Source organism: Dicentrarchus labrax, unplaced genomic scaffold (assembly GCF_905237075.1).
Source record: "Dicentrarchus labrax unplaced genomic scaffold, dlabrax2021, whole genome shotgun sequence".
NCBI lineage: Eukaryota > Metazoa > Chordata > Actinopteri > Moronidae > Dicentrarchus > Dicentrarchus labrax.
In genome coordinates, this window is record NW_026136703.1 from 23,034,881 (window position 1) to 23,096,677 (window position 61,797).

At 39.6% G+C, this 61,797-nt stretch overlaps 5 protein-coding genes across 7 annotated transcripts in view; 2 read left to right on the forward strand and 3 right to left on the reverse strand.

Moving 5' to 3' along the window:
• The window catches only part of slc4a11 (solute carrier family 4 member 11), a 104,014-nt gene extending 103,747 nt beyond the window's left edge, over window positions 1-267 (reverse strand). The window contains exon 1 of one of the 2 annotated variants that reach the window (XM_051381640.1): window positions 165-267. In XM_051381640.1, coding sequence (XP_051237600.1) covers window positions 165-225 — 61 coding nt within the window. In that variant the 5' untranslated portion in view covers window positions 226-267. The remainder of the gene's footprint in view (window positions 1-164) is intronic. The other variant, XM_051381660.1, reaches the window with a different exon arrangement.
• A 5,565-nt stretch (window positions 268-5,832) lies between these two features.
• ky (kyphoscoliosis peptidase) lies at window positions 5,833-12,263 on the forward strand. Its single transcript, XM_051381683.1, has 7 exons — window positions 5,833-5,893; window positions 6,808-7,406; window positions 8,092-8,206; window positions 8,317-8,434; window positions 9,388-9,579; window positions 9,842-10,032; window positions 10,474-12,263. The coding sequence occupies exons 2-7, from the start codon at window positions 6,828-6,830 to the stop codon at window positions 11,799-11,801; spliced, it is 2,523 nt and encodes an 840-aa protein (XP_051237643.1). The 5' UTR covers window positions 5,833-5,893; window positions 6,808-6,827; the 3' UTR covers window positions 11,802-12,263.
• A 1,948-nt stretch (window positions 12,264-14,211) lies between these two features.
• dnaaf9 (dynein axonemal assembly factor 9) lies at window positions 14,212-38,828 on the reverse strand. The gene is made up of 37 exons (XM_051386660.1): window positions 38,648-38,828; window positions 37,435-37,514; window positions 37,132-37,257; window positions 36,913-37,037; window positions 36,382-36,478; window positions 36,068-36,174; window positions 35,859-35,936; window positions 35,500-35,601; window positions 35,133-35,188; window positions 34,893-35,028; window positions 34,413-34,494; window positions 34,089-34,125; window positions 33,899-33,983; window positions 33,737-33,813; window positions 33,585-33,629; window positions 33,367-33,412; window positions 33,170-33,281; window positions 32,846-32,916; window positions 32,484-32,531; window positions 32,303-32,393; window positions 31,972-32,075; window positions 31,665-31,808; window positions 31,433-31,518; window positions 30,730-30,831; window positions 30,118-30,235; window positions 29,915-30,003; window positions 29,609-29,743; window positions 29,151-29,276; window positions 26,671-26,708; window positions 24,158-24,293; window positions 23,724-23,810; window positions 22,893-22,999; window positions 22,522-22,596; window positions 21,510-21,697; window positions 21,303-21,368; window positions 20,562-20,655; window positions 14,212-19,523 (listed from the first exon to the last, which is right to left on the reverse strand). Exons 1-37 carry the CDS (start codon window positions 38,701-38,703, stop codon window positions 19,417-19,419), a joined length of 3,459 nt encoding a protein of 1,152 aa, XP_051242620.1. The 5' UTR covers window positions 38,704-38,828; the 3' UTR covers window positions 14,212-19,416.
• Window positions 38,829-39,278: 450 nt separating this feature from the next.
• Window positions 39,279-43,788, forward strand: LOC127355612 (uncharacterized). 2 transcript variants are annotated; one of them, XM_051386672.1, is made up of 4 exons: window positions 39,279-39,486; window positions 40,349-40,433; window positions 40,701-41,540; window positions 42,125-43,788. In XM_051386672.1, exons 2-4 carry the CDS (start codon window positions 40,424-40,426, stop codon window positions 42,829-42,831), a joined length of 1,557 nt encoding a protein of 518 aa, XP_051242632.1. In that variant the 5' UTR covers window positions 39,279-39,486; window positions 40,349-40,423; the 3' UTR covers window positions 42,832-43,788. The 2 variants fall into 2 exon arrangements, with proteins under 2 accessions (XP_051242632.1, XP_051242637.1); XM_051386677.1 differs by lacking the exon at window positions 39,279-39,486 and having other exon boundaries at window positions 40,206-40,433.
• cfd (complement factor D (adipsin)) lies at window positions 43,701-46,284 on the reverse strand. The gene is made up of 5 exons (XM_051386689.1): window positions 46,171-46,284; window positions 45,632-45,788; window positions 45,140-45,281; window positions 44,721-45,011; window positions 43,701-44,174 (listed from the first exon to the last, which is right to left on the reverse strand). Exons 1-5 carry the CDS (start codon window positions 46,226-46,228, stop codon window positions 43,998-44,000), a joined length of 825 nt encoding a protein of 274 aa, XP_051242649.1. The 5' UTR covers window positions 46,229-46,284; the 3' UTR covers window positions 43,701-43,997.
• Window positions 46,285-61,797: the final 15,513 nt, after the last annotated feature.

Consider the following 61,797-nt stretch of genomic DNA (forward strand, 5'->3'; position numbering starts at 1 on the left):
CTTGGTTGCCATTAGCAATGGATGAAGTAGCCTTTACAGCACAAGTTAAAAAAAAAAAAACCGCAAAAATAAAAGTTCTCAACACTAAAAACATACATTTCACGACAGTTTACACGTATAAAAACCTGTTAGCAGCAAGTAAACAAACTAAAAATGCATCTTACCTGCAGTGAATCGATTGACCGACACCACCATCACCTCTCCATCGTCCTTATCAGTTTCCATAATGTCTCCCCTCCCCTTAAAAGTCTCCAGATAACGTCGAAATGTCTCACCGGCTTCTCTTTCTCTGGTCCGAGCAAAACAACAACAAACAAACAAAACAAACACAGGTGTTGACTTTTTGTTTTTATCCGGTCGCTACATTTAAAACAACAACAACAACAACAACAACCGAAAGTGCCGTTAGTGAGTGTAAGTTGGCTAATCAACGGTCATCACCAGGTGTTCATGACAGCACGCGCCCCGCACAGTGCCTGGATCTGCGACCACGCCTACCGCGCGCTGCAGGCACGAGACCGCTGGTTTGTGTATTATGCCATAAAGCGGACACACTGCTGGTGGATCAGTGATCATATTACTTTTACCAGTAACATTACTGATTAAAATATACAATAATCCAATCACGTGAATCACATTCATTTTTGTAATCGTGGAGGAAATAAGTTTTTGGGAACATTCAGCAGCTGGAGATGTTCCATTACTTTGATTTTACCAAACTAAACTGGATTTTTATTTGTTGTAAGTCTGAATTTTGGGGAGAAAAAGACACAATTACCATTTTTGTGGGGAATTTTTGAGCAGAAATTTTATATAACTAGTACTGTAACTGATTATTGTTGGCAGGGAGTAATAAGTAAAGGAATTATATCACTTCTTAAAAGAGTAATGGGTAATTTATTACATTTTTGGAGAAACTAGCACAACACTGCATATAGGTAAAGGTACAATCCGGGATTAAAACAACAATAATATAAAATAACTAAATCTAGTTTGAATGTAAGTATGTAAATTAATGAATGAATTAATGAAAATGATGAATGAAAATAAATGTCTTGTGACATGGGACAAAGAAATACATGCCAATCCTGTCTTTCTTTTTACATTTTTTATTCCAAATTCTTTCTATTTGAACTGTTTATTTGGATCTCCAGTAACAGAAAATGGTAATCACAACATAAGAAATACATAAGGAAAATATAGCGGCATGACCTCATATCCAAAACATATTCCAAGATTATTCCAAGGATTATTTACATCCAATTAATGTTCAGAATCTCACAAGAAAAAAACAAAAACAGTTAATTTGGTGTAATATAATGTGCTTTCCTTTTCTGTTTATCATCTCCTCACCCATTTGATTTGTCATGTGACCCCTTGTGAGGATCCTGACCCCAAACTGCCTTTAACCACTCCGAAAAACAACTTGTAATGCAGATTTTCATCTACAATGTTTAATTATGGCTATACTACTTGTAATTTATACGGTCAAACCTTTACAGATTCATCTTTTGTGTTCATTTTAAAGCAACAATTCCTAAAAGCCAGCCATAAATTCAGCTAAAATCCTCTAGTAAAAGTAATTAGGTAAATAAATGAACTGCACTTATCATGCCTTTCCAGTCTTACAACCTCTCGAAGCATTTTACACTACATGTCACATTCACCCATTCACAACCAACTGCTCATCAGAGACTAATCTAATCCCATTACCACATCGATGGCACCAGGAGCAATGTGGGACACTTTATACACAGTACATGGTCCCACGTTTAACCCCCTTTTCCACAGTTATCCACTGTGTGAGCAACTAGCCCCCGTCTGCAGCTATAATGCTGGAAATCTTTGGCAAAGTCAACTAAGTTGTTGGGAAAGTCCTTTTATGATCTTCTATTTGACATATACCACAGTCATTTACAAAATTACAATATTTAATGTGTTTGTATGAGGTGCATACTGTAAGTAGCCTACTGAAGCGTCTCCTTTTTGTAAGCTGCATTCGCCAGCTGTTAAAAGGGGGGAGAACTGCTATCATTGCGTTCTGGGAGTTCTTGGCAGGTAAGTTTGGATACTCACAAGGGTTTTTTTAAAATTATTTCATGCCAAGAACCCTCAGGTAGATATGCTTTTACAGCACACCTTCAAAACACTTGTACGAACATTGTATCCCAGAGATCTTATAAAGCTTTTATTTCTTTCTGCAGTGGGAATCAAACCTTTGATCACAGTCGCACTGCAGTCTGCAACATTCTCGTTTTTTTCCTTCCCTTTGCTTTAAAGACTCAAGTCCAAGTTCGGCATCTTTTTTGTTTAAATGGACTGTACGGATTGTAGCTCCGGTGGCCGCATCAACACACAGCACTGCCACAGTAAAGACTAAATCAGCTTTTTATCATTTAAAAATAGCAAGAATCAGAGGTCTCATGGCCACGTGAGAAACTGATTCATGCCTTCATCTCCAGCAGGGTGCAATGAGCTCTTGTTCTTGATCTTCTCAAAAAAGACAACTGCAACACATTTTGACTGCAGGAGCTACAGTAACGAGAACAACTGAACACATTACACTAGCTCCAAGTTAGATATAGAATAGATTTCAGATCAGTGCTTCTGCTAGTTTAGAAATCACATTACAGCCAAAGGCCAAAATATGTTTCTGGTATGTTTGAAGAATATAAACCCAGTTGGTCCCTTAGATCTCAGGGAAACAGGTTTAGTGCCTCCAGTCATAAGCAAACACGGTTCACACAACTAAGATCACCTGATGAATCACCCCAACTTAAGCCACTTTCAAGTCTAAAATGATCATATTTTCCCACACCTTTGATTGATTTCCTCCACTGTACTTTTATTTTACTGGCCTCTGAATGTACGGTTACGATTCAAATTGGGCTTGAATCTAAATGTTCAGTGTGAAAGTTTATTATAGACCTTGGAAAAAATCTTCTTAACTCTCTTAACTCAAAGTTTGTGTTGGAGACATGGAGAGAGTTCAGTTGTCATCATGTGACCTAAGTATAGAACATTCAGTCATGTGACAACAGATGGTGGCATATATGCATCAAATATATATATGCACCTGTCTCTGCTGAGGAGGGCCGCCAAAGTTAAGATGCGGTTTAAGCTCTAGAAAAATCTAGTAAGAGGACAGTTTCAGTTAAATTAAATATATTACATAAGGGATTTAAATTTGCAGGAGGGTATTGTAATTTTTGATTCCATGAGGAAAGTTTCGGACGTGCATAAAGTCAAGATAGTCTTCTCTCTCGTAGAGGCTTCTGAGTGCGGTTCCGCTGCCCATTATACCAGATCCAGTTAAGTACTAACACCGGCGCCGCTCCCCACTAGGATTACCACCCACCTCGGGCCTGAAAACCTCCTTCCGTTGGTCCAAAGCTCCCGTACTTGCACCTAATGCTCCAAGTTCCCAGTCCTGGCTGTACTGAGTTGCACTGGGTTGCTTACTTTAGATAAAGGTAAAGCTATCTGTCCATCAGGAAACTCCGTCATTGAGGCGGAGGGGCTGGAAAGACATCGGAGGGAAAACCAGGAAACCTTTTCGTCATAAAACATGAGCCAGTTTCATCAAAATCAGTGACATAATTGGTCATGTGCAAAATGTTGCTTTAAGAAACCCTCGACAAGAAAATCCATCTGATGGTTAAATAGTGTATGTGGTTTCTGAATTTTGGGATAAACCAGTGGGAAGATTAAGCAACAACAAAATTCACACATCCAATGAACCCAGTAGGACCGAGGACATCTAAAACTCATGAACCCAAAAGGGAATGAAATCTATATTTCCTCACAATAAGAAATTCACTAGTGCCTGGAAGCAGATTAACATACCCCTTTTTTCAGCCTGCAGTGATTTCCTTTTCATTTCTCTGCCATATCAAGGCTTCACATCGCCCCCTCTGTGTGTTTCACCTCTCTTTGAGTTGGAGAGAATCCCCCCCCTGCTCCTCTGCTCTCCCTAATAAGCCAGAGCGAGATTCCTTGGCTGACAGCTGTTCCAGATGGCATTATTACTCCACGGTTTTACAGTTAGCTGGCTCAGGATCCACCACCGGCGGAGGTGGCTGTCCCTACGCCGTGCCCACGCGTCAAACATCAACACCAACATATGGCAGTGTTATGTAATACTGTATCTGTGGAGTGATAAGTGATGGTGATCGCCCAACAAGATTCCCTTCTTTCTCTTCAATTTTGTAGTGGTTCAATTTGACAGAAGCTGGGTTCTGGGACTGCTTTTCTAACTGCAGGATTTATGTATGCACATAAAGAGTAGCGCTGGAGATTACAGTTACAGTTTTGAGTTGAAGGTGAAGGTCAGAAAACCACAGAATTGGTTGAGCTTGACCTAGTATTACGGCGATAATGACAATGGGTATTGTGAAAGAGGTCATGAGTATTGGTGAACCCACAGAGAATTACCACCCAACTTTGCATTGATTTTTGTAGCTTGTTTTCAGCTCTGTTGTGTTTTCCAGCCCACAAATTCACTCTCATTGGTCTCATAGTGATGTTTTTGACTGCAGCGGGCAGCTGTTTTTAGGCATAGAAATGCTGATAAACCAACTGTGCCAGCACTTACAGGCAGACAGACAATGTCAGCGACTAGCTGGTGAACATAGTGGAGCATTTAGTAGCTTAAAAGAGTACCACACCGATTTATTGCACTCCTTTATGCAGAAATGTCAAAGTATCAAAACTGATATATCAGAACCACACATTCTTCTTCCTTGTCAGAACACAGAGCCTACATTATCCGCAATGCAACTCGAGTGCCAACAGTTCGGTTGGAGATTCCAGTGCGTCATGCTAGTAGCAGTCAATGTGAGCCAAAGGGATGGTAAATATCAGAAAACATGGCTCCAGATTAATACTAAATGCTCATTTTGTTCACTATATCAACTTTATAATGTGAGAGTATGTCACTGTTAACAGCTTGTTTCCGCTGCTCCTAAGTGGCCCCATAAAGTGCACTCATTACATGCTTAAATGTTTTTTTGAGTCTGTCTTTCTCTTATCTTTTTAAGGAGTTTCCCCTGCCCTCTTAATGAATATGGGCTGTGTCAGGAACAGCTGAGGTTGTAAGCCTGTAAAACATATTGAAACATTGCATGTGATACTGGCCTGTTCAATTAAACGGGATTTGACACAAGATCTCCTTTTGTGCATCTCTAATCTACTAACAGTAATCAGCGTAGATCCGGCCTGGCAAAATGCAACTGAGATGGATTAAATTGTGTGTTTCTCTCTCTTGTGTGTGTGTGTGTGTGTGTGTGTGTGTGTGTGTGTGACAGAAACGGGGGTGACTGAGGGTGCGTTTGATGTTGATGTGGCCGTTATCATATGCCAGGCCCTTCATAAACCCTTCTGTCCTTTTCTTTGAACAGCCAACACTTCGTTGAATCCGACCTCTTCGTTGCACCCAACACGTGCTCACGCGCCAACCTTCCCACCCGCCCATCAACAAGGTACAAACGTTCACATTCACAGTCCATATGGACACATGCCGACACAAACAACCTGACACACACACATTCACACTCACTCGTGTGCCCAGATATGCTGCGGTGTGTATGCACCGATTAGCAAATGCATGTACAGAGCACACACAAAGCGCATCACAACATACATCTGTAAGCCACACACACTTACAGATACACACACACAGACGTCACACTCCTGAGTTGGGGCTTACTCTATTGGCTGGTCTTAACTGCTTTGTAGTATTTTTAGGCCTGTTATTCTGGGGCCTGTCCTGGCAGGCCACTGGGAGAGTATATAAGCCTCCCCCTGCAACCAGGGACCACTGAGAACACACAGTGGAAACATCTTTGCCCGACACTCCAGCAAACATCCAGCAGACATTTTAAATCCTCTCAGGGTGAGTAAAAGCCTCCGCGACTTTTAGGGATGTAGCGACAGTTAAACCTACCTAGACTGTGTTTGCGCATCTTTACTTTTATGACTCTGACATAAATCTGACATTTTCAAGAGTTATCATGAACATTGAAGGAACAGTGATACTAAAATGCTGTATTTTTCTGAAAAAGAAATCATGATTTTATTCATCATTGGGCTTGGATTTACTCCAGCATGAGAGGTGATACCTTACAATATCCTTTGGGACCTTTCCTTTACTCGCACTTCAGGAAGGTCAGGGGTCAGGGTCAGCTGTAGCATAGTGTCCACAGAGCTGATAGGACTTAGTGGCCTTCTGAAGGACACTTGAGCTGGTAAGATACTTGCCAATGCAGCCCTTCAGCCCTGGTCATCTGGTTGAAGGACGGTCAGTGTCTCCACTGTGCCAACCTGCTGTCTGTTCGAAACAACAATGGATCTTTCAGCAGATTACTAAATTTCAGTCAAAATATGTGTTCACACATGTTGCACACATTCCTAATATGGCCATCAATCTGCAGGTTCATCACATATAGGAAGTTAGGTGGTCATACTAATCTGGTAAAGGCTTCGACTTTCTTTGCGCTGTTAGCTGTGACAGTGACTAATGATTCCAACCTTTGCGTTAATTTCTGGTCATGAATAGACATGATATAATTGCCAATTCATCACTGTCTTACACAGAAAGTATACTGTATATAATATACCCTCTGCTTCACTCAGTGCAGCTAGTGCTATGGATCTTTTGTGGTTCCCACAGCATCCTTTGTATCATTTTAAGCTACTGAACAACGAACAGAGACCCTACTTGCTCACAGGATTAAGAAAATTAGCCAAAAATAGCTCAGAGAAAATGTCTTTTGAATAGTAGTTTGAATCTTCTTTCTCTCTGGTTAGGGCGCCATGCTTCCAGCATAATGTCAGCTAAAGTTGCAACTCAGAAGTTCTCCTTCCCCTTCTCCTGTACTACACGCCTTTCTCAGCAAGATGAGGTGACCCAGAAGGGATGCGTACAGGAGAAGGCCCTGGCGCTTCATGACCTTCAGGAAAATCCAATCTTAAGTAAACCAAGACCAGTTGCAGTAATAGGAGCTTTGGTACATGATGAGAATCAGGCCCCGGAGAGACCTAAACCTCCTCCAGGGGGAGACATGGCAGTTGCCGAGGTCCTGGTCTGTGCCAATGCTTCCCAGAGTGCTGTGCTCTCCAAGCAGAGCATGTTTGAGAAACTGACAGTTGAAAGTGAAGATCAACGCCCTGCGGCGAAGAGACAGCTGTCGTCTGAGAGTGCAGCCAGGACCATCACCGTAGTGAAGAAGAGCGCAGTGAGGAAAGAGGCTGAGGAACAAAGGCACCTGAAACCAAAAGCACACCTGGGACAGAGGCTGTCACCATGCGCTGTGGCAGCAGGGAAGAGGAGGTGTCGAAAGGACCTCTTCACCAACTCTGAGGTCTTCCATAGGGTTGATTCACGTGCCATCAGGGCAGGAGCAGAGGTGACAACACCTATACAATACATCCGAGTATAACAGAACATGTGTATTGTTTCCGGCCAAAGTGTATATCTGTTCTATCCATTCACTTCTTATTGGTACATTTTTGGTGAATTTTTAACCTCAATAATGACTAACATGTCAATACTTCACCTGTTATGCTACAGAAGCACCATTTTATAATCACTCACTCCTCTACTTCATCCATATTAAAAATCTCATTACAGAGAAGCTAAAATAACCAGCAAGGTTAGCCTGGCAAGGAAATCCAAATAAGAACCAATGCTTAGTAAGAACAACAAAAACAAAGCTACAGCAGAGATGGGTCTTTGTGTTCCAGAGCTCTGCAGGAAAAAGCATTGAGGAACAATAACATCTACTCATCTACTGCAATAAAACCATAATAAATACCACAGCTCTCAGGCAGCACTCACATCCTTGAGCATGGATGGTAACCTGGTTTGTTCAATACACCGAATGACACTGAAAGATGATGGAAAATAGGATGATGCCGTCCGATGAATGAAAAAAAAGGAAACTGTTTAATGCTGGCTGAATGTGAAGACTTTGGATATTAAATAATAAATTACTTATAAGATTAATTATAGATTAATTATATATATATAATTAAATATAAAAAACCCTATTTGATCTAACAATAAATATGTTTTGTGCGTGTTTGTTGTAGCTGAAGGAAAAGTGTGTGTATGATGTGAAGACGATAGTACAGAGCATCACACAGGGAGCCAGAAATGAGCTGGAGAGGCTTCGTGCCATCTGGGTCTGGCTGTGCCACAACATCGGTGGGTAGCTTACTGAACTATACATATTTGCATATAAATCCTAGCGTTCTGTAATAAATCAGATTACGGATTCTAGGATAGGTAATCTATCTCTAATGTTGTCTTCATAGAGTATGACGTGAGTGGGTACCTTGGCCACTCAGAGAAGCTGAGCTCCCCAGAGGAGGTGATAGCGGCTGGCCGGGGTGTGTGCTGTGGCTACTCCAACCTCTGTACAGAGATGTGCAGGTAAACACCAAAAAACTGATATCTTTAGATACATAAAACACTACAGGAAATAGCTTTTCCTCAATATCTTTTGTAAGACTATAGCCATATAAAATGGCAGTTGTTGATCTGTAAAGACTGTTAAATCCGTCTTACTGCAAATAAATTATCTTTTTAACTTATGTACTTTAACTTATGTGCATATCATGAAAAATGTTAACTAAAACTAAACTAAACTAAACTAAATTACGTATATTTACAGCCTGCAGCAAATTTTAGTGTGATATCAACTTGTGTGATATAAACTCTGTTTAGCTCTGTTTGGGTGTCCAACAAACATCTGGCTCCTAAGCTGCTAAATGCTCCACTTTGTTCACTAGCTACTTACTTTATCTGTCTGCTGTTTGGTGCTGGGCAGATTTTGCAGGCAATAAAACTAAAACAACAAGCTAAAAGATGCTAAAACGCTCTGTAGATGTAGGTTCGTCATCTATGTATTTGTCACTATGAGTGACCCCTTTCATATTGCACTTTGGAGAAATTGTTAAGATAAAAATATTGAACAGAGGAGCTTTTTTTGTTCACATGGTTCACTAAAACTGCCTGCAAAAATGTCCTTCCATTCCCTTACAGAGTCCTTCTGTAAGACAGATGTATTAAAACTTACAGAGCAAAACATAACAATTCCATATTGCAGTACAGTTTTTCATTCATCTAGATGTCAGTATACACTCAAACATAGTGAGTGTACATATGTGAGTGTCTTCTGCCATCCAGTCATTAAGTACTGTGCAGTATTCTGCATCCTTGATCCCTTCTATGTTTAAGCAAGACTTTTTCGGTATAAATAATGTTCACTGAATCGATTTAATTTAAGACCTACAGCACAAACAGCAACCATGAACTTGAGTGTAAGGACACGGGATATAAAAAAAAAAGAGAGTAAGTGTGCTCTGATTGGTTTGTGTTTTCAGAGAGGTGGGCATTGAGTGCCAAGAAGTGCCAGGCCACAGTAAGGGCATTGGGTACCGTCCGGGTCAGAGCCTCAAGAATGTGAAATCTGATCACCTGTGGAACGCTGTGCTTCTGGGAGGACAGTGGTTCCTATTGGATGCCTGTTGGGGAGCAGGACGAGTAGATATGGAACACGAAAGCTTCGTCAAAAGGTTTGAAAAGGGAAGAGGAGGTCACGATTCGGTGGCGGTGATGTAGTTTTAAAAGGAAAAATTTCTGTGAAACTAGAAATTGAGAGCCGATTCTGACTGATGTGCATCTTTTTGTTTTTACTTGCAAATAGTTTCATAAAAGTACCACAGCACTGCAATCATGACAAGTTTGAGTTTGCTCTTTTGTTTATTTTCATACACCCGAAACCAACAGCGTGTAGAGTCTCAAACCAGTCTGCTGTCTCCATCTGTTGCCTCCAAGGTTCGATGATTTCTATTTCCTAACGGACCCGGAGGAGTTCATAGATTCGCACTTCCCCGATGAGGAGAAATGGCAGCTTCTGGACATGCCCGTCACCCTGGAAGAGTTTGAGAGGAGGGTGTTCAAGACCTCAGCCTTCTTCACCATGGGGCTCAGGCTGATTCAGCCTCATCAATGCTACATCGTCACAGGTCCAATAATTAATGTTTTATTTACATTTTTTGTGCACCTGTCTGTCTGTCTGTCTGTCTCTCTCTATCTCACCCCAACTGGTCGAGACAGACGACCACCCACCTAGAGCCGAAGGATGTCCTAGGTTTCTGCCTTTTAACAGGCAGTTTTTCCTTGCCCTTGTCGCCAAGGTCTTGCTCATGGTGGTACTGTTGGGTCTCTGTAAATAATGTTTTAAAGAGTTCGGTCTAGACCTGCTCTATTTGAAAAGTGTCCTGAGATAACTTCTGTTATGAATTGGTGCTATACAAATAAAATTGAATTGAATTGAATATTTTTCAGATTTGCTTCTTTACAGTTAATTCAGGAAACACATTTGAGTTTTTGCCAACCAGCATCTTCTATCGATCTTATTTTTGTCTTTCCAAAGAGAAATGGACTTAAAAAACTTTCCTCCCCAGATGATGGTGAGGCAAACGTGTCCCTCGGCTTCTCCAGGCCAGCAACTTTTACCTATGAGATCACACAGCACCATGACCTTCTCCACAGTGGAGCTTCAGGGCAGAAAGAGTCCAGCAACTCCTCCTGTGGCCTCCTAACCGTCTCCCATCGGAGCATGAAGCTGCAGCTCCTGCCGCCTGCAAGCGGCGTGTATGACATAAAGGTGTTTGCCAGACCTGAACCGTCCACCACGCATCTGATTTGGGTCTGCTCTTTCACAGTTGAGTGTCCAACCCCCAGAGCCATGGAGGAGATCCCAGAGAACCCCTTCTTGTCTTGGGGCCTGCAGCCTGTTGCAGGAACCCTGGGCGTCACAGGCAGCAGCCAGGGCAGTGAGGTTGCCGAGGTGGAAGAAGGTGTCTTTGAATTGGCATTGAAGACGTCCAGGCCGCTGATGTTACTCTGTGAACTAGTCCACTCAGAACTGGAAGCTGCTGTAGCCAAGCGGTGCCTGGCTACTCAGATTCAACCTAATGTCCTGACCTGCCACATCCTGTGCCCCTTGCGTGGCTTCTACCGGCTATCAGTGTTTGTGCGGGACTATGAGAAAACAGACGTCAAGTTCCAGAATGCCGCAAACTTCCTGTTGCACTGCAAAGGGAAGGTGGTCAGTCTGGATGAGCTCTTCCCTCCTAATCTGGGCTCGGCGTGTGGGCCGGGGACCCGCACATCAGAGGCAGGGCTGTCCAAATTCAGCCACACGACAGCGCTGGTGAGTACCCAGCAAGGCAAGTGTAACATCACCTTCCACAACCAGCGGGACCTTGAGCTTCACACTGTGCTCAGCAGAGAAGAGAACAAAACAGCTGCCATCCCACTGTCACGTCACCTCTTCTGCACGTACACAGACAGCAAGGTGACGGTGAGTGTCAGCCTACCTGATGCCGGGGTGTATCGGCTGGGCCTGTACGCTAGGCTAACCCCTGGCGGAGATTTCAATCCCATGTGTGACTTTGTTCTGAGGAACAGCTGCGATCAGCCGGGGCCTCCGTTCCCCTGTGTCTACTCAGCCTGGAGGAAAGGCTGCGTGCTCTTTGAGCCTCGCGTGGGCCTGCTGGAGCCCCTCTCATGGGTCCGCTTTAGGGTGAGGGTCCCCGGGGCCCAGAGGGTGTGTGTGGTGGGTGAGACGCAAACTGATCTGAAACTGAACAAGAGCAGAGTATGGGAGGGGGATGTTTCCAGTGGAAACGGTCTCCAACAACTGAAACTGGCCGCCACATCGGGGGAGTCTAGTGACATGGCTGTTTTGATGACCTTTGACATCAAGCAGTTGGAGAGAGAAGTGTGAAATCAAAATGCTGCTAGAGACCAGATGGATAGTTCTCTGAATATAGCTGTTAACTGCCTAATGAAGTTACTGATATGCAAATATCTGCAAATAATTCATACTGTGAGCCATAATCTATCAGGTTAAACTGCATCAACGTAACACAGGTGGAGTCAGGTTATTGCCTATTGTCATAATAAGGTGTATAAAATTGAATTTCATGTATGATCCTGTGAATGTTTAAACTCTGTAGCAATGAAGTGATCAAAATGCAATACTTATACTTACCTGGAACATTTTTTGAAAGCTCTTTTTTGATCAAGGTAGTATTTAGTACAAAAAAAACCTTAAGATTGACAATGGTGCTCAGCTATGGTGCTCAGCCGAGATGTCATACTGATCAAGAGTGCATTTGCGCATAACTATGATGTTGAAATGATGGTTGGCAAAAGGCGTGAAATAAAAACATACTGTGAAAAAAAATCCGGGGGACTCTTTCTTTTTAACAGTCACAGTGCAACACTGCAATTTAAGCTTCCATCATTAGAGCATGTATCTAAAGGCCTATCAATGTTTGTTTTTGTTTCAATTATAACGTGTAAAATGTTCAAATGTTAGTAATCCTGGTAGCCTATAGGGTTAAGGTGCCTAAACTTATCCATACAGATCATTTGGATTATCATCTGTACAACAGATACCTAGCACTGGATCCCAACACCATACTCACTATGTATGGACTACATTCCACATTTCATATTAAGCTGTTTTTGCAGTTAGTATTCAGGAAATCGATGTACTTGTCTGGTTTGTACAAACAGGAAGTGATACAAGATGCCAACGGACGTCTAACAATCTGTGTCCTTGAAACCCTACTGTCAGTTAAACTCCTCAAAGAGAAAGAACAATCTTCTTTATTCCTAGGTTTATTTATTGCAGCTACAAGAAGCTCCTTCATTTCCTATTTTTTTTATTGCATTATGTGACAATAATGTTCATTACTCAAAAACCTTCACTAGTATGCACATACTAATTCCAAGCACGGTTCAAACCCTGCGCCTGTATGGTATAAGGATACAGCAGTCCTTCATGAAGGTTATAATGTTTGGATTTGGAGGATTTTCCCTCGTTTCTATAAATGAGGTGGACAAAATAGAAACACCAGTATAATGCATAATAATAATATCTATATAATTATATCTAGCAGTACAGTTGAGCCAACTCTTCTCTAAAACAATTCCAACAAAAACTTTATATTATAAACTTCATATAGGTCTGTCTAATTGCAGGACTGTTGTATTAGACTGCATTACTTTTAGCTAGGCAACTGAGTGTATGTCATAGTTAACAACATGAATTGGAGCTCATTGTCACATGCAGCCGGAAACCAGGGGACAGTTAAAGTTAGGGTCAAGGCTGGTGACCCCTTCCTTTCCACCCACCGAAACATGCACCGCATCACCTTATTAGCCTTAGTTTAAAAGAAAAAGAAAGTCCCCCACAATCCCACTGAGTGAAAGTGAACAAAGCCAGCACTGTACAGTGAACTATTGTTGCAGTGACCTGGGCCCACTCAGCAGGCTTTGGCAGACGCCAGTGAGAGTGATGAGTGTTTACATGTGGCTGTCATAATAGGCCACAAATAGCCTCAGCTCACAGCCTCAGTAAAAATACAACAATAGTGGGGCGGGGAGGAGAAAAAAGGGCGGTTAATGGTGGAAGCGACATGGTAAGAGTGTGTTTTAAAGTCTGTTAAGTGTATCTGGGCGGCGGCGGGGGGGGTCCTTGCCTTGAGTCGCTGGGGAGAAACTGGCGGCGCCGTTGTGGCAGGAGAGAGGCGAGGAAACGCTGATGTCAGAGGTTAGCCATGTGGAGGACTGTATCTGCCTGGCAACAATACAAGGACACACACACACACACACAGACTCTATCTTCCTTTTTTTTTCAAACACACACACACACACACCTACACACACACACACACACAGCATGTAGAAATGGAGGGCTAAAACTGTTATGTGGGGCAGGATTCCTCACATTCTCTCAGCACCGTTTCAGCTGCCATTTCTAACGAAGTGTGTTAAAAGCTCAACCACAAAAGAGACACACACATACACACACACACACACACACACACACACACACACACACACACACACACAAGCGTGTACACACACACACTCTGCAGACAGTTGCTGTTTAGTCTAGCTCTCCCAATCCCAGCAACACAGCGCTCACTGCCTCAGTTGGTGCTGATACAGGGTTTGGATGCACAGGGTGAGTCCATGTTGTTTCACCAAGTGACAAATCCACCACTATGCTGAACTGGCTGCATGTGTGGCTGCTGACATCTGAGAGCAAAACAGTTCTCACACAGCCAAAGAGCACAGTGTAAAATCAGGTGTAAAGAGATAAAAAAGAACAGAGATTGATCAACCATATAAATATTTAATGGATTACGTGGTGCAATAAAAACAACAATTAGATTATAAAAGCATCAGTCACAGGAAAAAAACAGAAGTTACAGTAGTTTTTGTGCAAATGCAATTCAGTTTTGCTCACACACTGTGAACACCCTCGAAACTCAATGTGGAGGTCAGTTTGGCACTTTTGAAGTTAGTTGGTTTTTTTCCTTGCTTCTCCTCACAATAGAGACAGTAAGTTACTTATATAAGGTTTTCTTTCCTTTCACTTTGGACGGCCTGTAGATAGGGGAGAAGAAATGAGCCCTTTGCTGTTTTTTTTTCCCAGATCTAATTCTGCCATCATGACATATGAAAAACCTCTCAGCTTGAATCGTTAGTGTTCCCTATCTTTTTCTTTTCTTTTTTTGTACACGGCTGTGTTGCCAGCCGGTATGTGGCTACAGACAGAAGATATTAACCACAATTTCACCCCCATCTTCGTCTATAACACTTGGGTTTGATAGGACAAATGTGTAATCTCAGGTATGGAAATAATAAGTAAACCTGAGCAAATTCCTCTCGCTGTCTGTGAGGACTGAGGGGTGAAGAGCCTGTAATTCCCTTTTAACCTTCATAGGACAGAACAGCCCAAACAATTAGTATCAACAGTCCGCTGAGGCCTGAGAAATATTTGGACAGTTAGAAATCAATTTCCAAGCCACCTTTCTCCAATAAGCACAAAAATACCATAGAAATATCCACTTCTTGAAGAAGTGCATACATTCCACACTGTTGGCCCTTTTTCAACATTGGAGCCAATTCTCAAAACAAAAAAAAAAAGAACAAAAAAACAGTTTAATTTTGCAGTATAAGAAGATCACATTTCCCCACGTTATATAAAACCAATTAACACCAAACTTTGTTTTTGTCCTATAACTTCAGCTACAAAACGGCTAGCCTCCACATACAGGATGAAGACACCAGGGTGCTCAGTCTGCCAGAGAGCTGTGTAGCGGTCACACGGAGAGGCTTGTGGAGGGCTCTTTGGGCCCCCAATGTGCAATAAGTAGGGGTCACCAAACTTTAGTCACAAACTCAATCTGCATTTTTTTTTTGGTCCATACTCTGATACAAAACTTCAGTGTTTTGTATCCCAACTAGGGCTGGGCATAAAAAAATAAATACATATAAACTTTTGTATTTCCCAGTATTTCTGATAGTTGATTTTAAAAGAACACGGACAAAGACGCAGCTTTCCTTCTCGTGTATGTACATCTTCTTTAAAGAAATCAACGGAATCTGATCTGTTGCTCCTGTAATAAACCAAACTAAGCCACCGAGAAATGTACCACTGTGAACATGAACAGATTTGAAGTATCAGACCTGTGGTACCCAGCCCGTATCCCAACATCATTTTGGTTAGTTTGCAAGAATACCTGAATCGTCCTGAGCCCTCCAGGGGCCGTCCCCTGTGTGACCTCGCCTACTTTACCCTCTGGCTTAGTAAAAACACATTGCTTTTAAAGAATGACTCCATGGATTCCTTTCACCAACACTGTTGAAGGACGGATCCTCGCCTGACAACACCTCCTCCCCCTGTGACAGGGAGAGGGATGGAGCTCTGACTGCAGCTTTAATCTCTGCTTTTCTTAGCCGTAGCCAAGGCACTGCTGGATCAGAGAAACCTGACATCTCACAACCGATCAGTTTCTCTTCGAGTTTTTTTTTTTTTCCTACAAAAAAAATTGCATCTGCTTTTGCTTTTTGTAGCTTGTGCGAGAAGAGACGTTTTGCTTGCATCTACAGTGCTCAATTCACTGTCTTACAAAAATACTATTTCGTTTCGAGGTAATTCAAATTCTTAGCAGATATGTAAAATAAATGTGATTATTTTCTCTTTGTTGTACCAGTTTGGTGAAAGGCAAATTTTGTCAGAAAATATGTGGTATCATATTCACATAACATCTCAACACATGCAAAATAGTGTAGACGTACTTGGTGGTAGTAGTCGTGTATATGTGTGTGTATACGCGTTAGTGGTAATTTGATTTAAATATTACAAACATCTTACATAACCCTCAACTCTTTAAGGACAACTTTTGATCTCTCTGCCAATTATGGTTTCACTTTCTCTGCTCTTTGACATGTGGAGCAGGTGTCAGTGTTGTGGCACCTTCAGTCTCCCATACATCAGCTTCAGACTATTTCCCTGTCACTCAGGGTAACTCTCTGCAGTATTACATAACTACAGAAGGACAGCAACTGTTGCTCAAAACAGACAGCACTGAGAGTGCATCTCTGAAACACTGTACAGAGCATCCAGCTTAAACAAGGGTTTTTCATTTAGTCAACAAAGGAATTATGGTACATATTATCCTGTCCCACTTTTTAAAAAAAAGCACTGTAATCGGTCTGCATTTCATTTGTAAGCAGAGGTAATGCTTTTTTTTTTTCAAATTGCATCTCATTTTGCAACAAAACCATTCACTTGTTGTTCCTACACAGACCTTTTATGGTCTTATGTGAACTACAAGCACTCAAAGCCAGAATCCAGCAGACCACAGAACACAAGCTGTGAGAGACTGAGAATTTAGCAGCTTCAATTGTTTGCTCAGCTCTGTCCTTAAAGAGCTATTTGAGGGTACTGTAAGTAGAATATGTAAAAACACAAGGTACAATTGCACTTCCTTTATAGAGTCAAAGAGAAGGACTGTAAGGGAGGAGTTAATGGAATGAGTAACTTGGGGTGAGCTGCTCCTCACCATGTGAATTCCTCTTTTACTGGCTGGAACATGCCAGCGTAATACGTTAGAGGCATACTTCATTGCTATGTTATGTGCTAGTCTATGTATTGTATTATCATTCTAAAAGACAGTGGCACATCTAGCATAAGATGGCATGGCTTGTTCAGATCAAAGCGAACTCTACTGAGTGGACGGATGGGGCCAGCAGTGTCAGGTTGAGTTCAGCCTCAGAATGATTCGAATCTGCAGATACTCACGGGTCATCTGGGGAAAAATTACTTGCTAACAATGTTATCACTCTCTGTTTGCCTGCCAGCTGAACACAGAGTTATTGATTCCTTTAATTTGACTGGCTGTTGACAGCGCTGACAGACAGACATGTAAAACATGACATAGCCAGTGTTGTGAATGGCAACCCAAAATACACTGAGGTCACCACTGATCTAAAAATATCTTAGATTTGAATCTAACAACACTGAATTAATGTTCACCTCACTAGCAGGAATTCCCCCCTCTGCTAAAGAATTAGATTATAGACTCAAAATGGTCTCTTAGCAGTAACACCCTTCCTCTCTTATCTGACATGGTAGAAACACTCATTATTGTGTACAAGGGCTTTTTTGCTAGAGTGTACAAAGGGTAATGCAATATGTCGTACCTTGACAATAGCAGCAGTATGAGCACACTTCCATGTGCATTTAAATGTTCCTTTGTCAGTATCAATTCACTGAAGACATAGCTAGCGCCTTTTAACTCAAAGACTGTTAATTAGTCTGCATGGTACACTGCTGACCCCATACTGAATGAAAGCCATTAAATCTCCAGAGATTGTAGCAGGGCTCCTACACATTTTTCAACTTATAAATTCCACTTATTTACCAAGCTTTCACTTTGAAATGCTTGTTTGGTTAGATATCAATTTATAATGTGGGTCTTATACTACTCAAATGTGCAGCGGCACAAATGACAACAGAAATTACTGAGAGCTTATCAAACACATTTTCTCCCAAGTTATATCATTTCAAGACCTGTGTAGGAACCCGGACAACAGGAAGACATGCATAGAACATTAGTGTGACACGCCAACGCAGAGCTAACAGTAGCATAACTACTCATTTAAAACAGGACATAGAGTCTGATTCTCTGCAACATCACACCACTGATACAAAGCCTTAGACCTTTCACTAAAGGCTCTACTCGTGTTTACCCAAACCTAACCAAACAGAAAACTGAATTAAGGTTTTCCCAGATCATCATGTTCCCCTTGTCCTACCCAAAAGATTTATAAAACAAACAAACAAACAAACAAAAACAAAACATGGAATGTTCACACTTATAACAATTGCAACAACAAATGAACATTTAGACCAAAATGGTGAAATGAGTGATCCACACCTGACTGCAGTGAGGCTTAACTTAGCTTTCTCTGTCTACCTGGTTTCTCACTGTTAACTAGCAGCATTAGAATAAACAGAATACAGTGCTTTAAGGAATATTTATATTTTCTGAGGGACTGGGGTTACATATTAGTGATTCAATGTGTTTCCTGATGGCCTCAGCTGTGTTATAACTACAACATTTTGCTGCAGGGACGGAAGTCTGCTTTATTGCACTTTCATTAGATTCACTTTAGGAGTCTTAAAATAAAGCACTGGGATGGCGTTTAGCTATGTGATTAATGGCATCATTCATCAGTTGTCTGCAGCCAACAGACTGTCCAATGTTTACAGCTCTATGGCCAAGCACTCCCTCTGCTGCAGCGTGGCACGCAGACAAGATAACAGGTGGGCCACGGATTGGGTGACAACAGAGGAGGAGCGATTCTTGAGAAACCCCACCAGGGAGCCCACCAGAATCACACGGCTATCCATGCCTGTCCAGAAATAGAGGCATTAATTTGCCAACTGTGATAAACAGAAACGCACAAGCCGTAGGAGTGTGCGGTTGGAAATTCCCTTCAATTGTGAAAATCTCATAGCTTGCAGGCTTAGTGGTGTAATCACATTGGTTTAAAGATGGACTCTTGTGTTGCGTTATGTTTCACATTTGTCTGCAGTTGTGGGCAACTCTCATCTCTTGACAAACGTGTCTTAGTTTGAATTAACACAAGTGACCAAATCAATTTGCCACTTTCATTTAATAAATATGACACCTAACTCACCAAAGTGCTAACTGTACAGTTAGTGGTGTTGCAGTGGGAAGGAAGGCAAACAGCCATGCCATGACATAACTGGCTTCTGATGGGTCCCTGTTTAAAAGCTCACCTGCACTAAACCCTTTTATGCCACCAAATTAGGAAACAAAGTGACATAGTATGTAGTTAATGAATGGACAGCAGCAGTTTCTGCAGATGCATGTGGTGTGAACAAACATTGACCATTCTAGTGGCGTGTTCAGTACATAACCCCTGTGCCCACCCTGTCCCTCCCAAAGTGGTTCCCTTAGAGTTAAAAAGACAGATGGAGGCAGTGAACATACAGACAGATTCTATCACGGATCAAACAGGTCAGGCTGTCCCTGCAGCTCCAGCTGACGGTTGAATAGCTCGATCTCTTTGTTGGCCTCGGTGATGTACTCTTTAATAAACTCTTCCATGTCTGCAGTAACAGCAATGTAAGGGAAACAGCAGCACGAACGCCACACACAACAATACAGACGCAAGCAGATTTGCATGATTCATGAGCCATGCTTTCTTGGGGTCAAAAAATTACTAAACTGACTCAGATCTAATGTATGTACACTAAGTGCTTTTTTGTTAAACAACTGAAATATGACTCCAGTAAGTCTCCAGTACAGTATTCCAAGCTTGAGTAACAACTTAGATGTAGTTGATGTAGGGCTGCAACAACTAATCGATTAAAATCGGTTATAAAAATAGTTGGCGATTAATTTAGTCATCGATTCGTTGGATCTATGTTATACGCAAATATTGAACAATATCTGATCCAGTTCTGATCTGATTAGTTACATTTCCGTTTTATTTTTGGTGAATGAATTTAACAAACAAACATAAAATTAATAATAATAATAAAATGTATAAAGTCCCCTTCAGTTTGTAGCTGAATGGTTTTTAACAGTTATCAACAAAAACACAATATATATAGGTTTTGACAAATTTCACATAGCAGGCCTTTCCATTTGTTCTCAAAACAAAAACCTGTTCAAGTCTTCAGTTTAAAAAAAGGGAGGTGATTTAGCTGAAGAACAGTTTAAATAAAAACCGTTCAGCTACAAACTGAAGTGCACTTTATACATTTTATTATTATTATTATTATTTATTTTATGTTTGTTTATTAAATTCATTTGGCTCCAGTTTAAATGGAATACTGTAAAAGGTTTTTGTGTTGAGAAAAAATGTAAATAATAAAATAATAAAAAAAAACAAACTATTTTTGTAACATTTGCTTTGTTTTATTTGGCAAGTTGTTTGAAAGAGCATGGTACAAGAAGACCAGTACGCTGTTTTTTGAATAAAATACTGGAAAGGATAGAAATATAGTTTTCGTCTTTTTATCCGATTAATAATTGATTAATTGAAGTAATAATCAACAGATTAATCGATTATCAAATTAATTGTTAGTTGCAGCCCTAAGCTGATGTTCTATAACAGACAATAACCACTAGGAAAAGGATACTGGGATGGAGGTTCCTCTTTTCTCCAAAGATGTCAACGTATTGGTAACCGTTGTAGAAGTATCCTGGTGGTAACGGGTCCAAGTGCCTGGAGACCTAAACAAAAACATAAAATATCAAGTTCAGTCAAGGTTACTGACTGAAAAGGCTCACATCAATAACAGCCCAAGCTCTCTTAGAAGATAAGGAATATCTCCAAAACAACAAACAAACAAACAAAAAAGCATCAGCCAAGCACCAAGAGAGCAAATGGTGGTGAGGCTTGTATCTCACATCAAAGATTTCATACTCTTTTGCTCTCGCAGTGGCATTTATTGACATAAACCTAAAGGTAGCCTGTGGAGTTTCTTGTAAAGAAACGGTTTTGTTTACATTCATTGTTTGTCACAATACATATATCCATGTATCCCAGAGGTCTAACAAATGTGTGGGATGCATTTAATTTTTTTGCAGAGAAAGGAAATATTTTGAAAACTGCATTATTTACATTCCTGTTTACACCAACTAGAAATCTTCCTTTCCTCCTTTTCCTTTTGCTGGCACACTGAAATTTCTTACAGCCACCAGACATGAAACCTTCAGCAGGGATCGTATGCATGATAGTAATTCAATATAGGCACAAACAAAGCAGCTGCTAGCTCCGAAAAAACTCCACAGAGTAGCTTTAATGCAGTTCTATCCACACAAAATTCCACCACTGGCAAAATGATATTATAAATAATTATAGATGTAAACACACTCACGTGTATGCGCTTGATCTCTTGTGATGAAAGGGCATTTTTAGTCTTCTTAGGCTTCTTTGTCTGCCTCTGTAGACCGCAAACAGAAACAACAGCCTTGTGGTTACACAACAGTTTAAATCCTTATACAGCAGGTTACTGTATCATAACAGATCTATACATGAGTCTCAGTGTGAACTGTCATCAAAAACAGAATATTTAAATGTCTACCTGCTTTGCACACAGTCTGAGCCAGTCTTTCAGTCCATCCTCAGTGAGACCAACTCCATCAAAGATCAGAAAGCAGGACGTGTTGGTCTCTTTGGTGCCCGGGGTCAGAGGGTCAGTGCTCTGGTCTGGGACAATGCTCAGGCTCCCACTCACTGTGTTGTAGCTCACCTCCATCAGTTGGTCTGAGTCTGGAGGTTCCAGAGATGAAAGAGTTGACATACAAGTCGCACATACAGTTCACACCTTGTGCAACACCTGCTAGAGCAGATTCATATGGTAACAGCATGGTGTTGGCGGAGTGTTAATGTTTTAACATCCATACAACCTCTCTGCTCCCAAAATGGCTCACAGCACTCACATGTGTGGTAAAAAACAAGATAAAACATGTCCCAACTCATTGTAAAATGTATTGAAAGTGCAACAGCTAAATACAAAAATTTAAAGTAAAATAACCAAATATAAAGTGATGTAAATGATACACTACCCTAAAGACAGGGACTGAGATACACACTTGAGGCTAAAGGAATGTGAGTATTAGAATAATGATCATACAGTACAGTCTCCACACTCGTTCCACACTACTATATCTTCCCAACTCTCTACAAATATCTGCACACTCTCTTCACATCTCCTCACAGGCACCTGCACTCTCTCCTCATGCAACAGCTCTACACAGGTCTTCAAATGAAAAAGAGTGAGAAAACTATGTGGAGAAAACCAAACCAGTGGACTATGAGCTGAATTCTAAACACCAGACACCAGAGCAACAACCGAGCAATATTCCTACCGTCAGGAGCTTCTTGCCTGCCTTGAGCGCAACCTTTTCTCAAATAATTCCCAAAACTGGGAAATGCAAATACAGGTCAAGCATTTACCGGGGAAAGAAGTCACATTTGTTTAGTAATGCTTAGCAAAAGCAAGTTCTCTGGAATTGAAAATCTGATCTGAAAATGTTAGCAAAAGCGGCAATGCATTTGATAAGACAAAAATAAATTGAAAATATCAGTCCTACCAGAAAATCGGACTTTCCCCCAAATATTGTACACATTTCCTCGGAAGGGGCTTGGCTTTAGTGATGACTTCAATGCTACGGAAAAAAGATGAGAGTTCAAGCAGTTACTATAGTGAAACAAACTGTAGATTTTAACAATATTAATTTACATTTTCTTGAAAAGCAAAGTTGGTGGCAAGATGTCATGCATCCTTTGGGAATACAGATTATTTTACAGCCACCGCAGACGATTACTTTGAGACCTCAGTTGTCTCCATATTTGGAGGGAAAGGCAGCTTATGTAATCATCCTCAAACCCTGCCAGCTCATATCTGGAGCTTCTGTCACGTGTAAGAGTCAAAAAAAGGGGGGAGAATTCCTTTCCATCTCACCTTTACAGCGGGTGACAAATAGAGGCCTCTCTAGGGGGCGGTTGAAAGCCACGCGCTGCTGGGTGAGGACCAGAGACCCAGAACCAGAGAAGAAGCGCCCTTTGCACCTGGAACACAGAACACGTGCACATTACACAAATGGTGAGAAAGTTAAGTCTAGAGCAAGCCAAATGTTTGTGCTACATTTTGTCTTTGGCTGGAAAGTTGTTTACTCTACCAGCTGCCCACAGGAAAGGAGCCAGTGTATGTTGTTTGCTAGTAGCACTGTGGAAGTGGATGATAAATCTGTAAATGTAATGGTTGAAAACGATTCCTGTCTTGGTCAAGAAGTTAAGGACACGTAAGAAGCAATCTTAAACACACTCACATACATATATACACACAAAATAAAGCCTGACGATGAGTAAATCAGAGGGGGCAGACTCTGGCCAGATAGCCAGTGTATGATCTGACGGGGGGATTTAGCAGAGGTTCATATTAGGCTGACCACTGTGGCATGAAGGCTGACTGGACCAGGTCCAAAGGGAAGGAGACCCCCTCTGTGTACATGGCAACTGCATGGCCAACAGCTTGTTACTGTGCTGCCAGGAGGCAGCTGGTGATAGAACACAAGATGCCCTGGGGGGCTTTACAGCAATCAGCAGCCGATGCCCCCACCACTGCAGCCGAGTGGCAATTAAACTGCAGGGAAGGAGGCGAGAGAAGACAGAGGAATGCCGAGGAAGGAATCAACGCCAATCTGTTGCTCAGTGGCCCAAAGGTTGAGTGTGGACGCAGGAGGACACACGGGGGTCACAACTAGTAGAGTGGAACATAGAACGAGGGTCTTACCATCCAGGGTAGAGGACATAACGTGCTCTCAGCATCTGTGGCTCATTGAAGCTACCATCAGAAAATATCAGATTCACATCTTCATTCCTAATTAATAAAACACAAACAAAAGACAGCACTCAATGAATATGTAATACTTGTACAAATACCGGTATGTGTAAAAACTCATGCAAATATCACAACTACTCCTAGATAACTATGTATAGTGGTTATGGGCTTTTAATTACAATATTGAAATATTCTTTAAGTGCAGAATGCATTGGGAAATGTTCATGACACATAACTGTGCCAACCAAGCAGTGCTCTGACCTAAAAGATTCAAACATAGACCAAGAAAGCAGGATAAAATGTAGCCTAGAGTGAATATTTTAGGCAAAGATAAAAGCAGTTAAATGACTGTTTCCGGCATTGATCACAATTCTGTGGGTGCCTACCTGGTGACAGCTCCTCTCTCTGCCAGTGTGAAGGCTGCGGTGGGGTTGGCAGAGCGTACCAACTGCTGAACATGCTGCATGAGAGGGTGCTTCTGCTCTGCTGTCAGCCCGGTGAACACCACTGTACTCACAATACCTGACATAAAACCAGGCACAGAAAGGGAATGTAAATTCCAGGAGAAACTGTCTCACTTTCCTGAAAATACAAAACCACATCTGCGTAGCCACTTATCATAGGTTCGATTTACCGGCATTACTACTTCTGTGTTCTACCTGCAGGCTTAATTTTTAGGGAAACTGATATTTTGATTCCTTCAAAGCGAATAGTAAGATATAAAAGACCCCATAAGTAATTATGTCAGATAAAACTGCGGTGGTTGCCCCTTGCTTATTCCATCTCAGCTCCCCCCAGCCAGACTTCTTCCACGCTGCCCAAATTGGGATTTTTCTGGTTCTAGTAACAAAGATGGCAAGGATGATGGCAGTAATCCCAAATAAAATCTTCAATATGTCACTTCAGAATACAAGATGGAATGTGAACTGTGTGCTGTCAAATATGAAGTGATTGAGGCAATGGCATGCTGAACCTATCGAGAGTTGGCCCTTTAGGCTTTACCTGAATCCTTTAATAACACTAAATGGATGATGTTTTGACCACCATCATGGTGAGATCTGTATGGCGAACTCCAAATGCAATATGGAATGTGTGATATTTTTAAACAAACCTGTACTCATCTACTTTAAAAAAAAAAAAAAACTGGTGTTGATCCAGCACTCTCTCATTATTACAGACCAACCTCTAAATGCCCTTTGTCTCAAAAACCATTGAATAAGCTGCTGCTAAACAACTACTAGAACTAGTGGAAACTAATAACATTCTTGATCTATTATAATGAGGTTTTCGCCAGCTACATAGTACTGTAACTGCTCTTTTGAAAGTTAATGATGAATTAATGATATTCTTATGAATGCAGATTCAGGCCATCATTCCATTTCAGTAATGTTTGACTTGTCTGCTGCCTTTCGACTGTCATACTATATTGCTAAACAGACTAAAGCACTGGGTCGGCATAGATGGAACTGCCCTCGATGGTTTTCCTCTCCTCACAGAGAGGTGTTTCAGGGTGACTTTTGATGATTACGTCTTCGGCCCATCTTGTTAAGCATGTATATGCCCCCTCTCATGGTCATCTTATTTGTCAGTTTAAGATTGTTGCCTACCATTGTTATGCAGATGACACCCAGCTTTATGTATCATTTCATTCTGACAACCTTAAATATCTGGATACACATTGCCTTACTGATGTCAAAGTTTGGATGTCACTGATTTTTTTTACAATTGAATATGGACAAAACAGTATAATTGGTCATTGGCTTGGACCAAGTTTCAAAGAGTATTAATCCTCACCTCAGGCATCTAACAGGGAATATAAAACCATCTACTACAAAACTTGGTGCCGTGCTTGATCAAAATCTAAATTTTGACCATAACATTACAGAACTGTGAGTCTTGTTTTTTGCAGCTAGAAATATTGCCAAAATCAGTTTAGTACTGCCTAAGAATATTGTAAAGCAAATCCCTGCTTTTATCTCCTCCTGCCTGGATTACTGTAACTCCTTATTTCCCTGTTTAAGCAAATCTGTATTTGCTCGATGTCAACTGGTTCAGAATGTGGCAGCGAAGCTTTTCACAAATACTAAACAAAGGGAGCACATTGCATCTATTTTGGCACACTTACACTGGCTTCCTGTATGCTTCCGAATTCAGTACAAGGCCCCAATACTCTGCACCAAGATTACTCAGATCTGCTGACCAACTGCTCTTAAATGTCCCACAGTCTAAGCTTAAAACAAAGGAGGTCAGCTAATTCTGTATCACATGTGTCAAAGACTGAATGACCTTCCTGTGGAATAAAATAAATGCATCAGCCGATCGGCTCTTCTGATCTGCGTTTATATAGATCGCCGTTCAAACTTATTGAAGCGAATATCAGCCAATAACGATTGGTGACCCATCAATTGGAACACCCTAATTATTATTATTATTATTATTATTTCAATTTCAATCTTCACTACTCCATAGAAAACAATAACCTTCATATTTGGGTAATACATTGAAAATAAGTTCGAAACTCCATTCAAACATGGAGGATGGTCCTGAAAAAGGCTAAATCAAAAAAGCCTTATTGCACATATTAATATATTACTTTCATTGGATGTTTGTGTTGGATCTAGCTATTTTGATACTCTACTAGTTAAAATATTATTCATATTTTTGTCATACATGCAAAATGTCTCCTCTGACTTCTCTCATTCCTGTTTGGCACAAAGCATACATTTCTTGACCTTTAATGGTTGTACGGCCAGTCTGACATTTGGTTGTACAGCTTCCAAAAAAGCATTACACTTCAAATCAATATCAGTGAATATAATATGATGTTTCCTTGGTATTCTATGACACAAGTTTATCCTTAGTGTATCTTGTTGTTGGGAAAGCAACAGACAGGACCTACCTTGGCTGCACTGCTCCAACAGCTTAGGGAAAGCAAACCTAAAGTGAAAAGAGACAGAACAACTTAAGATAAAAAGTCAAAATGTACAGTATACTTGAGTACAGTCATCAGTCAAATGCAAATTTAATTTGACTGAGATGGTCACTGCTGTGTTATGGATAGATTATGTTGAAAATAGGGGTGACACAAGTACAGGAGCTGTGGGTTAATTTTATTTATTTGACAGTACTTTTTATTTTAACCCGTGTCTTATTCCACAATATCATCACTTACAATAACTTTATTCATGTCTGGGTGCTTGCCAAAATTGTGTAGCAATAAACAAGCTAACTCCATGTTATGGCCCTTGGCTAGCAATCCAGTTATGGATCGTGAGGCTTTTTTCATAGGATGACATCATGACTCTGACTGGCAACTGACCAATGTAAAAGCTTTCAGTAATCTCATTTAATCTTAACATAATTTATCCTGAGTTTTCAAATCAATCTGTGTTATACACCACTTTCTGAATAACAGTTCTGAGCCAAGTCCCCCTCCAGCCACCACAGAGCCTCCCCTGCAGCTCTTAGGGAGCCCGCAGGCTGGGGCATCAGCAATTTGGAAGGCATTTATCTTTCCTGTCCTGATGTAATGAACTGTCTACATTCATCACAAAGAATGGATCATGACTGAGTGATGAGCTTCACTGAAGAGGGTGTATTGGTCGCACATGTGGACTTGGGGGATTAGAAGGATATGCTGAGGGGGTTGACAGGCAGGTCAGGCCTAAGCTAGGCTAACTACACCCAATTAGCACCATAGTGGGGGTCTACAGACCTCCACACAATCTATGGCAACAGACAGTGATAGGGGCTTGTTGAAGGTGCTACAAACGAAAAAGTCAGTGCTAACCACATTGCTAACTAAACCTCTTCTTACATATTTTTCCACTGCTGAGCCAAGTGGGGCTTGTCAAAGTTTGAGTGGAGGGTCATCCCAGGATGTTTATAGCACAGGATCCAAAACACATTCAAGATTTATTATTAAAGCTCAGCTCGCTAGACAATCATCTTGTCTACAGGACTATGGGTTTTTATAGTAGTTATCCTAATCCTGCTATATATATGCTAGTATAATATAAGTATAGTATTGGGTATTTATGCATGATGTTACTGTGCAGAATCTAATTATTATACTTCAGCTAGTTACCAGATTATTTGTTATAACACTTTTGAATTTGATTTCTGATGAAGAAAGACAGCAGTAGTAGTTTCCAAGCATGTTGTAAAAAGTAGAACCTCTTGGCTGACTTCATCTGTATGTATCACTGGCCAGCTTGGCTGTGCAGTGGAAAACAGCCTATTAACTGGAGTGGTATGTCATATTGTGCGGAGCAGCTCAGTCAATCTACGACAGTGTGAAGCTCTATAAGCTACATCTAAAGCCTGTAACAAAAGGAGAGTGAGATTAAATGTAGAACTGATCCTCTCCGTAAAAGGGACCCTGCCTTGACCTCGTCCTGGAAACCTCCAGTACTTCAACAATTCATCAACGTCGTCTGTCATCATCTGATCTGTCCATGTTACTTGAAAACATAACAGCATGAAACCCTTGATTAGAACTTTAGGTTCGGTCACTGGTGGGTTTTAGCTCATTTAACCTCTTTAACTTTGCAAGATAGGCTAAAACATGACAGCTAGAAGTTTTTGCGAGCTCACCTTTACTGACAATGACTGCAGTGAGCAGCTAACTGTACTAGGAACAAATGGAAGCTATTATTGGTGAAAATGTATGTTTCTGCAACATATCGAGCATACAGACAGACAGCAGAACAGCGGATTATGCTGCAGGAGTGAGTAGTTTTTTGTTGTGAAATTGGGTCACCAAATCCATTCTAACTGCTGTGAATCCTGTTTGACTGCGACTGCCGTCCTGCAACAAACTCTGTTTCTAGCCTACAGGTTGTACTACTTACTACTTATTGGATTAATTTTTGGTTAAATACTCTTTAAGATGCTGTTAATACAAACTTCAAAGCCCTCCAGAAACTGGGAATCTGATAAATACATTAGCAAAGAGCAGGAGGCGTTGCTTGAGGGCATTTACTGTGAAGCAGCTGCAGGATTGTGACATAACTGTATACTAAAGTTGTTTGCTATGTTTGCAAATGAGTCACTAAATGGGTTGTCTGTGGATCAGAATAGGAGTCATCTTTTATAAGTTAGGTAATTTAGTATATTGTTGTAATCTTATGCTTTAGTTCCAAAAATGTAAGTTGTAAGTGATTTCATTTTTTTCCCAGTCTGCTAGGAAATCCAATGGGTCTACTTGCACATTGTGGACTTTTGTTAAATGGCAACGATGAAACCGGAGCAGATTGATGTCAATGGACGTGAATTCATCTGATATACATTTGTTTGTGGCAGTCAAAAGTTATTTTGTTAATTTCATTTTAACAGCAGCCAAGTTGAAAGCTAATCTACTTGAGAAATATATTTTACCTGTGCTCCACACAGGAGGTGAGGGGGTCCACACAAGCAGTTACAGCGCCGATGGTGAAACACGCTTGGACAACTGGGTCAGGGTGGAAAAGCACAGCCTGGACCACATCCAGAACATCTGTGTATCTGTACAAGTTGGAACATTTACAAATTAATAAAAAATAATCACACAGACCACTAAATTAATTCAGTCTTTTCTTTTACTAATTTCTGAAATTAGAACTAATGTCTGTTATTGTTAGGTTTGAATAAATAAAATACTCAAAAGGTATAAAGACTTGTTTTATGTACTAAGATGTAATTATTAGTATTCATGACACTGAACAATGAACATCAGATAACATTATTTTAATATTTCATTATTTTTTTGTTGTATTTTTAGATAGATTTTGCTCAGTTCTGCTCTACTGGATGAGTCAGTCAAAAGCTGTATCAAGCTGATCAGCGGGCTTTCTTACCCAGGTGAGAGCACCAACAGACGGGGTTTGGCTCCTGGGCCTCTCTGGCTCTCCAGGAAGCTGGACAAATACAGCTGAAGGTGAGAGGCTGAGAAGCCTTCACAGCTGTCAGGGCCAGGCTGGTACACCACCCACCTACGGATGAAGTAATAGTCAAATTGTATTATTCTTATTTGTGTTGTTCTTCTCATTAGCATTATTATTATGACATAACCACAGCAGAAGATTAAAAATAATAGCAAAAAGTTTAACAAAAAGCAAAAACGCAAAACAAAAAAACCCTGTTAGGTGAAATCTCTCTCTCACCTTCCATGTTCCTTGTTCAGCTGGACCAGGAAGTTGCAGAGTCTCTCCTTATGGCTTCCCGGCAATCCAGTGATGATGGTAATGACAACCTTTTCACATATCAGATTTGAATAGTATCAGCTAATCTCAGGATTATCTATATTCGTATCTACATTTATCAAATGAGGAAGATCTACTGCAAAGCTTAGTCAGTATATGCTCACCTTATCTCCCTGACTGTTGACTGGATTCCTCAGCTCTGCGGAGGGGAAGAGCACCCCCAGGTGGTCATACAGAATTGGCTCCTGACCAATACTACTCAAAGCAAAGTGCTGTAGAAACCTGGCATAGACCAGAATACAGCACTCAGTTAGCAGAAAGTGGGTCACAACTCACTGGCAATATTTTACAACTAACACTATAAATTACCTTCCACCAGTCACATCTTTAATTCTCATTATTTGTATTTGCTCCAGTTTTTGCAGTAGACATTTATATAAAAGCACAAAATCAGTTTTTATCTCTGCTGGAACAGATCATTTAAAAATGAGCAGTCCTCTTTGTCTTAGCTATGAAGAGGGGAAAGAAAATGTGTGTGCACTGTTTATTTTGGGCCAGATAATGTAGCTACATTATCTTATGCACTTTCTCTCAGCAGAAAAAACCTTCCAAGAGTGGATAGTCACCAATGATGAATACACTGTACCAAGAATTATAGGCTTAAAAGCTATTTTGGGAAGACATACTCATGATTAAGCAATACCTAGCATCGAGTTTTATTACTTGTTTGTTCCAACTGTGAGGAACTCTACTGGGTGACTTGAGTGGGTACTAACATGTCCTGCTCTGGCAGCTGGGAGTATGAAGTCTTCAGGCTGCCTCTGCGTTTGGCCACTGGTGGCTCCTGACTGTCATGCAGCTTCTGCAGTCTGGTGTGCCTGAGAGAAAAAAGTCAGAATTAACCCTAATTACCTACCTTATATAAAATCTAAAATACTGACTCACTACTATGGCAACAAAAGAATGTATGACGTATTTTAAAAAGGAATTCATAACCTGTAGTTTTTCACACACACACACACACACACACACACACACACACACACTGAGATGTAGTGAGCAAAGATTGATAATGTAATACAGCTCTGATCTAACTAAAACTAACTGACATAACTATTGTTAACATAAGAAAAACTAAATCAGTTCTGACTTTTCAAATGTTAAATTATTTGTTAGAGTACATCAAAAAACTTACATTGGCTATCAAACATTTTGCATTAGAATTCTAAATTATTATTATCATTATAGTTTATTGGCCAGGATAATATCACGCATCGCTATGAATGATGTATCAGACAGCTCGTAGGACTATCAAAATCTTGTGACATGATGAGAAAGGGGCTTGGTAAAACAAATAAAGATGAATTTGATATTCAAGGGCAAAGAAAATGGAACGTTCTATACTTCAAGGGCTGTTCAATAGAATCTAGCAAACAGACGGCTTATCTTAAGTTGTAAAAGGAAATGAAGCTATCTTACATGTTTTTCTGGTTCCAGGTCAGGTGCTTTTGGTCCACCAATTGCAAAGAGAGCCCAGACTCAGAGTTTTGCCACACTGACAAAACCTAACACCAAAGAGAGGAAAAGTTCATGTATGTAACTGGAGCTGTATCTTTAATGAGCATGAAATGAAAAAGAAGGCTAAAACCTTTTTTTGTTTTACAGTAATGGATCATGGATGGATCAATGGATCCCTGGCTACAGGTCTTACCCTGGAATAGAAGGCCCTGTGGCTCTTAGACCTGGGCTGAAGAGCAAAGACCAGACACTGGTCAGAGCTGTGGAGAGGGAATGGTAGGTGGGGGAGCAGGCTGCTCTCATATTCCACAAAGAGAGACGCCACAGCACTGGAGTCCTGGTGATAAGAGGACACACAAATCATACACAAGTTTGAACCAGAGATTCAATTGCAATTCAACATATATTGATATTATATGTTTTACCATTCTTATAAAGTCTTTATCAATAATGTTCTCAAAATGTCATGTCATATCACATGGTACAGCTGTAAATATTACCGGATCATAGAACTTGATGTTGCTGATGTGATCCTTGGACAGGGTAATGCTTCCATATTGAGAATGGATAAACAGAAGTCCCTCGGAGAAGAAAACGATTTTCCCTAAGAATAACATTTGAAGAAATGTTAAAATGATGTAGAATCACGACTATTTGTCACATAAGGTCAGAATGTGTAAAACAATCTTGTGATGTTGACTTTGGTAATTGATTCCAGGTTAGTTAGAAATCAAAGAATCAATGATTATACTGCAGTTACATTCATTGTCAGTTAATGTATATGAGTATCAGTCACATGGTGGAAATGATAATATTGGTGAAGAGTGTCACCTTCTTCAGGTGTGGAGAGCTGGCTGGAGGAGAACACATATGCAGCATCTGCTACAGTCAGAGCACTTCCCAGACAAGTGCCTTCCTCTTTCTGTTTGAGACACATATCATAAGTGATGAGGTCACATGCTCATACATACAGGTATTTATTTATTTATATGCATAAAACTTCTGAATGTACCTTAGCAAGATGTTGGGCTTGCTCAGACTGCTTGACATCAGATTCCATCTAAAAAACACATGACCATAAGACTTTGGCAACGTAACAATGTAGGAAAAAAAATAAAAATTAAATTAAAAACAATTTTTGTATTAATTAAATTAATTAAACTAAACTAAGGATGGTCACACGTGCGCAAAATTAACATTGGCAAATATTCAAATTATTGAGACAATTAAAACAAATTTTTTCTGGATAAAGATTGGCAATGTTTGTTTTGGTAAATTTAAAATGTAGAAAAATCTAGATTAGGTAACTCTATCTTCATCCAAACATTCTGTTTGTCACATTAATCTGGAATGGATTTTGAGCCCCACACATACCAGCCAGCATGCATAGCGAGGCACAGTTGTTGTCAGGATGGTGTAGCAGCTGTCTGAGGACACAGTGCCATCTGCAGGAGAGGAAACACACTTTTTTAAAAGAATCATAAACAACTAATCATGAAAGATGAATCACAAATATCTTCGTCTTAAGGCAGAAAATAGGCTATTTTTAGACAAGTGCTCTGTTGCAACTGAAATTACTTTCCTTTTTCTGTTAACAGTGACCTGTGGATTTGACCTGCTTATTATGTAAATCAAATTTCCTTTGTGGAATCAATAAGCACTCCATTCTAATTAGGATTAATCTAATCAATATTGTACCTTTCTGTTGAATGTTGATGCTGGACTCCAAGAAGGATTCAGAGAAGACAACAGACCCCAGGTCCCCACCATCACACTGCAGGTCTGGGATGTCATGGACAGTCATGGAAGCCTAAGAAAAAAGTAGCATTAGTCTTTAATCCTTTCAAAATTGTGTACACAAGTCATTACATTGTTATCCTTTTGCTCTAACGTACTGTTTTCACAACATAACGGCTTTCTTCATCACTCAGAGGAATGATCCTGGAAATACAAAAAACAGACTTTAAGTCTAAGATCACATATTTACAAAAAGGTTTTTAAGAAAGCATCAATTGATTGTGTATTTTTTTTAAAACACAATGAACATTTCATGGAGCTATGTCAGAAAACATAAATGCTTGCAAAAGACTAATGAGGACTAGTTAACACGTACCTTCCTTGCTTATTCACTGCTTGAATAGTGAACTCACATTTGGACCTAAGGAAATAAAACAAAGACTCAAAGTGACAAACAATACATTTCATTTCATGCTTTCAAAGTCTCATACAGTGGACAACAGTGAAAAAAATAAAATGAATCTTTACCTGAGAGAACTGCGGTACTGACTTAAATTCATGGAGTCCAAAGCCACTAGAAAGGTGTTCTCTGCTACATCCTTAGCCTATAATAATAAACATTTCTTTATGAGCAGCTGTACATGCTATAGTAAATGCTGAAAATTAAATAGGTGCTTTTTTTTTTCTTACCTTGGTAGCGCTGGTGGTATGGGAGTAGCATTTAATTCCTGAAAGGACTCCTTGAACAGCAGCTGAGTACATTTGTGACAGAACTCTGAAAAAAATAAGAAGTAATTAATTGAGACATTCCTTAACATTCAACAATGCCCAACCTTACAGGGAAAATATTAATTATGAGATCCAAAACTAAATTACTTACAAGACTTCGGTTTTCTCTTGCTCTGTGTTTTGATTTCCTGTGGGTGAAAAAGTGTAAACCAATATATTTCATACCGATAAAAATACGTACTTCTAATATTACACTTAACCCCAGGCCAGATAATCCCTTTCTTGGCCCTGCATTCGCCTCCACACAAAGCAACATTTCACTAGCATTTCTGAGGGTATCATAGTACATAGTACTTTAACACCTAGGTAAATAAACTATGCTCTGTAGCAGGGTAACCCCTGAAATGTGATGCTAAGGACAACAAGGTACAGCAGATCAATATTAAAAAAGAAAAGTCATACAGCAAAACCTCACCAAGGTATGGAGTGTGGGTGGTCCCAAAGAAATAGGTTCGAGAGCAGGCAAGAGGTCCTTTAGGAGCCACACACTGCAGAATCTAATGGACAAAAAAAGGGTTTCATTTGAAAGATGAAATTGTGGCATGTTCCCCACTTCACAAATTACACAAATAAAATACTATTTACAGGAGACATAGGATCAGCAATTACATATTTCCTGGCACGAGATGTTCAAGATGATTTGTCAAAACACTGTTCTGCACAACAATGACCACTGGTTGTACCGAATTTACTTCAGCAGGTGTTGCTGCAGGCCAGTTTCCTCTTTAACTTGAAAAATGTGATTAATGAAAGATTAAGTGTCATTTGAAATGCTGGAGAGTTTTCACAGTGGCATGTCCTCTACTAACCACTTCGGCAGGTATCCAGCCATTAAAAGGGATCCTATAGTAATGTAGTTTACATATCATACTGTTTTTTAGTTCAGACTTCTCACCATGTGTCTGGCTGTAGAACCTCGAGGCCCTGTGTTGCGGACCTGATGACTCTCTGAGGGAAAGTTGAACGAATAACTCTCCAAATCCTCTAAGGAGGAATGCTTCCCAAACAACACAAAGGGCTGCTGACTTTTGCTGAAATAAAGAAACATTTGATTAAACAATAGTATCTTTAGTTCTACAAAGATTACAGATGACAAAAGATTCAGTATTTAGACACTGTTGAATATAAAGAATACCTTTTATCTGTGATGTTGCTTGAGATCAATCCATGACAGTAGTAACAACGGAATGCCTGTGGATTGATGACAATACAATTTATGACGGCACAAGTAAACTTAACAACAAACAACAAAAGTGCCAGAAAATACTCTTTTTAAAACTACGTAACGTGTACAACAAATGCACATGTAGTCATTAAAGCAGACAATGACTTCAGTTTGCAGGAAGAGTAGATTATGGATTATAATACCCTCCAATGAGGGTGCATTGATGCTGAATCATAATGATTACTTACTATATTACAATAAGATTCTGTTGAAAGACTATTAATTATTGACGACAGATTGTTCTATTGTTTCTATGAATATGTGCCAGTAAATGTACCTCTCCTGCTTGTGCTTCAGATAGCTCCAAGATGGAGAGATGGCTCTCCAGGTCCATGCTGGAGAAAAAGCCACTCCACTGCTTCTCAAAGTTAACCAAGTCCTAAAATACAACAAAATTACAATACATTTCATATTGAATGGTCATGTTCACACTTTCTAAATATGACTTTTGATCAGCCAAAAAATAGGAATGTCAGGACAAAGTTACATAATAACCTTTAAACAATTAATGTTTAACCTAATTATTGAGCTAGAATCTAGAATGTATTTTCTGTACATTGACATTTTAGAAGACGGTTCAGATGTCTCAGGTTGTCATTAAATGCAACAGAATCTTTAAAGTTAGAACAGTGTTACCTCTGTGAGGACATTATCCAGGGACACTGGGTCGAGTCTGTTGTAAACCTGCCACAGCTTCTCACTCATGTCCATTAGCTGGAAAAGCAGGTATAAATGAAACAGGCTGAAACAGGAATTCTAGGATCCAAGAACAATGTAATGCTACAAATGCTTTTGTCACACATTTCAGCTTAACAAATAAGTATTTCTTTGTGGTTTGAAGGTACCTTGTATTTCATGGTAAAAAAGCTTCCTCCACCGATGCCTTCCAGGGCAAACGCTTGAATTAGGGGCCATTTTTCCACCATAAACATATCAAACCTCTGGATGTGACCTAGAAGTAACAGAAGAGCAAGTATAATTACTTGTGTTGTTGGTGTAATTATAGAGACAATTATACACACTGTCAAGTAGGTTAAACTAGTGAAAGACTGTATTCCAACTTGCTGCGATGTAATGCCATGTTTGTGTGTGAACACTTCACTATCTCTTTACAATTTGTTGTGAATGAATGTGGAGATTAACATGTGATAACATGTACCCTGGGAGCTGTAAGGTACTCCGATACGATAGCAGTCCTGCACCATTGTGACAAAACTGGAGATTTTGAACTCCTCTGCTGCTTCCTCATCTTCATACTGGGTGTGGAGGTGGGAAAATTACAAGGTTAGACAACATAGAAAACCACGTAATTTCAGGAATAACAAGCACAAATAAAAACACAGCTACAAAGGGTCATATTTATCATTTTCAGCAATGAAAGGTCTGGCAAACATTACTTTGACATGAGTTTTTTTTAAGCAATGTGAGACAACTAACAGCTCTCAAGATGCCAGGCCACCTGTGCACAACTTACAGGTACACTGACAAAAACTACAACACACTGGGTCATTGATGAAAATGAATGTGCCGCTTTCACAGTGCAGCCAGTGTGGATAAGGTGTTACAGTTAAGTTGCAATAAAAATGGCAACCAGTTGGATATTCAACATGTCTAAATACTCTTGATAAGATTAGGGAACTGTAATTAACAGGAATGATAAGCCTGTAATGGAGGAAGAGGGCCTTTTAACCTCTGCCTCCGTCATGCAGTAGAGATGCAGGTTCCTCCAGTGAGACACGTAGGGCAACAGGTAACTGTAGTTCATGGGGTTGCAGTACAGATGAACACACTCTGACTTGATCAGCAGGATTACATCTGGAAAGCAGACAAGTAATGTGTCAGAGTAGATAAAAAATAAAGCAGGCACATACATTTTTGATTATAGTAAAAAAAAAAAAACACAACTCACCATCTAGCATTTCTTCAGGAAATTCATCAAGGACATTATCCAGATTCAGCTGGTTCCTTCCATATAGTCCATAGAACAGGTATTTCGCCAGTTCAGTGCACCCCTCATTATATCTGCTGTCGATTCCTAAAATATACACAAAATGCCATTAATATTCTGATTTTGAATAACCACAACAATTGATTGAGTCGCCATCTGTTCTGGAAACCAACCCTCCTCTGGCCTTAGCAGTTGGCAGTGCAGTTAGCCAGGCCATATAAACACATAGAGGTTAAAGATAATAAACACTGCAACTTAACATACCAAGAGAGCACAGGATGCCATCAGGAGTGGCAGTGCCACCCTCACATAGCAGAGACTGGACCTGACGCAGGCGACAGCAGCTGGAAAATGTAATAAAAAATATACAGGCATAGTTTGTGTTAGTTATTAAACTTAATTTCAGGTGAGTGTTGAGCTAAAAGTTTCATTCCTAACCTTGAAAACAGCAGTTTAATAAAGAAAAAAACGTTTGATAACAACCAACCATGTTCAATCTGCCTCTGCACATTAAACAGGCCTCTTCTCTGTCTGTTTTCTTTAAAACCCATCTCTTCTCTGTGGCCTTTGACACCTAGTAAGATGTCGACTTTATTTACTTGATTTATTTTTTGTATTTGTTATTTTTACTTTTTGATTGCTTTTTATTGCATGGTTATTATTTTTACTCATGTTTTATGTCTTTTCATTTTATTGTTGTATTATATGTTATTTTGCGCCTCATGTGAGCTGTTATGTCTTTTATTTATGATGTCTTATTTATTCTCCTGTACAGCACTTTGGTTGTTTTAAAGTGCTTAACAAATAAAGTTGGATTGGATTGGATGTTGGACCTTTAATTTAGATTTTTTATGGTCAAATTTCAGGGGAAATTTACCAGTGAGTGAATCTATTAGAAACACATTTTTAAAGATATGAGAAAAGTATAACAACTAAGCTCATGATCCCATATATTAACACTCAACAGCTTACAACTGCCACAGATTTCAGTCTTTCTCATACAATCCTATAATTATGACATATCTGTACATTTATGAACACATCTATAAATACTTAAGGATGCATGCGCTACATAATCAACTTAGCATTATTATTATTTTTGGTTTGTTTTCTTGTTTTTGGAAATGCAGTAGCTAACGTTGCTTTCATCCTACACAACATTAAGCATTACGTCGTTAACGTTAGCTTTAGGCTTTGGCAACCACAAAAAAAAAAAAAAAATACTTGACTGAGGTGCGGGGAATTTCTTGGAACTGGTGTTATAAGCTAAACTAAATTAACATGTTGCTTAACCAGCTAAATTAAACATTGGCAGCGTAAAGTATAGCTGTTTCGATAGCTCGGTAACGTTAGCATTAACGTTAATTAACGGTAACTGGTGTCGACGAAATAACGGACGGTGGCTAACGTTAGCCACATTAGCTCGACCGCTTAACTGAAGCGTTTATCTGTAAACAGAATTCGATATTAACATTACCTGACAGCTGGGTTGATTCCCGACAATTTCCCGTTAACTCTCCTTATGCCGGCCATTGTAAGTGCTCTCACGGTTCACACAATTTATGTTTTAAACCGAACAACGTTACGTATTTCGAGGCCGAATAACTACATCTTCTCCATCACCCTGGAGAATGTCTACACAAGATAGCATAGCAACGGAGCGAACCATTTCATATTTAGGGGGGTTCCGGAATATCGTTATGATATTTTGTGGAAATAGTGACAGTATAACGCACTAATCGTTATTATTATTATTATTATTAATTGCCATACATATACCACTATTGCTACTGGCCAAATTCAGCGATTAACGAAAAGCAATTCATCCCAATTTGCCATACGGTTTCCCCCATTTTACGTTGTAGTACTTCCTTGTTTTGGGCCGTTTTGACAGCGACAGGGAGCAGCGCGCAGCAGCACAGGGGGATGGTGCAATCCCTCAGTAATCTCAGCTGTTGTGTATGTAGGGGAACCCCGTCATATACTGTATACACACAATACATGCATTGGCTATCATTGATGATTTCATGTGATGTATGTTGTCAACATATTTTCACTTTCCGTGAGCTCGTTCAATTCAACAATTCAGTTTTTTGTTCTTTTTTTGAATTTTTTTTTGCTAGTTTAAAGCTGATTTTCTATGTTAACAAGCATGTTTTTATTGTCTTGCATGTCATGGCACTAAGATATACTACTTCTGTTCCGGTTGAATGTCTGCAGTGATGCTGATTCAGCAATGATACAAACAAGAAACAATCACAGGATGTCCCTCAGATTGGCTTTATTGTGCAGAGAGCTGCAACTTGACAGAGTCAGGTAGGAAAAGGAAACTGCAGGGCAACTGATTAAAGGTATTTCCCACAATGGTTCAGTTTAAAATGTCTAGTGCTGCACAAATAATCAAAACATTATCAAAATCTGAATATGGCCCAGATGCACTGGCCTTCAAATCTTGTTCTCCATATGTAAGAGAACATATTTGTTTGGTACAGACCTCACACATTTCACATTATCATCATTTTAATAGTTTTTTCAATGGAAATTAATTTGTGATGCAGAAACATAATCATTCCCACATTAATTGTGAATCATATAGCAATCGCAATATGATGGTTTTACCATAGCGTGCAGCCCTACAAATGTTAAATTCAAATATGAAATGTATTTTATTTAAAATATGCTCACATTATTGACAGAAATCTGCTCGCCCAGTCAAAGGAAAAGCTGGTGCCTGAAAAGTAAACCATTAAAGTGAATTTGGTTTCTGGTTAAGGTGAGACTTAGGCTTGGGAGGAGTCAATAGTGGCTGGTGTATGTTAGGATAAGTCTCCAGAGAATGAAGAAAACAACTTTATATGAGTGTGTGTGACAAGGAGAAAAGAGGGTGTTTCACACTTTGGCGTGGATGTTTAAATGTTTAAAGTGCACAAAGGTATTAGTAAGAAGAACTACTTCTTATTTGGGACTAAAGAACTCCTTGTGGGGGAAGGAAGAGAGTTCTTTCGTAGAACTCAAGCATGACGTGAAGCATGAGAAAGGTGCATTTATCAGACTAGTAGCTCCGTCATTGGAGGATGGGTTGTGGAATGCACTTCCTTGACAACAAAACTTGTCACACGTGAAATGTTGTTATCAGGAAGCATCTTATTGTTTCCCCCGCTCATCATGCTTGTTTCAGAGCCAGAGTATCCAGTTTCAGATATTTACTTGAGCTGACAAGGATCACAGACCTTTGAGAGCACCTGCAAAAGACATGTCGCACAGTAAGTGATTCTCTTCTAAAATGTGTGTTTTCCTACATATTCAATGCTATGGATGACTAATTAATGTGGAGGTAATTTGTAATACAAGGGCAATGTTTGCCATTGCAAGGCCTGAAAAGTAGCAGATGCAATTGGGTTATATTTAGTTTATTAAGCAAATTGTAACAGTTACTGTTAAAAAAAACACAATAATCATAATTATTACCTGGTGTGTGGACTTAAAATGATTACAAGTCAGTGACAAGTCATTACTGTGTTGTTTGGCAGACGGTATAACTACCACGAGGCAGATGATGGTGGTCATATCCACAGTGGAGGAATGGTCCTGTCTGAAGTCTCTGCTGCAGGATTGCTCTGGGGATAAACATCTCCAGTTAAACTTTAGTTCTCTGGGATCAAATCAAGTCTGTGACTTGACACTGGATAGTCACATGATCAGCTTGCACTATGCAGATTTAAAACAAGACATGGCAGAGGAGGGCATGATCCAGGCAATAGATGGCTGCTTTAAATCTTGCTCTGATGGAATCAGTACATTTTTGCTGTTGATCCAAGGTGGACATTACACAAAGACGGAAAGAAGAATGATAGAGATACTGCAGGCACACTTTGGATCTGAGGCTTTAAGATACCTGCTAGTGCTCTCTTTGGAAGATGGAAAGGTTGCTGACACGTTGGACGATGCCCTTCTGGAGCTGATAAACATGTGCGATGGAAGATACTGCCGAATCACCACATCAGAAGCCAGAGACAAACTGCTCGCTCTCCTCGAGATGGTCGACTACATGCTGGTAGAAAACGGTGTGTCTGGCTACACAGAAACCATGCTGACTGAAGCTAAGAAAAGGAGCACAGAAGACTCAGCCATGAAGATGCTCAGACTGAAGGTGCAAGAGGCTGAGGAGAAGGAGCAGGCCTTCAAGCAGCTGGTTATACAACGGGAGGGAAGGAGAGCTAAAGAGATGGAGGAGCTGAAGGTGAAACACGCTGAGGAACGAAAGAAGGAGGCAGCTGAAAAAGAGCAATATGAGACAAAAAGAGAGAGCCTGGAGGAGGCTGTGCTGAGCCACAGAGCCATGTTGCAGCTCCAGATGAGTGCCACTGAGGGTAAGACTATTATTCCTGTTTACCACTATTACTATTTTTCAGCTGCTTCCAGAGTAAATAAGAATAAGAATTAGTAAAGATAAAGAAAAATCTCTTTCCTGTACTCCAAATATTCACATCTGTACAAATATGTTATGCAATATAGTGGTCAACATTAATGTGTGATTTTATAGATACGTTATTATTTAATGTGGGACACATATTGGAAAAAAAATTTATTTGCCCACTTTGAGAAAATGTCTCACAAAGTTCATTTTCAGACATTTTGGTGCAACAACTACTTCCACTAGGGGGCAGCACAGTTACACAATGATATGGGCACTTATCACTCATCATCTAAAGTATACAGTATCTAATATTCATTTCGGCACTTTTAATACAAAACGGCCCAAAAACATTTAAGCCCAGTATGGTGAATGACCCATTAAGAGTAATGAATACAATACAAATGGATCAGAGATATGAGCCAGATATGGGTTTACAAGTCAGTGGGTATTCTTATTTTCTACAATTTCAACTTCATGTTCTAATCCGTCTGAAAATGCTTTCTAACAGCTAGTTTCCTTTTCTTTTTTGGCTTTAAGACGATGACTCGAAGAAGATGTCAGTCATCCTGCTGGGTCTCTCTGGCAGTGGGAAGTCCTCTGCTCTAAATCTCATTCTAGAGAGAGCAGGTAATCAATACTCAGTTAATGAGTGTAGTGATGAGAACCCTCAGCCCACCTTGTCTTGTGAGAGAAAAGAGGTGTTTGCAGCAGGGAGACGACTCATCCTGGTGGACACCCCCGAGCTGTGGGATGAGGATGGGGTGGAAAATCTGGAGCTGGTCAAGGACTGCTTGGCTTTGTCCCTACCTGGACCCCACGTCTTCCTGCTGGTGCTCCAAATGGGCCGCTTCACCCAGGGCGAGTGCGAGATGCTCGGCCTTCTGCAGAAGATCTTCGGACGAGACTTCGCAGAGCACGCCATCGTCCTCTTCGTTCGCTTTGATGGCAACCAGCACAGGCCTCAGAGGATCAACGACTACGTGGCCGGAGCCCATGCAACCCTCCAGGGTCTCATTCAGAAGTGTGGAAGCCGTTTTTATGAGCTGAATGTTACAAAGAGTGCTTTGAGCTATCCTCAGGTAAAAGACCTGCTCTTAGGAATCAACAAACTGGTAGCTTCACATGGGGGACATTCCCACTCAGTGAAGAGATTTTCTGAGCATGAGCTGCAGGAGAGGAAGAAAATGATTGAGGAGAGGAAGGAGGGGGGTTTGGAAGATAACTATTTATTGAGAGATGCTTGATTTCTATACTCACAGTGTATTCAATTCCAGTGCAATTCTTTTTTGCTAAATACCAGTATATTCAAGTACTGAATACACTGCAAATGTATTGCTTTTATCATCATGGTTTCTTGTAGAAAATGACCACTGGTGTCACTCTGTATGGGTACATTTTACAAAATCTCAAACAATTGCAACTTAAAAGAATTATTGGCAAATTACATAATACATTCTCTTTTTAGAAAAATAATATTTATCGAACCAACGCAGCCACTCAAAGTTGGTCAGCAATTCAGAAATGATTTTAAAAATGTTGCATTGTGAATAAAACAAATAGGTGGTGGGGATTTTCCAAACTAAACAGAGGAGCAGAACACATCAAGAATTATTAATGTCTATGTTTATCTGGGTTGAGCACAGAGGGGAGGAAAAGAAGAAGTACAGCTGCAGATTTTATTTACTGTTGGACGCTGTTGCCAGGGCTTGTCTGACAAGTTTAGGAGATGTGCTTGTTGATATCTTGATTGCCTAACAGTTACATCCTTAAACACCATCCATCAGATGTACTCAGTTGCCAAGCATCTGATACAGTTGAATAAAAACAGCAAGACTGATGCGAAAGTTGTTTCATTATAGCAGTTATTGTGTAACTCTTAAATGGTTTCTGTTCAGTCTATGACTTATTATGATATAATGTCTTGTAATTTAATGATGGTTTTTGTTATTTGCAGTTTGTCTGCTGCATAAGTCTTCATCTCTGTACTCCTACCAGTCTTGTATTAGGTTTAAGTAACCTTTTGAGTTTATGTTTTTTTCTGCATGTCTCTCTCTGTGATTGTACTGCGTCTGAAACGTATTTTTCAAAATACAAAGTAACTCCAGACATGACATTTGTATGTGATCAACTGTATTTTATTGATTCTTCTATAAAGTGATTTGATAAAAAAAGAAAGAATAAAAAAAAGGTGTGATATACAATTCTGGCTAATGTGTTTGCATAGGTGGATATAGTATATTCACCATCCTGGGGTTCTATAGAGCCATGCATTAGTTTGAGATGAGAAAGGAACACTTATATACACATATAAACATATTACATTCATATTCAGGTAGAATAATGAGTGACTCAATATAAGCAGGCGAAAAAAGGGCTGCTGCTAAGAATTACAATGCTGGCTTTCGTTTATTTAACTGCTCGGGTCCTGTGTAGGAGGCTGCACAGCCATGGTGTTGTCAATCCACTCGGTGTAGTGGGAGATGACAGTGTAAATTCCAGGCTTTTTCATTTGACCACACTTCATTCCTCCGTTGGAAGTGATTCCCACTGCAATGCCATTGTAGAGCAGAGGACCTCCAGAATCACCCTGTAAGACAACAAAAAGAAGAGCAGGTTTTAAACAGGAAATGACAGAAATTAAACCCATTTCTCAGGTGGCTCCAGTTGGCAGCACTGAATGGGGAAAAGGTACAAAAAAAAAACAACTGTACACACCTAGATATCACAGAAAAAGAGTCAGCCATGACACCAGCTCTGTGAGACTTACGCACAGCACTGCTTTGAAGCATAAGACTGGCAACTGGCAAGTCCAGCTTTCTTTGCACAAGCGTGTGTTGCTCTGTTACTTCTGTGGGACTGTGAGCCTGGCCAAATAAAGTCCCTGAACATTTTTTTTTATCACAAAACAAAGAAGAAACCCCCATTTGTAGGCTATACTTTTCTTTTTGTTTCCACCTATTACTTGTAATGTTGATCAGAAATCAGTAGTGTCATGCCAGCATTCATAGATGGTGTATTATAGCCTATACATTGGTTTAACATAATGCATTGGCTCATTCTAACTTACTGTTGTCTTTGTTAACAACAAAATGGTTTTAGCATTTGTATTTAGTAGAAGAGAAGTAAAACTTACATCACAACTGTCTTCCTTCTTGTGTGGTTGATCACAGGGTTCTGGGCATATTTTATGTGCACACATCATGTTATTGGTGAGCTTTGAGCCAAAGTAGTCGCTGCGCCTGCACCGTTTCCAGCTGAACACATCCATGACCACCTCCTTGAGCTTGTCTGGTCTGGACCCTAGGTTATCAGTGGATCCCCAGCCGGCTGTTTCAACCTCTGCACCTGTGTCAGGGTTTGTGCCACCTGATCTCATGAATTCCAGTGCTCTAACAGCGTCAGAGGCGTTAAATGGACGATCCAACTGCAAAAATCACACAGATCTCAAAACTTAGAGTTCTGTCATCGGCTTGTTCCCCAAAACAGGAGACCAAATCACTTCACGTTTCAGAATACTGAACCATTAAGAACTGGCAGAAAATCTAGACTTACCTTAATTAAAGCAATGTCATTATTATAATTTGTCGTGCTGAATTGTGGGTGATTGTAAAGTTCCAAAATATCAAATGTCTGCTTTGTCTCTTCAGGTTCAGTCAGAGAATGGAGACCCAGCACTACTCTCCTTCCATTTGGCCTGTGAAACAAATCACAATAACATTGTAGTGCTGAATAACCTGCAAAAAATACTGTATAACACACATTTCCCTTTCCTATTAAATACACATTATGATCATAAAAACGAGACATGCATTTAAAATTAAAAATATATAAAGATAAAACTAATGAACAAAATCATTCAGGAACAAATAACAACTAAATATGATAATAATATTTTTTTTAAAAACACAAGCAAAATCTGAGCAATCACAGTTAAAGCAAATATATAAGTAAAACTTTTGCTGTTCTCTGGGACCAAATATATGATATAGTATTTATTAATCATAAAAAACTACATTCATCATGGTTAGAAGAAAGTATCCTCACCCTGTTGGCAGACAGTGTACTGCAGTCATCACCCACTGATCTGCAATCACAAACCCTCCACACTCATGTTTCATATTCTCTCCTTCTGGCACCTGGATGGAGGCCATGTACGGCCGAGAGTGTGGCACTGCCTCTCTGCCACCAATTATACCCTCACCTGAAATAATCACAACACACATAAACAATTTCAACATTTCTGAGTGCATACAGTAACATACAAAGAGTAGTCACATTCAACTACATATTTATAATGTTACTGCAAAAGTATGTACATAATAATGGAGCATTTTAGCATTTAATATCCCAGAAACTTATCAGAAAGTACAATCAGCAGTGTTAAAAGATAGAATAATAAGCAAATATAAGCACAAGGTAAGGTTTTTAGAACACTACCAGTATAGATTTGCAGAACAATACAGTGGTAACGCAATAATACAGTGAAAACAATGAGAATCTAAAACAATGGACATAAATGACTAAGAAGCCAAATCTAAAATACTGTATGAATCATTGAAGAAACCATGCCAGCATAAACTCACTCTGTGAGACGAGGGCAAAAACAAAAACAGCCACCAGAATGTCTCTCTTTGACACCATGATGCCGGTTTAACTAAACCAGAACCAGCAACCGTGTTTTAAAGGCTTCACTGGAAAGAAAGGAACATAAATCAAGTAGATATGGTGCAATACAACCAGTGGGAGTCTGAGAATACTCCCATATCCTGTTTCCTGGAATGTAAAACAGGAACACAAACATGTTCACTGACATATTTTGCTTTGAAAGATACTTTCTTCACTTAAAATTCTGTTACATCTATTTCTGGACAGTTCTGCCAAACTTCTAGGAGAAAGTTTAGATAAAAAAAAGATGCACTAATTTCTTATCTTATCGCTTGCTTCCAATGTGTGACACTAGCAGAAATGTTGCATAAAAACGTCACTTTTGTGTGGTTTTATGACTTAATTTCAAGTTATATAATGCTGGACTAACCCCCCTTTTTGACCTTGTGTGCTCATACACAACACTCACAGGAAGAGGACATCATCTTCTTTTCTTCCTGTAAATCCAGCAGGAAAACATTAAACACAGCCAATCTGGAACATGTAAGTACATTTGATATACTTGCAATTACAATAGGCCACAAACTCCACTGCACTGTATGTTGTGCACAAACATTACATTGAACACTACATACAGAACATGCAAAAAACACTTAATTTAACATAAAAAAAACTTCAATAATTCATTGAGACGGATTATTCAGTTTTTCATGAAAAATACCTTATACTGGAAGTTTCAGCATCTTGGGTGAGACCTCAAAATATAGGCTGCTGCAGATGGACTGCTCCTATTAATATTTTCTAAATTGCAAACTAAGTATAACACGATTTAAATCTCTAACAAAGAACATGTTGCATCAAGCATTTTAATCATCAGTAAAACAGGTGAAACATCTTTGTAGGTCAGTGACTGTGTAGCAAAGCAAATTTTGGATGTTTAGAGCTGTGCAAAGGAAGGTTTAGAGACTTTTTGATTACCTTAATCTTTGTTCTTTCATTCTAAAATTCAGAAGGTGCAGACTAACATGATATCAATCAAAAAACTAAATTTCACCTGCAAACTGACGAGTGAGTTGGGTTCAAAATAAAATGTCCAGTCCAGTCCAGTCTTGAGCAGAGAAACTGTAGGTGATGTGAAGGAATTCTTCAGTGTCTCCAGCACCTTCTGACAAAGAGGAAAAAAAGCCCAGACATGAACAGACCCACACAGCAGAGATTATACCCCTCCAGGCTTCATTAGAAAGGTGACAAAAGATTAATTACCTATTACACCAAGACCCCGGAACATCCGGAGAGAGAACCTCATCTTTTCGATCTGAAGCCACCAAGGAACAAACAGATACAATATAGATATTTTATATAACATGATGCTGACATATAAAAGCCAACAGTACACAGTCAGTGTCAGAGATGATGCAGCTCATAAAGCTCTCAACTCAGCTGAAGCACAATGTCTCTTTCTTTACACACAGTTCAGGTCAGGATGGAGTTTTCTGTGCAGTGTCTAAGCACTCACAAGACTATAATTGTAGTGTTGTGCACAATTCCCTCCATGTCTTGAATTAAATATTACACCCTTACTTCCACCTGTCTTTACCTTTTGTCTTTTAACTTGGCAGCAGTCTGATGTTACTTGTCCAGACAAACTGTGCTTCTTGCACAGAACTCAAACCACGGATTTGTTTCTGCTTCCAGAGCAGCTCTGAGAAATGTTTGTTTAACTGAAACTCCTGTTGGCTGGTGTTTGGACAGAATAATCCTGTTGTGAACTTGCCCTCAGTCTGGGAACATTTCTGCTCTGCTGATTACATTTGGGTGGAGGTACAGGGGAAGAGAGGCCTTCTAGGAGATTTAGAAGTCAAATATTTTATCCAGGGATGTATACCAGTGTTGTTTTTCCAGCAAAGGGCTGCTGCACCTGGTGATTAGTTTATATTGGATGTCTTTTCAACCTTGACTCACTTCTTTCCCAGTGCCATCGCATTGTGCAGCTTGTACTTCTGTTTTTTTATGGACTGCATATAGATACATAATGGATAAGCCTCTGTGCTGCTTTGCTCCAATGAGAATACACAGCACCTTTTTAAAAAACAACTTTGTGCTCTTAATGAACATGCAGTCGCTTTACAGCCCACATCAGTAATTAATGTTTGGAAGCACTAATGTGCTAAGTTGTTGTTGAGTGGGAAGTTTAGCTGCTGTACCTTCAAACTGTAAGACTGAAAAAAAGAGACTGGATAAGAGTGCAATAAATCTACAATAAATGTCTTTCTGGTTCAGTGTGATATGAATGTAACTGTGTCTGCGTTTTCGGATTGTGTCACAGTCTGCTATGAACAAACAACAAACTTCCCAGCTCTATACTGTTTAGTGCATGGACACTACTGTAAATTATAAAACTGGACTGTAAAACACATAAAGGAATTGGAGAAACTATGTCAGAATAATCATAAAATATAGTTCAGTAAGATTAAGGTTAAGTTATGTCAAAGAAGTATAAGAACAAATTCAAAACAGACAGAAAAGTCTTGACTTCAGTCAAGAGGGTCACAAGATCATTTCTGGGGGTCACCAAATGGTTGTGGAGAATAAAATAAAATAACATATTGTGGCAAGCAGCGTGGAATGTGCTATCATCCCTTCAATGACATTCAACACAGGGGACAAGACCTAAAAACACAGTATACCGTAGGCTATTTACTCTATTTTTATACTTGTTAACAGGCCCACTTCAGCAGTAATATGAGAATGTATTTCTATCAATTATTGTGCTTTTAGGACTAAAGCAGGTGTGAAGGTACTGTTATTTCAATAAATCTAAAAGCAATGGTGGGCAGTGGTCTTATTGTGTGAGTTTAGTGGCTTTCATGTGTCTCTAAAAGGTTGAGAACCACTGGTTTAGCATACAGTATATTGTGTTAAATTGTGCTAATGGAGTCTCTAATAGTTTACCACTGACACACAGAGACAGAAAACATCGCCTGGCTGACGCTTTCTAATTCTAGACCTGCACTGCCCTCTGCAGGTACAAACAAGCACTAACAGAAAATGTGTGTGTGTCAGAAAAAACACACAAGCTGCTGATGTTGATGAAGTTTGCTTGCTGTTTCAACATGTAACATATAACTTACACAGTGAATGCTTTTCTAAAAGATCATATTCAATTTAATTTGTTACAGTAAACTGAGGGAATGTTAAACAGTAAATATATGAACAATGTCTTGAAAAGTGTGACCGTCTATTGATTGCACTGGATGCCAATTATGCCTATTTTCTCAGAAATAGGCCTATTATGAAAATTAAAAGGTACTTACTAAGTGCTAACTCCCCTAATGTCTCAGGGGTTTGACCTTACAGTGATCATGTGGTTGCATTACTGTAAAAGTGGGGAAATAATACGTGCTATCTCTTTATAACATTTTCCTTCTCCTCGCCAATTAAATCATGACTCATATACTCCCAATTACAAGTTAGGAAGAACATAATAGTTAGAAATTATAGGTTAAAACTAACAAAGCCATCTGTATCCACCTAGATGTTGATGAGTTAATTTAGCTGTAGAAGCATTTGCTGTAAAATGGAATATCCAGCATCTGTGAGTGATTCACAAAACAATATTTAAAGCACATTTTGACAGGGATATTATGTGTTTTATAGATTTTACGTAATGAATTTCAGTTCACCCATGTTACATTTTCACCCATACATAACTGATATATACAGCAATACAAACGGACTGTGTGTTCATTATTATTAGCTCGTATAACTGCTCATGCTGTATCAGACTTTTGATTGTCACCTGAGCGTTGTTGTTGTTGCCACGGAGAAGAGTTACAACTACAACTATCGCCTCGAGCAACCAAGCCCACCCAGCCAGGTATGCAGTGTGTGTGTGTGTGTGTGTGTGTGTGTGTGTGTATGTGTGTGTATGTTACATGTGTTCATGTGTATATGTGTATTCATCCATATCTGCTCATCCATGTGTGTGGTCTGGCACTGAACCAGTTATCAGAGGTGAGTTAACAGATTCATTTTCCACTTTATGTTTTCTAAATGTTTCATTACGCTCTCTCTCTCTCTTTTTCTCTATGTCTCTCCTCCCTCGCTCACTCATTTCAGCCCCTGACTTTCATTCTCAGACACTGAGTCAGCGAGCTTGTCAGTCTGTCTGGCAGGCTTTTTATCCATCAATCAATCACCCAGTTTGTCTGACTATTTATGTCCTTGATCTCTGCTTGGTCTCCGCCTGTTAGAGAATTTTGTTTTGTTTTTCAAACTATTAACTCAGTGTATCTTAAAGCAATATACAATAGATACAAAAGTACAGTAACATTGTAAATCACAGTCAGATCACAATTAAAGATCAAATCCATAATCTGAATGTATTAAAATGCTTGGTGCGCAACCAAAATACAAAACACAGGGTTTAAACTTTGTTTTTCCCATATAGACAGGTCTTTTAATACAAACTAGATCTAACTAAATCTAAGCGATTACTAGTTTATGATGTTATTAAAGGCTGATCAGTATTCTTTTTTAATACAATTCAAAGAAGGTGATAATATATGCAGAAATAGCCATGGTTTCATTGTTCAAAAACTGGCCCATTCTGTTATTCAGTCTATCATGACTCACTTATATCTTCCTGTGTCATCCTGATTCACAAAAGTCGGTGAGTAACCGGTGCATCGCTCACATATTTGAGTTCATGCTTTGGATGTTTTGCATCTCTGTTTGTCTGTTTGTTTGTCTGCTGTCATGGACGGTTGTTGTTCTTGTTTCTGATTATTGTGTGCACAGATTTTAAGATTTTAAACCGTAACATATAAATATAATAATTGCTTTATTTATCAATGCCCATCAAGTGACTGGTGTTGGATATTAGCTTCAGCTATGTACCCATACTTTAGACTTTCTATATACTTGCCCCTTACATATAAACTAATAAACTAAACTAAACTAAACAAAAACACATAACAGGCCTTTGCACAAAACATTTGCTGTCTCAAAAACAACCATTAATTTCAATCAACATAATATCATGGGGATATTCTAGATGCACACATTTCACCTTTAAATTATATTTTGTGTCTGATTTTTCTACAAAAAAAGGTATAATTTCTACATTAAAATCCATGAAATGTAATTACTTGTTCTACCTTTCCACGATATATGAATGTATTCATTTTATAAAGTTATCCTGCTGGACACAAGCTGTCTTCTGCTTCAGTGTAAAGTCCATTCTTAGTGTATGTGCTCTGTAGGCTTCAAGTTTCTAATCCCACTACTATAAACCGCATACTGGATTGACTGATGTCAGAGGCCCTGCCCCTTAAAATCAGATTTTCAGTGACAACAGTCCAAACTTTCCACTTTCAGCAGACTAATGTAAAAAACATCCTTCTAATTCTGATCATACATCATTCTGCACAGTGAAGCTCAAACATCCAACTGTAGGAACAAAAAGAAAAACATTTATTTGAGTGGAGGGGGACTCAACAATTACATTAGGGAGCTTCCCATCCCACCTTACTGAGAACTAATAGACACATATTGTTACGGATGAAATTCTGAACTTGTATTGCCATGTTAGGTGGGCTAGGAGGGCTTTGTTCCAGTCTGCACATGGACGGATTATGGGCCCCTGGGCACAGACATGTAAAAGGGGCCAGACATCCAAGCTGACACAAAACAACTACAGTTTTGTGTATCTTTCAGCCACATTTTTCAGGTGAACCGGTACTCTCAGGTGCTGCTGTCGGTCCAAAACTCCACTGGGATGTCAGCATTTTGTTTCACGCTGCAGATGAGGAGACTTTGTTGGAAACATATCCAATGTTAAATGAGTCTGTGAGTCTTTAAACATTGGCTCTGGTCCAAGGCTCATTCAGCAATCCATCCATAAATATGTGCATTCAACACCACCATTCTCTATCCTTATACCCTTTCAGAAGGTAAAAATGTACTTAATAAAAAATGGACAACTTAAAAGAGCTGTACTGGCAAAGGTGAAAAGAAATCCAAAGTCCTAATTCCTTTCTGTTTTTGTGGTGTAAAGCTTCATAAAACAGATACAGTTGCCCAGTGCAGCTCTGCTTTTAAACCCTGTAAGGCAGAAACAATAGAAGTCACCATTAATGGTTGTAAAAGTTTAAATTATGTTAAAAATATGGACTTTCCACATCTGCCTGCTTCTCTCTGTGTCTCTCTTTGTCTCTACTGTCGAGTGGTGGTCTTCTGTTCTGTGCTGGCGTTGCTCCAGAGGAGGGGGATTACTGTTAAACGGGTATAATCTCTGCTGTTTCCTCCATCAGCCCGGGCCCATCTGATGGGAGCTGGTGTTTAGAAGGGGCTCCACAGGACGAGATACTCTTTAACTGTAATCTCTCTAATCTCTCTTCTTACTTCAGGCCGGGGTCCCACAGACTTGCCATCCACACACTCCGCGGCTCACACTCATACATCTCCCAAAGCCATTTGGAAAACATGACAGCCTGTATTTTCATTTTGGAAAACACAGGCACTTTTTTAAAGGCGTGTATGTTTCTTTTTCTCAAGTGGAAAACCATAAAAATAATTATGGTGCTTCTAACCATAATCTATACTTCTTTTTTTATTAAAAAAAAAACCTCTAAACACCTTAACACATACTGTAGCCTATATACTGCAACTGTGCTTTTTAGACACTTTGGTTTTCTTTGTTTTCTGGGTATTATCTTCTAAAAATGCAATTGATAATACAATCTTCCAAACAAAATGTAAAAGACTACATATTAGTTTTTGCAAATATAATATATATTATACATATATTATATGTATATATTTTTAAAGAAGAATAAAAGAACCAGACACTTAAATTTTTAAGAAAATATTTGCCATTTTCAATCTATCACATGTGGCAGTGAAAAGATATTCATATGAGAAAAATAATGTTTGTTCAACATTTGTCAAGGATTTCCTAAATTTACATTTTAGGCATGTTTATGTGCTTGTGTGAGTGTTTGTTACCATTTTCCCAACAAAGGGTGGATCCTGTAATCTGAATTATTATTTGTGTGAATGTGTGATTTTATGCATTTGCCTACAGCATGTCAGCTATCCCAGCCATATTTTCTGTGTGACTGTAAAAGGTTTGAATGTGTGTGAAATCCACCAGCTTGTTTTCTCAGGAATGGCAAAATGGCATATACCTACTATTAGTTATTCCATTTTTTCCCAGTAAACGTGTGTGAAAGCTTGTACTGTATGTGAGTGCGTCAAAGCCTCCTTGTTTCCCAGGAGAACGTTGAATCCTGTAAATCTGACATTTCTCTTCCTGGTGGTGGTCTCAGGAGTATCGCCGGGAGATTCCACCTTTCCCACATCGCTCCTTGATCCACCTGACTCCTCCTCGCCTCGCCCATAAGCCTGCTTTTGTGCCCATCTGCGCACAGCGCTCAGTTTGTTTGTATATCCAGAGAGCACGGTGAGAACGTGCGACAGTCCCACAAACCTGCTGCTGGCTGGTCACATTCCCACAATGAATGAGTTCAAACCACATAGATATTAGACAAGATGTATCTGTAATTACCTTGGGGGAATAAAAATAAATCCCTAAATAAACAACAAAACTTTTAGAAAAATCTCTGGAAGACAGCAAAGGTCCAAAATTTGACTTGGGAACAAAACAAAAAACTTGTAAGAAGTGAATATTTCTGTTCACACTGGTGCATTTTTAGATCCATAGAAACTAAAACCACTGATCCAGAGGAAAGAAATATGACTAAGATACGTTTTTAAAGGGTCAATATAAAAAGAAATGTTATGATATTCATTGTTTTATGTTGATTTTTTTTTCTGTTAAACAAAAACTGTGGCACAAACAGATATACTCTCATATGTACATATGAAGTTACTTTTTACAAGTTTACATTTTATATTTATTCTCATTAACTTGATGAATTATATTTTTTCAAGTGTCCTCTCTCAAATTACAAATAAGCTGTTGATTCCCATTCTGACGTCTGAAGTACAGACTATAGAGAGAAAGACTGGAGAGAAAGCAAGATAGAACGATATAAACTGACATAAAATGAGTTTCCATCCAAGTATTATGACAAATTATAATGTTTCCAAATGTTTCCAGATGTTTGAATAGCAAGACAGAGGTGTGAAAAAAGTGGGTTTCACTGAAAAAATTTCCTCAGTGTAGAAAGAAAGTTGTAGTGGACGTTAGCAATAAATAATCTGTGATTGATGTGTAAGGAATAAAGTACACTCCTAGTTTGGGAGTCAATTCTTAAGCCGATGTTGATGTTTGAGATTTTAAAAATCTTTTCAAAAATGAAATCCCTTACTTCCGTAAAGACAAATAATCAGTCTTAAGTTAATTATCATCAACCATCCAGTAACATTAACCAGAATTATGACTCATACAGACTGAATATCCTCTCCAGGGTTTTATCCTGAACTGTTACAATCATAGTACAGCAATAATGCAGTAACACCAGCTTGTCTTTGGATTAGAAAATAACATTTACATCCACATACAGTATCGCCTTTAGTGTAAAAAACTGATCAAAATGCTGACTTCTCTATACATGCTACTTCGCTTAGTGGACAAAATATAGTAATGGAAAATATAAAATAAACCTGGGCCTTTTGTATTTCAATAGGTCAAGGGTTTGTTTGAATATAGACTATATGTCTGAAAAGGACCAAAGAAAGAAAATATAGATCAAACCAAAGAAAACAAAGGGTTGACAGAAAAGACAGAAAGGATGAGACACAGCAACAGCAGAGAGACAAAAAGAGAAAAAAGGAGGGTTTGTTTCCCTCCTTTTTTCTCTGAAAAAAAAACATGAGCATGCAGACAAAGAGAGGGAGAGAGAAAGAGAGCGAGAGAGCGAGAGAGAGAGAGAGAGAGAGAGATCTGCGGCCACGAGCTTCGTCTGAACATGTCGTGAAAGTGAGGTTTTCAGACGCTGTAATTTACGCAGATTCAGATTCAGATCACTTTGGCAGAATATCGGACCACCTGCACTTCAGCTCATGTGAGCAACTTCCAAAACTCCTGAGAGCGAAGACAGAAAACCGGTGTTTTACTAAAGCGTGAGATCTGAGGCCAAAAACAGCTCACAGTGCCGCTCTGACAGTCTGACATTTCCAGTGGTGTGTTTGGGTGTACATGTGTGTCTAGGCCTGGAGGTATTCAGAGAGTTTAAAGCTGCTGTCAGTGCTAAGGAAGATAAATCTATTGGAAGCTGTCAATGCTTTAATTGTGGAGGCTGTAGATTGAGCCACTGTTTCTTCTATCTGAATGTCTTTCTGTCTCCCTCTTCTCTCCCTCCTTGTATCGTTGCCTCCCCTTCTTTTTGTCTTGTCTTTAAAAAACATTTTTGAGCTTTGGGGTTTAAGGGGCAGATTACAGAAGAGATAAAGAGTTTAAAGAGAAAGCTGAAGCTCCTCAGGTAGATTTCAGAAGCAGACTGAAATATGGAATGAATTTCTGCCAAGTTCTCTTATGCAACTGATATGAAAATGTTGGTGTTAACTTACAATAAAACATAGCTTTTGTAAGGTGCTATGAGGAGGCCCTAAGGTGCAACAGTTTCTAACTTTGAAACGCTCTGTTGAAAATTACACATCACACACACGGTACACTGTCTCTTAATATTGATGGATAACTATTTCAAAGTCACTCATCCTTCCCTTAACTAAAATTTCAACTGTTCTCTCTCCTAAGGACAGATATAATCCTTAAACCATGGTGGAGTGGAGCACAGTTGTGCAATGTGTTTTAATTTTAATGGCACTGAAGGGCAAAACACATCATTGTTATAGAACAAAATTACAGAACAGTTTTCATTTCAGAAAGAACACTAAGTTTATTGTTATAATCTGTCCTAATATATAAGCTTGTTGTGGTCAGGGGTTTGCACTTAAATGGACTGAGCCAAAATCAGAATTTGGTCAGGGGAGGAGCCAACCATCACCTGTCAACCAAGTAAACACACAGCCAATAAACTGTTTTGCATCAACAATAGAATAACAATTTCAAAATATTGTAAGAGCACAAGAATAATATAACTATGTCCTCCATGGCTCTGAAGATTTATTTTTCTAAAATCAATCAAGTATCCAGTATCCAGTATTTCTGGAGCTTGACACAAACATAGTCAGCATGCTCAGTTGCAGTTTCTCTTCTTTTTACTTTCTGTCTCCTGAAGCATTTTGTGAGCTGTCAATGTTGCAGTCAGGCCTTGTTTACTGTAAATCGTGATGATCAGTGTCCTCTCGCAGCAGTAAACATTTGGACACGTATAATGACATGACAAAAACAGTGTGTGCGCTCCATTAAAATGCAGACTTGCAAGCCCAAATTCTCTTGTTCATTTCTACATTTAGTGTCCTCTTACTAATCTGTATAGTACGGAGCCCCCCTGGTGACATTGGATAAAAAAAATAAAATAATGCGTGGCCACACATTACTATCTTGTGGCCACGTGATAGTAACGCGTGGGCACGAGATAGTAACCCGTGGGCACAAGATAGTAACGTGTGGGCACAAGATAATTATTGCAGTCATTTCCATGCAGAGACTGTTGATTGTTCACATCCACATCAGCATATTCCTTGTGTTTAAGTCCATGCATTTTGAGCAGCAGAATTAAGTGTCTCTTGCTAAGACTTACTCCATGCCTAACCGCAAGTGACTGAAGTATGTCATTGTAATTCATTCCTATATTCAAATAAAATGAAATGAATTCAAACTTGTCCAAACTTTTATCCAGTGTCACCAGGGGTGCTCCGTAGTATAGCACCATCAAATACTTTTTTTTTTAACCTAAGTTATGCCTTCTTGTAAGGTAAGTCCAAAGTATTTCTGCCTGCACTTGAACATGCTGCTGGCATCGTCACTCTCTGCAAACATCTTAGAAATTGCCCTTAATAGCTGGTTTGCAGGTGGATGGTTGCTGGTTTAGTTCCCAAACAGATCAAGAGCAAATCTTTAAGGACCAATGATATGTTGTTGATGTCACATCTGGTCCATTCGGGACAACAGGATGTGACATCTGTGGGTCCATTTACAAGGTGCGTATGACTTCCCTTGCTGGTACAGCCTGGCATGGATGTTGACGGTGTGTCTTTGATGTGCGGGGTGTGACGGGCTGCCTCCTTTGAAGCTGGTGTGACTAAGTGTTGGATGCAGACGTGGGACAGTCAGAGGAGCGAGGAAATAGCTGAGGGTCACTGACAGGCGATGACCCTTCCAACCATTTCCACACATGATTGAGAGTCACTCTGCAGGGAAAGACACCGATTAAATCTTTGGGCGTAAACAGACCTGTGCTGCTGATCTTTGATCCTGGCTTCACAAACACTAACACAGACTAGGAATATTCTAGCATGAGTGACAGAAGATTAAAATGTTCACGAAAAATTGTTTAAAAATAAACTTTAGGGTAATTTACTGTAATCAACAGCCAAACTGACACCAGTCAAATTGTTCAGATTTGCTCTGCAGTGAATCTGGAACGCAGTACAGGCTACAACAAATGCCAAGAACTGTTTGCGAACACAATCTGACCCTCTGGCAATCACACACATACACACACACACACACACACACACACACACACACACACACACTCACACAGACACACAGAAACACATCAGAACTGGAGAATCAGACTGCCATCTTGAAGTGGGTGTCATCCCTTGTGCCCATTCACAACCGCGGCAATGAAAACAAAACACCAAATCTGAAGGATTCCTACTGTCAGTCAGAGGAAAGGCAATCTCTTTCATTTCAAGGAGTGTAAACACCAAAGGATTCTGGGACTAATTTGTTAAACATAGTTACAGTTGTCAAGGTAAAATCTGCCACATTTGAAGCACCTCTCCCTGCAATGTTTACGTTGGAAGTGGTTGATTGACTGCCTCTGGCGTATTATGGCTAGACAGGGCCGATTGTCAATAACTGTCACCCGCAGAGGGGAGGAGGAAACAGGCCCAATCTGCCTTTGCCTGCCGTGTAATTAGCACTAAAACAAAATGCTTTGTGTTGAAATGCAGGGACTGGCACCCCTGCCAAGCGCACATAGCATTGCATGCCCAAAGAAAACATCGATGGGTGGCATGATGGAACATAATCGCTCTTTTCCGACTCATGAGGTATGCAAATGACGCAGATCTGGGACACAAAGGCACTATTACCAGCTAATTAAAAACATCTGAACTATGCCATCCATTCTTCGATGTTGTCCTCCAGTGTGTGTGGGTTTTTGAGCAGCGAGAGGACGCACCTAAAATCCACCTGTTCCCCCCAGGGCTCAGCACTAAACTGAAACAACTAAACAAGCCCTCCTGGAAAGGAGGAGAAGCCTGCAGTCCAAACTGGTAACAGATATATGTGAATATTAAAAGCACTTAATTTTTTCCTCCCCTACCATAGAAAAACAATTGCGCCATTGTGCTCGATACTCGCATGTGTTTACCTCGATGGTGTTTACTAATGGGAGTGATAAATAATGCTCTCTAAATGGCTTCACTCTGGATTCCTCTCAAACATAACATCTCTGCCAGATCATCCTCACAGTTGGATTAGATTGATCTGTACACAACCAGTGAATCACACTGCCAAAACTAACAATTATTTATACGTATGTAACACTTGGATATTAATTAATGTAGGTCATGTTGTTCAAGGATCCAAGGTAATTGTATTATCATTTACAATGCAAGGTGAAATTAAGATATAGTTGGTTTAATGCTACTTTCAAAAAAGATTAATGAGTGAGTATGAAAACAAAAAGAACTTTAATTTACATGATGAATTGTTGACTATCTCACAGCCTGAGGGAAGAACCTGTCCTTAACCTATGTTACCTCTTCCCAGAAGGCAGCAGGGTGAACAGGCTTTGGCTGTGGTAGGTGCTGTATTTTAATTGCCTTTTGGCTCTGCACAGGCACCTTGTTGATAACTGCAGATAAAATGCTATGAGACTCAACTTAAGCTCTGTGCAGAAATTCGCAGCTGAAAGGTCCAAGTAAAGCAGCACATATTATACTTTTTGTGTCCATGGATCCCTGCGTGATCCATAGGCAAAGTATAGTGCGCCTTTTAGTGCACCTTGTGAAGCTGTGCCGCTTTGACTTGCATTGCTCCTTGTCAGCTAAAACAGAAAACCTGGGACTACTATTTGTGATTTATATCCTGATATGTTTTTGAAATTCAAGTGAAATTCAGTTATGTTTGAATGCTTTGACTTACAGTTTGCAGTGCTTTCAGCTGCAAATGTCTGCATGTAGGAACAGGAGGGATGTTGAGATGGATGCTTCAGATTATAGAGCAGTTAACTTTATCTGCTACATAAAGTCGGTTTCTTTGAACCACTGATCTAGATATTTCCCTGACCTTAACCATATAGTTGTAGTTTATACTTTAGTTAAACAACCAGCTGCTAAAACCAAACTTTTAGAGGAGGTAGATCATAAAATATGACACAGTTTTTAGAACAGTCAGTTGGGTTACTTTGCAGTGGCAAAGAAAGCACAGGCTGCAAAAACACATCAGTCCACTCATTAGCAAATAGGCTTTGATTTGAGGTCCCTTATAATTTATTTTATAATTTATATTTATTTATTTTACATGATAGTAGCTTACAATGCTGCTCCTAAGAGTGTAGGATGTGAGATGTGTGTAGACCATCATAAAACACTACATATTTGTCACTAGGATTAAAAACACTGTCAGAGGTTGTTGATGATTTTTTCATTGTAGGTTTAAACAAATGTTGTCTCTGACTCCATTACACAGCAATGAAACACCATGATAGCTAATCAACGTAAATCATAGAGATCAAAGAGATTCCACCCCCTTTAGTTTGCAGGATCATAATTAGACACCCAATCAGCCGTAACTCAGGAAGAGAAACAGTGGCAGGATTGTTCAGCAACAACACCACAAGGAATTTAACCCCTTTACAGAAACAAATCACCAAAATCCCGACCAAGTAAAACAAATCCGAGACTGGCTTTTGATTATTATGATGCCACAAGTCTCTCTTTGACAAATTGTTTCCAAGCAAACCCCTGCGGAGTACGTGTGTATGCTAATTATGAGCAACCAAACAATTTGCAAAAGCTCTGAGGTTATTGAGCTGGGGTGGTGCACTGCATGTCATACAGATTACACTGGGATACTTTGTCTTTGTCTTTTTAGCCATGCTATGTAGCTCTAAGTATGTCGGTCTGTCAGTCCGTAAGTCCACCCAGTTTGGTCCAGACAGAAATCTCTCATGAACCATTAGATGAATTACTATGGAATTGTATTCAGCCATTCATGTAATATGAGTTGTAATCACTTTAGTGGTCCTCTGACTTTTCATCAGGTCAGAATTGCAGATTGTCAGATACTTTGGTTTATGGACAATTATCTAACAACTGACATTAGGCTCAGTTGTACTTTATTGTATTTGTTGCTAATTAGACAATATTAGCATGCGTATGCACTAAACAAAGACAGTGAACACAGTAAACAATTATACCCGCTGAACATCAGCATGTTAGTACTGTGACCATGTTAGCATGCTGACTGCATTTAGCATAGCTGCGTCTGCCTCACAGATATGGCTTTAGACTCTTTTTTTTAGTCAATAATCGCAAAGGTCCAATATCTGAATTGCATGCAATTTGTGTGGAACTGTCAGAGCAACATCTTTTACACAGTTTACTTTTGCTTCTATGTCATAGGGTATCTGAAAAGTGAATGTTTTAAAGGTCCAGTGTGTAGGATTAAGAGGCATTTAGCCGTGAAGCTGCAGATTGCAACCATCTGAACACAGCTCATCCATCCAAATATGTAGGAGAAACTACGGTGACTGTGAACAATGCAAAAGTCCCTATCTAGAGCCAGTGTTTGCTTTGTCCATTCTGGGCCACTGTAGAAAACATGGTGATTCAACATGGTGGCCTCTGTGTAGATAAAAACGACTTATTCTATGGTAATAAAAACACAACAGTTCCTATTTTCAGGTGATTATACACTAATGAAACATACCTATGAATATTATATTCCATTTCTTTCCAATAGATTCTGCTAAATGTTACACACTGGACCTTTAATATTAAATATGTACCATCGTATTAAGTAGAACGACTAGTAGTTCAAAAACTCTGCATAGTGCCATTTAGTCTCAGGTAACACAAACCCTCAGACCAAAGATGGATTTGTCTTGTGTTGGGAACAACTGAGGCAGTGACAGTCGCTGATATTACATTCTCCATGTTAAGCTTATTTTCACCCACTTCACAATAATGTCTACCTTCTGTGAACAGCCCCACTCCTCCCATCCCACTACATGAGCCACTATGATGAACTAAACCCCACCCACCCAGCACACCAGAAAAAGTGAAGAAAGTAAAAAAAAAAAAAAAAAAAGTGTCTGGATCCATTACTGTTAAGCTACTGTTGCTAGGGTATTTTTCTTTTTCATGAGCTGCAATTGAACTAGTTTCTCAGCCAGTCTCCCTGCTTCTAACCTGTCTACCGACTTACCTGTCTACCTACGTGTCTGTCTGAGCTCCTCACACCTTGAAGAGCCTGTTTGCTCAAGCCTCGT

Coding starts and splice junctions, on each gene's coding strand:
- LOC127355612 (XM_051386672.1), top strand. Junction 41,541..42,124: donor CCAGATGAGTGCCACTGAGG/GTAAGACTATTA, acceptor TTTGGCTTTAAG/ACGATGACTCGAAGAAGATG.
- ky (XM_051381683.1), top strand. CDS start 6,828: ATGTCAGCTAAAGTTGCAACTCAGAAGTTCTCCTTCCCCTTCTCCTGT. Junction 7,407..8,091: donor CCATCAGGGCAGGAGCAGAG/GTGACAACACCT, acceptor TGTTTGTTGTAG/CTGAAGGAAAAGTGTGTGTA. Junction 10,033..10,473: donor TCAATGCTACATCGTCACAG/GTCCAATAATTA, acceptor TTTCCTCCCCAG/ATGATGGTGAGGCAAACGTG.
- cfd (XM_051386689.1), bottom strand. CDS start 46,228: ATGGTGTCAAAGAGAGACATTCTGGTGGCTGTTTTTGTTTTTGCCCTC. Junction 45,789..46,170: donor TTTTGCCCTCGTCTCACAGA/GTGAGTTTATGC, acceptor TGATTATTTCAG/GTGAGGGTATAATTGGTGGC. Junction 44,175..44,720: donor AGAAGGAAGACAGTTGTGAT/GTAAGTTTTACT, acceptor GTTGTCTTACAG/GGTGATTCTGGAGGTCCTCT.
- dnaaf9 (XM_051386660.1), bottom strand. CDS start 38,703: ATGGCCGGCATAAGGAGAGTTAACGGGAAATTGTCGGGAATCAACCCA. Junction 36,175..36,381: donor AGTACCTTACAGCTCCCAGG/GTACATGTTATC, acceptor TGTTACTTCTAG/GTCACATCCAGAGGTTTGAT. Junction 35,029..35,132: donor AGCAACATCACAGATAAAAG/GTATTCTTTATA, acceptor TCTTTATTTCAG/CAAAAGTCAGCAGCCCTTTG.